This window comes from Centroberyx affinis, unplaced genomic scaffold, assembly GCF_046629955.1.
Source record: "Centroberyx affinis isolate AG114_WGS23_722 - 3 ecotype Tasmania unplaced genomic scaffold, CSIRO-AGI_Caff_v1 ptg006810l_1, whole genome shotgun sequence".
Taxonomy (NCBI): Eukaryota; Metazoa; Chordata; class Actinopteri; order Beryciformes; family Berycidae; genus Centroberyx; species Centroberyx affinis.
This window is the reverse complement of record NW_027283454.1, coordinates 1-58091: the sequence shown is the minus strand read 5'-3', so window position 1 is coordinate 58091 and position 58091 is coordinate 1. Positions and strand designations below refer to the sequence as shown.

Genomic DNA, 58091 nt, shown 5'->3' with positions numbered 1-58091 from the left:
GCTGTAAATCCGCGGTGGTATTTTGTTCAACTCTCACAGCTCTCTGGTATGGATTCAAACACAGAGCAGAACAATGCAGTCTGGGAAATGGCTTCGGCAGAGGAACACAGCCGAAAGAACATCGCATAGGCAAACTGGCATTTGTATTGCTTTAAGAGGTCTCATTGATGTGTGTGTCTAATTGTAGACTATGGCTTGCCTCAAATAGGCTCCCAAAAGTAATGGTAAATACATCGGAAAAATGTCAGTTTTCATAACATTGAGGCAGTCCTAATGGGCCTGATTGTATTATTGTTCTCATCGTCAGAGTGGCTATTATAGAAGATGATCTCTATTATGTACTTCTCCCACTCTCGCTGGAAAGTGTGTATGCATTTGTGCGTGCACGTAGATGTACGCACGCATTTATATTTTGCTAAGCGCTGTAATATGCCTGAGAAGGCCCGTCGCTGCAGCTATGACCCTCTCTTTATGCTGGTCATGTTCTGCTGTTTGACACTCCGGCTGTCTGGCAGCACAACGACTCACCGGCTTTACAGATTCAGCCTCGATCTCCTCTCCTCCCCTCAATAAGCAGACCTTCAAAGGAAACTGAGTTAGCTGGAGACCGCTTAAAAGAAATAACATAAGCTGCAGATGAGGCAAAAAAAAAAAAAAAAAAGCGAGTGAGGTAGGGGAGGGAGAGGAGGATAAAAAATTAGAGATGATGATTTTTATGAAGGCATTTAGATTTGTCCCTGCAGTGAAGAACAGGAATTCCAGAGTGGGGATAGGGAGGCGTCTCTCTCTCTCTCTCTCTCTCTCTCTCTCTCTCATCTCTCTCTCTCATCTCTCTCTCTCTCTCCTCTCTCTCTCTCTCTCTCTCTCTCTCTCTCTCTCTCTCTCTCTCTCTCTCCACAAATAATTATAGATGATGTAGGGATGGGAGGCAAGCACAGGCTGAGGATTGGCTGGGCTCACACAGCAGTGGAACATCAAAGCCCCTGGCATTAACTGTTTCTATCCCCCAGAGTCACAGAGAGGCCCGCTTTGATGTTGAGAGAGAGATGGAGGAAGAGAGAGAGAGAGAGAAAGAAAGGGAGAGAGATGGACGACGAGAGAGAGAGAGATATGGAGGCAGAGCAGAAGACTACTGGGGAAGAAAAGGAGGAGGAATGAGGGAGGGGCATACGCTGTTACCTAATGAGGGCAGTGTGTTGGGAGAGCTGGAGATGGATATGGAGGGAGGAGAAACCATCTGAAACTGGGTATTCCTCTTCTCTCTCCGCTCTCTGTGCTATTTCTGCTCACTTGAAGGGAGCAGAGTTGAACACAATTGAAATACGATCCTTTAGTGTCCATCAAGAATTCTTTTTTTTTTTTTTTTTTTTAATCTTTCATTCCATGGCCTTAGAGTAAAGAACCACAAGAGCAGAAGCGTACCTTACTCATTCAATGCTGGCATCCATACAAACGTTCACCCTTGGAAAAAGGTTGAGTGGGTTAAATGAAGATAAATCCAGGTTTAGCTGTCATGGAGCGATGAAGATAAAGTTGGCTTTTGTGGAACGTTCCATCACATCTTGACCTGCAGCCTCCTAACTGGCTACTGTTAAGACACTGCCATGTAGGAGGATCTTTATAATACACCAGCTTATGTAACTTCGCCTATGGATTGAGAATCACTACCCAAATAAAGACAAAACTCTGTCTATAATTACAGCTGAGCGCTAGGCAACATTCTCTATATTCCCTTAGAGTAAATTTATTAAGATAACAGCTCACTGAGGATGACATTTTTAAATTTTTTGGGGCGGACGGGTCCCATTGATTTCCTTTTACCTGCTTTTTTTTCTTGATTTCTTTGTGTCTGTGAAATACCAAGACGTCTATTATTCATCACAAGTCATCTGGCGAGGAGATGAGAGGAGATGAGAGGAGAGTGGTCAGGTTTTTAGAGCACCTGCAGCTCAGTCACCTCACATCTGAGATGACTGATGGGCTTGCTGCTGATACTGTGACTCTGGCTCTGGACGACAGCCCAGCTGGACGTGTGTGTGTGTGTGTGTGTGTGTGTGTTTAAAACAGGAAGTGTGTGATGTAGCTGTCACTGCCCACTGCTGCGGAGCTCTTGCTGCACAGTTAGGCTCCGGGAGTCATTTCATGACACACTCTCGCTCACACATTCTTTCTCCCTTTCTCGCTCTCTTTCTTTCTCCCTTTCTCTCACAGTTTTTTTTTCCTCTATTCTCTATTTCTCTCCACTATGCGTGCAGTCTTAGCGCATTGGCACAGGCACAGTGAATGTGATCCCTCACCAGCCTGCTGCATTGCAGATAGAGATGATGAGCACACAGATTTGAATCCTCAGATTCAAACACAGTTGAAAGAGGGGGAAAAAATGATTCTTTTCAGCTCCAAGCTATTCCTCCTTGGTTCAGCAGTGGGATTAATGCCTCCACTGTCTCTGCTTTTAGCCCAGTTGGATGGCCAGCGCCCCCCATTCCCATCAGGGCCAAGCCTCCAGCATTCTCAGCTGCCATCTTCCCTCCATTTTGGGAAACCTGTGTGGCTCATTGTTGGTTCCACGGCTGGGGTGATTCAGTCAGTCAGCAACACACACACACACACACACACACAAACAGCCACACACATGCTTAGTACTTCAGTGAGCTAGAGCATTAACTGCAGCTGCACAGAAACCACTCTGATTTGAATCCAGGAAGGAGAGGACAAGATCAATGTTAAGACACCGGTGGGTCTTTCACCTGTGAAATGCTAGATGGGCTTTTGGACTGATTGGAGAGAGAGAGGATATCATTGGAAGAAGCATGCCGTTTCCCACTCCTTGATGCATTTTGGGATCTCTGGACCTAACAGTATTTCAGGTATAGTCTCAGAGAAAAGGACATTCCTGGTCTCAATGTAGTAAAAGTTACTGATGGGCAAGTAATGTGCAGACTTCAAAAAATACCCAGAAAATGAATGTTACTCAGAAAAATGTACCCATGTAAACTAACTAGAGTAACGACAACTGCTGTAGTTACGTTTCACCTCCAGAAGCATAAACTACCACCTCCTCTTTTCCTTTTTATCCCTCTCTCACTATCATTCTGCCCTCCATCAGTGTCTCCTCATTTTGCCTATTAAGACTGCATTAGCGGAGCTTAATGCTAACCGCATTTCCTGTTAAAGCATTTGTTGTCTTTTTTTTTTTTTTTTTTTTTTTTTTATTTAAGTGACAACCAAAATGATCCCCGCCTCTCTCACTGAGGCCGTCTCCTCTTGATGTGGCGACCGGGGAACGACGGCTGGGCTTCCCCTGCCCATCAGGGAGCCGCAGACCTCCGGATGCTTAAATCCCTTAATCCTTCCTGGGCTGTATAGTCGGTAGTTCAAAGTTTTCTTTTCTTCCACTTCCTTGCTGTCTAACCCAGCACGGTGTTCAGGTGCGACAGAGAAGCGAGTCGGCCGCTCGCTCTCACGGCGGCGTCTAATCTCATTTAAGATTCGCTGGTCCCGCGCGCCGGCCCTGAAGACACAGCGTGGTGTGAACAAGCAACAGCCAGCGTCAGACGGCGCTCGCTCCATGAATAAGACATTTGTCTGCTGAGCTAATTAATCCTGAGAGGGCCGGATGGCATCTGCCTCCTTGCCGCGTGACAGACCTTGAGAGGAGGGAATTTTAGGACAGGAGCACGCGGGGCTGGCTTAGGAGTTAGCAAGTCTGCAAACTGCAGCCTGACAACTGCCTCGGGACACTGGCAGGAGACCGTGTGTGTGCATTGTGGGTTTGTGTGTGCGTGTGTGTCTATGTATATCTATGCTAACAATAATCTCTCTTTGTCCCCATCTCTCTTTTGTTTTTATTACCCTTCTCTTTCTGCTGATAAAATCTCTTATCTCTCTGTATCTCTCTCTCTTTCTGTCCCTTTCTCTCTCACTCACACACACACACACACTCACACAACCACAGCTACCAGTTCGGCCCACCTGGAGGACCTGGCATACCTGGATGAGCAGAGACACACTCCATTACGCACCTCGCTGCGCATGCCCAGACAGAGCACCACCTGCGGGCCGGGCCGCTCCGGGCAGGACCTGAGAGGTAAGCAACGAGGCGAGAGACAGAGGACACACACACACACACACACACAAACACACACAACCTCCTTAGACTCAACTGTAGTGTAGTCGTCCGGTTTGTCCTGTGTTCTTGTGTGTGTGAAAGAGAGAGCGAGAGAGACTTGGAGGAGGAGTGCAGAACATGCAGTTTGTCAGGTTGTCTCGCCGTTTGGCTTCACTGCACATTCTTCAAGTCTAGCACGCACCAAGCACCTCCATGACCGAGCAAATCCCCTCCGCCGGTCCACCAGGTCAAATGGCCTCATGTCACAACATTACGTGTCCCCTCGCCCCTCTTCCTCTGCCAGTTATCCAGTAATGAGCACCGTAATTGCAGCCCTCTGCCATCCAAGCGAACATAAATATGCGTCCCCGTGTGTTTTAAACACTTGTTAAAGACCCCACTTATCTGAGAGTGTGCTCTGCTGAACTGCGCTGTGATTCCCCTAGTCCAAGGCAGCCAGCTGCAGACAAACACAGAGACAATGATGGAAAGATAGAGAAAGGTAGGAAGAGGACAGAGAGATGGAGACAGACAGGAAGAGAAGAAAGAAAGAGGAGAGAGACAGAGAAGAAGAAGGAGAGCAAGTTGCTAGTGCCTCTCAGAGCTTCACTATTACTGCCAGAGCCACTCGTTTCAACCTTCCTCCTCTAAGGGCAGCCGAGTGTGTTTACAAGCCACCAGACTGCATCCTAGCATGCTTTCTGCCTCCTCGGATCAGTGTCACGGCCCCCCTGAGTGCACTGCTCCTGCGGTTTCACCGGGAGAGACAGAGGATGAGAGAGGGCGAGACAGGAAGTGGCGGCAGAGGGGAATTGGGTTTTTGCCTGCAGAGGGTATGAGGACAAAATTCCACTTTTTGTTTTTTTAATTGAGGTAATAGACTTATAGCTAGGGGATTGTTGAATAAAGGGTTGCTTGGTTGATTAATTGATTGATTTAACCAATAGTTGACTAACCAGATGAATGAATTACCAATTTATACTTATAAAAAATGATGAATGATGAAGATGACATGGCAAAATGCCTCTTGAGAATCCTTGTAGTAATTGATAATTCCAGATAATGCAATAATTGGTCAAAATGTAGTAATATGTCCCTCTAAATGGGTCAAAAATTAATAAATTGCCAGATAATGTCTAACATCCTCAGATTCATATTGTAATAAAATGTTACATGCTAAAGTAGTGGCCAGCTACATTATGAATATGAAGATGTTATTACATTATCTGGCACTTTATAACATTACCTGGTTTTATTAAATTTTCAACCCCTTTAGAAAGTAATTTTATTACATTTTGACAAGTTGTTATCCATCCATTATCCATCAGTTATTACATTATCAGCCTCAGAAAACTCAAATATCTGACAGAGCGTACATCACCGAAAGATAGTCTTGTTTTTTGTTTTGCGTGATAGACTGCTAGATCTAGAAGGATAGACTAGAGGAAGAGGAGACTGCTGGTTATGTGTTGGTCAGGTGGTAACCAGATGACAGAAGCAGCTCTCTGGTTGGTTTTGTTTCAGCTCCTTTTGATGCTGCCAGGGCCGTCAGGGGCCAGAGCAGCGGCGCTGTTTTTAAGGAGAGTGAGTCAGACGGTAATGGACCTTCTACTGCTGCCTGCCTGCCAGCCTGCCTGCCTCGAAGATTTACCACCCACCTTATCTATTCACTGCAAACTCTCTCACATATACAGTGCACACATATTTTCTCTCCCTTGTTTATCTTTAGTTTCTCTCGGTCTTTGTCTCTATCGCCCTCTGTCCCCCTCCCCCTCTTGTCTTTCTCCCTCAGTCTCAGTAACGCACAAACATACGCAGGACTGGCTTTGTGTTTGCTGATGATTACAGTTTTTTGGCTGCTGAAAAGGCTTTAAAGTCCAAAATTTTCATTGCTTCCGGATATACAGGCTGGCAGGGGACTGTAGCCTAAATAATGCCTCTGTAATTGATGACATTTAATCAGACATTCAAGTGTGGTCATGGGTAGATGAAAAACAGCCTATCCACAGGTCTACACGAATTAGAATTACTCTGCAAAGCTTACAGTAAACATAGGCTGAAGGAGCGCTGTCCTAGCCCAGAGCGTTAGATAACAGTCTAGATTGATGACAGCGCACAATCGTGTTTCTCAGCAAAATAACTGCGATGAGTTTCGGATGATCATACAGGCTCTAGTCAAGGCACTACCTTATTCACCTTGTTTGAGGTCAGAGCCTTACTCTCCTCTGTGGCTTGAGCTGATTTCACCCTCAGCAGGCTTACAATCCATGAGAGAAATGTTTGTCAAAGATGCAAACATGACAAAACAATTTAGACGTTGAGATTTGGTCTGTAGGGCTCTATCTTTGGGTTCCTGCAGGACTTAGCATCTGATATAGGCATATTGACGTAATTGTTCCGTATTGCATGGCTGCAAGACATAAGTAATCTGATTATGAAAATAATACTTCACAGAAACTCTTATGCCAGCGAGGAAACGGTATTTGTTAAATGACAGTTTGCAGCCACAGGGGAGATGTGAACATATTGTAAAAAGATGAAATACGAGCCATAGGCGCAGCCTGCCTTTCATTGTTTTGCTTTCAGCCGATTGCGCAGAATACGCTACACTCTTTCTTTTTAAACCTTAATTATGCAAAATCATGTCGTAGCATATGCCTACTGTAGCCCTACATGCATTGTTAATAGATATGAGTGGAGTTTTAACTATTTGTCTGGAAAACTAAAATCTGACCAGACAGCTGAACCAGACAGAGTTTGTGCTGGGATTTGATTTTTCCTTCTGAGACACATACATACAGACAGATACACACACACACACACACACACTCCCCCATCAGGCACAGGAAGGTCCTTTACCTGACCTAAGATAACCATACGCCACATTCCCCAGGCCCCTTATAACGAATAGACTGATCCTCTAAACCTCCCCTCCTCCTCCTCCTCCTCCATCCCTCCCCCTCCTCTTCTCCCCTCTTCCTACCCTCCACTCCATCCCTGTTCCAACTCTACTTGCCTCCTCCACCCCCCCATTTCCTCCTCTTCCCCTCCCTTCTTCCCACCCACATCCCCACTTCCCATTGCTTCTGTCCTCCTCCTCCTCCTCCTCCTCCTCCTCCTCCTCCTCCTCCTCTTCTTCTCTCCCCTCTCAAGGCTGTTCAGCCGGTGTGAGTCATCCTCACCTGGTGAATAATTAAAACGTCTGAGACTCTCTCTCCGTCTGGCTGGGGGGAGTGGGAGGGGGGGGGGAGTGATACCTTGCTCAACCTCGCCTGAGGGGGAGTGTTATAGGCAGGATTATGAGCAACTGCCATCCCTCACACACACACACACACATTACAGACAGACACATTCTCTCTTTTGCTCTATCCCCCTCTGACTCTCTCTCTCTCTCTCTTTCTCTCACTCACACACACATATCCTCCAGTCCTGGAAACAACTCCCTCAGTCCCTGTTCACAACATGGCTGCCATGTTTTCCAGGAATACCTCTCACAGTGGAGCAGTAGTGGTTCTGTGACGAAAAGGTTTAATGGTTCCTGCCATTTGGTAGATGTTGCCCGATGCGAGGGTATGTTTAGTAATTCCACAAGGAGGGGGAAGGAGCTTTACAGGCACGGCTGGCATTCAGTCACCCCCAAGATAATTGGATTAGCACCACTTAAAACAGGGTCTAGCTCTGGGTCTTTAGCCCGCACTTCTGCAGCCTTGTAAATGGCAGCATCGGGTGGTTTTGCATATCCCATTACCAGTGTTGCATCAGGCCCCATACATTCACAGCTTTACACCAATGAGAAGAATCTTTCATCAGTCCAAGAATTATGGAGAGAATAGAGAAGTTGCTTTCTGTCTCTCCCCGGCTCTCTCTCTGATCTGTGTGTGTGTGTGAGTTTGTGTGTGCTTGCTGTCTATTTGTTGAGTTAGCACTAAAATAATCTAGCCAAGGAATAAGGATGAAATGTCTTTTATTATATTGGCTACAGCAGGCATTATATTGCACTGTGCTTTGTGCAATAAAATGCAGTGCTGGCCATGTACTCAATATAAACTGAGAACAGCTTTTCACCCAATTCCAGGTATATCTGTCCTGGACTTTTTGCTGATAGCACATATTATGCTAAGTAAGAATATTCTCAGCATAATCATCCCATTTTTTTCCGTTCAGCTATTATAATTAGCATTCCTGGAAAAAAAAAATCATGCTTGCAACAGCACTTTGGACATGTGCTGAAAGAATACATTAAGCGCAATATCAACTCATTATGTAGCCGCCCTCTTAATCAGCACACTAAAGTCGAGTGCAGGAGAGACACAAAGCTCTTATGCAACACACACTCAGTCCTCCAAATATATTTTGCAATACTGTATCTTCACACAGTACAGGAATTTCTGCCGACACACACATAGGCTATGAACTCAGCCACCCTATCTTACCAGTCTACTGTATCACACACGTTTCCCAAAGCACTGACAGTCTGCCTATTGCTGATATGTCGCAGAGTGCGACCTGAACCACCGCACTGGATATCATTTGACCGGGAGCTATTTCTGTCCAGGGTTGTAAGCACACTGCAAGATTCTGATCATATTTAAGCCTACAGAAATGTAAAAGACTGAGGTGAAAATCCTGATTTCCCGTTTCCCCAAGAACTCCAAACTTGAGATTTATTGGTGCTGGGCCTAATTGCTCGATGATAACTTTAGGTGTGTACCCACCCTGTCTTACAGCCTGTCTTACATACAAAAGGCTAAGGAGTTAAGGCTGGAGCCAAGTCTCGGTGGTATCCCAAGCAGGGTCGAATTACTACTTGAACTGGATTCAATTACTGTTCTGGGGATTGATTGATCTTGCCTGGCGCAATGGAACCAATTAGGTTGTCCCAAAAGTGCAACCCGTTTCCCACCTTACCCTCCAGACAGCCCGAAGAATGCGCTCAATATAATTCAAAGGATTTCAATTAGTGATCGACCCTGGTCTGGCGGTTCCCCATTTTTTGATATCATGATGTGCTGATGCTATTTGCTGCTTCCTCTTTTTCATTGAGCTACACCTTGCCCCGTGCTCTAACATACTGCACACTGCTGCCAGATTCCATTCCTGTCCTCACTGCCTTTCTTTCCTCCCTCTCTCATTGCTCTCTCTCTCCTTTCACACTCACTGTCTCTGTCTCTCTCTCTCTCTCTCTCTCTCTCTCTCTCTCGCTTGTGTATTCTATTCGTCTCAGCTTCCGCTAATAACACCCATGCCTGGCAATCCCAGTCACGTAAGTTCCTTTAATTTTCATCCGGTGCATCTTGCAACATGTTCTGCTCACGGTCGCTTTTCAAGTCGGGGCGCTTTAGTCAAGTGACCCAAACACTTGCCAGCTGAGCGTTTGGATTATTCACATGTAACACACATTCTGGATCGAGCGTAATTGCCAGCTGCTGATATAACGTTTAAAGAAATGACACACCAGATAGAAGAGAGAGCATGTTTTTTCTCTCAAAGCTTTCAGTTTGATTGAAAATGAGGCCCATGAGATGACACACAGAAGCAGAAGACTAAATTTTACACTGAATTTATCACACGTCTTCAGAAGTTCATACCAGATTCATTTTACCCTCATTAGTTTTTAATGTTCCACATGTTCTGCTGAAAAGATGCCCAACCTCTGGAGGAATTTAGAATTTTTAGGAATGACTCCCCCTAGTGAGTAAAATCAACAGTCGTCAATGGCTATGGAACGTATTCGCTCCCTTGCCTTTTTGCACATTTTGTTGTGCTACAATTATTTTTTTCAAAATACATTAATTTGGGATTTTTGTCGTAAAATCTGGTCTAAGTTATCTTTTCTATCAAAGTGGACCGGCAATTAAAGAAATTTATTGGAAGTAAAAAAATCCAAAAACATTAAAATCTAGTTTGTAAAAGTATTCACCCCCTTTACTCACTAAATTGTCTCACTAGAAAAACAACTGCAGTATTATGCAACCTATATTATTCTAACTTCACCTTTAGCCTGTTTTTAGGGTGTAGTTTGCTACAGTATGGTTTACTGTACTGTACTGTACTGTACTGTACTGTATTGTACTTTGTCACTTATGGATGCCTTTTGATTCCAGTTCAGGGCATAAGTAAACAGGCTGCACTTTCCCGTAGATTTTTCTGAACAAACATCATAATAAAAACTCTTTGGAGTTGTAAACTTTCACGTAAATTCACATATATTTATTTAATTGCCTCTCCACTTCAGAAAAGAATGCTTTGCCCAGATTTTACACCAGTAATCCTACATAAATGTGTTTAAATGTGCAACGGGTCAGGGATGGTGAATTATATTACATATACTGTACATAAACGCTATATTCATAGTTTCTATTAACTGTCCAATTTGCCAACACACTTTTCTTATTAAAACACACATTTATTGATGTGTGTTTCTGTAGTTATTATGTATGTATGTATTCATGCATGGATATGTGGGTGTGTATGTATGTGCATACATATGGGTTTAATCATGTATGTATACATCCATGACTAGGTGTGTATATGTAAGTGAAGGGGCTTGTTGATCACATAACTCGCATCATTTCAATTTCCAGATGCAGTAATTGGTAAGAGGAAGGGGGGAGACGACAATTTACACCATATAAATGTACATAAATGTGACATAACTGTGATATTGATAACCGACTCTCCCTTGTTGTGACACGGCAGTGCGTTTTGCACCCTATCGGCCTCAAGACATCGCCCTCAAGCCTTTGCTGTTCGAGGTGCCCAGCATCACCATGGACTCCGTCTTTACCGGCCGCGACTGGCTCTTCCAGGAGATCGACGCCCAGCTCAACAGCTCCAACGCCAGCACCAACCGCGGCGTGGTGGTGGTGGGCAACATCGGCTTCGGCAAGACCGCCATCATCTCCCGCCTGGTGGCGCTCAGCTGCCACGGCACCCGCATGAGACAGATCGCCTCCGACAGCCCCCAGGCCTCTCCCAAACGTAGGCATCAACTCATATGTATACGTGTCTGTGTGTGTGTGTGTGTGTCTGTGTGTGTGTGTGTGTGTGGAGACTGTGCACCAGGTTCCCATGTCATTAATGTACTCCTGGGGTGTGGGGTGCAGGATTAGAATGTGATTGATTAGGCCTCATTTTGCTTGCTGTGGTATCAGACATGAGATCTCAGAATGGATTGGCAGTATGTGTGTGTGTGTGTGTGTGTGTGTGTGTGTGTGTGTGTGTGTGTTCAAATGAGTGTTAATTATTTGTTTGACATAAGCCTTTTCTTATTACTACCTTCCTTGATTTGATGTATTTCCTGTTGAAACAGGATGTTGGGGCAGGGCTTAATGTAGTTTGAGATCATTCAAAAGTCTAAACCAATGGAATATGAGTCAGGGAGAGAAAGGCAGTTTTATTTGATGTAAAGGGCGGAGGGGTGCGTTTGTTTCAAAAATCTGCAATGCTTTTATCGGTTGAAATTTTATTTATGCCTCCTGGTACACGATTAAGTCACCATTACAGATTTTCTGTTTTCCAAGAAGTAAAAGTAATGAGATTTGGATAGAATGCCATTTTTGTGGCATAAATTGTCGAATAGGTATATGGTATGATAGTTACAAAGAGTTGAAAAGGCAAAAAAGTCATTTTTTCATTTCAGTGTGACTTTTAAGTTTTTCCTGTTCATTAAAGTGAATTCTTAATGTAGACTCTATTCTAAGATCTCAGTATTTTTTCAGTATATTAGTTCTGAGGGCAACAGTGCGTAAGATGGACTCAGACACATGATAGAGCTGTCAGTGAGTGTGCTGCGTTGTGTCCAGATGGAGAGGGGCTCCCCCTCACCCAGCCCCAGCCCTCGCACGGCACCCTGGGAGGAGGCAGCTGTCCCGGGACCCCTGAGATGAGGCGACGTCAAGAAGAAGCCATGAGGAGGCTGGCATCTCAGGTACCAGTTACACACACACACACACACACACACACACACACACATACACACACACTTCCGTTCCAGCTGTCTAGAATGGTGCCTTTGAGTGACTAATAACACTTTAATCTTCCAAAAGAAAGTAAGTGGAACATGTGCGTACAGTAGATGGACTGATGTGCCCATTAAAATGTCCAAATACTCTATTATGGTTCATTGGTGTCCCTGCTGTGCACTATCTAGGTCTAGGGCTTGTTTTACAACTGCAAAAGATATATATTATTTTAGTCAGTGGCTCTAGCAATGAGAGTGCTTGCTGTAGTGATTTTAATATGAAATTTCCAGCTCTCATGCCACTGCGATACATTACTAGAAGTTAAGTAGACGCACACATGAGCCACTTATGACCATATCTACCTCCCCACACCTCCACCCCTCCTTTTTCTATCGCAACTGTGTAGAATAAAAAAAATCATACTCACTGAATATTGTCTAGGTTCAGAGCAGAAACAAACAGAATGTAGCTGGATCATTTTAAATAATCATTGTGCTAAAAAAATAGGCAATTTCTTTTCCGACACTCCATTTGCACACTGCTGTACTCTAAGTCGTCTCTTCCCCTGTCGTTCTTTTCATTATAGAAGAGCACGGCATACTTTGTTTCTTGAGAGGAAAACTTATTTTAGGACTTAAAAAGGTATTTTTTCAGGTATCAAGTATAATAATAAATGTGCCAGTGTTTGTTGTTTGATGTGAAATCGTCAGGCCTCTGTCTGTCGGTAATTGAAAAATGAAAAGATAATTTTGAATGGCTTCTTTTACGGCTTAGTTTTTTCAATTAGTGACGACGCGGGTGGCAGGAGAGCTTATGATATGTTCTTTTGAAAATATCTCCCCGGAAGATGGGCGCAGACACGGGCGCAGACTCGGGTTGTGTCAGGAATTATGATACGGTTACACGCGTTTGAAACTCTACCTCAAAGAGTCGTAGTTTGACGCCACCCACAAGTTATCCTCGACTCACACGAGGCTCGCTCATTAGGTGGTACGCTTCAAAACGGGTTCAGATAAATTGGGATTTTTTCACCTTTTTAGAGCACTGAAAGTTTTTTGCAGCTCTTTTTTTGCGTGTTAAGTGTGGACTTGTGTAAATGTTGTCGAAGTATTTAACTTCTCTTAACCTGCCTGCAGTGTAAACCTATATGATGTGTGAAACCGTCCCTCTTCCTCTCTCTTTCTCTCTCTGCTGTGGCACCTCAATCCCCCTCCCCTGCTGCTTAGCCATCTGCATCCCCAGTCCCAGCCTGATGCATTATGCAGATGTGTTTAAAAAAGAAAAAACAACTTTGCCAGGGAGCCTTATGAAATATTTATACCTGCAGAAAGCCATTTCCCAGCCAAGCTATTAGATCTTGTTAACTCTGTGCATTAATAATTGAGCTCACTCCCTTTTTCACCCCTTTTGTTTTAAAGCCCTTTATTCCATCGTGGCCAAAAATTAGCATTCCATTTCGATTAGTCTTTTTCCACTCTTTTCATCCCCTTATCCTCAGTATTTTCAGAGGTGATGGCAGGTGAGCGTCAAACTCTTTCTGATCTCTGTCCCCATGTGCGCTTGGCCACACCTGGTGCTATTGTCTAATTGGTTCACCTCTCCCAAAATTCACCTGCTCTACCGCTATTTGCTAGTGGCGCTACATCTCCATGCAAAGAGACCTGCTGATTTTTATTCTTATTTTTTTTTTTTTTAGATAAACAAGTTTGAAATACATGGCCTTGAATTATGATGACGGTTTAACGCTTGACTCCTGTGGGCCTCAGTCGTCTCACACGTGGGCATGAGCTAACTCAGAATCAGCCGCTCTCGACAGCAGGAAGCAATGAATTATTAATAGCTGAAACCATGCAGCGAAACGAGAAGTATTATGTTTCATTATACCGCAATCATCCACCATGAAGTTGACTCGATCCCAAATGAGTTGTAGCAGCAGTGGAGATTGTAAAAACGGGGTTCTCGCTGACAGAACCCGGGAAAATAGTGTTATCTTAAAAGCGTGTCGCCTGCCTCCAGCGGCGTTGGCGTTGCCCCCGGACACAGATCTGCCATCGGTTTTGCAATATTCACAGTAATGGTCAAGGTTAAGATCAGTGGCGGGGAAGGGAAGTGTTCACTGTTCCATCTCTGAGACCTGACTGACGCTGTCCTCCCTCTCCCCTCTCTCTCTCTCTGTCGCCCCCAGGTGGTGGCGTACCACTACTGCCAGGCGGATAATGCTTACACCTGTCTGGTGCCGGAGTTTGTGCACAATGTAGCGGCTCTGCTGTGCCGCTCGCCGCACCTGGTCGCCTACAGGGAGCAGCTGCTGAGGGAGCCGCACCTACAGAGCATACTGAGTCTGCGCTCCTGCGTCCAGGACCCCCTGGCCTCCTTCAGGAGAGGGGTCCTCGAGCCCCTGGATGCACTTTATAAAGGTGATACACGCTTACCAAGGTCATGTGCTGCAGCTGCTGCTGGTATAACCCTGATTTATGGTTATTCTAGTAGTCTCTGTCCTGTGTAGCGAGGTCCCATCAGTCTAGATGGAACATGGTGTTAATTCTGCTAGGGGGTTGATTCCAACACACTTATTATAGGTGATACTAGAGTTAGAAATTTACAGTACTCTAAAACTCTGGATGATACACTCCTATCAAGGCAATGCTGTCTCGTATTCTATTGGCATCAGCCTGATTCGTGGTTACTCTGGTCAGTCTGAGTGAATGTCTTGCAATAGTCATAATGTGCTGAAATGTGTAATAAATAAAAGGTGTGCCGACAGACATTTGAAAAACAGCACTTCTATGACTGATGTTTCATCAGACCTCAGGCTCTGAATTGACTTTGACTCTGGTCCCTGATGCATCATAATATTAGATGCACCTTGGACACAAGATATACTCCAAGCAAACACAAACTAATCTGCAATGCTAGAACTAGATTTTTTTTGTACCTTGTTCAAACCTTGAAAAGCAAGTTTCTGTGATAAATAATTTTTGAACATATAGAGAATTCTGACTTTGTGGCTTGGCCAGAAAATCTGTTTTATATTGACTGTTTGTTCCCAGTACCTCCTTGGAGAACAACAAAAATCTCAATGTTTTTCAGAGAGGAAGATCAGCTCTGAGGAGGACCTCATCATCCTCATCGATGGGCTGAACGAGGCCGAGTTCCACAAGCCAGACTACGGAGACACCATTGTCTCTTTCCTCACCAAAACCATCAATAAGTTCCCTCCCTGGCTCAAACTGGTGGTCACAGTCAGAACCACATTACAGGTATAGGACACACTTCCCGGCCAGTAAGGATTTTCCCTTTGATATAGAGATGTAGCCATAGTAGAAATCCCACTCTATACACTTGCTGTTCTGCTGCTTCATGTTTGATCCGCCCCAAAAGGATTTTATTTTAAATCCAGCAGGAGCTAAGCAGTGTGGAGGGACTTTTACAACAACTAGTAGTGTAGTGTACTGTTATCTCTGCCAGCTAAGAAGGTTTTGCATTTTCAGTTCAGTATTTTTAGATCAGTTGGAGGTCACTATGGCCACCAACTGAAAATCTTTGATTTGTTTTGACTATAACTCTACCCTCTTTGTCCTTGTCCTGTTCATATCTCCTCTCCATATCTTCTCTCCTCTCCTCTCCTCTCCTCTCCTCTCCTCTCCTCTCCTCTCCTCTCCTCTCCTCTCCATACTGCTGAAAGTCTTTCCATTTGTTTTGGCTATATCACTGCTATATTTATTATATTTATGAGGGAGCAATATACAGTATATAGTTGTCCATAGTACATTTTACACTGTACCTTTGCACTGCATGTGAGTTCCTGTTGTACTTAAACCACGTGAGTCAGGATGTACTGTGAAAGTTGTCAATATAGGCTATCTCTAGACCAATATCACCAATGCAAATTCCTCTGTATTCACTGTGCCTGGTGCTTGACGTGCCTCTGATGGTGGTTTTCAGGAGATCACCAAGCTGCTGCCGTTCCACCGCATCTCTCTGGATGGCCTGGAGGAGAACGATGCCATAGACCAGGACCTGCAGGGCTACATCCTGCACCGCATCCACAGCAGCCCGGAGATCCAGAACAACATCTCCCTCAACGGCAAGATGGACAACACCACCTTCGGCAAGCTCAGCGCCCACCTCAAGGCCCTGAGCCAGGGCTCCTACCTGTACCTCAAGCTCACCTTTGACCTCATTGAGAAGGGCTACCTGGTCCTGAAAAGCTCCAGCTACAAGGTGTGGACTTGTTATCTACTTTTTAATGGTTTTCTTTTGCAATTTCTGCTTTATTGGAAAGTATATGTTGGAGAGTGACAGCATGGGAGAGACAGAGATGGGATGCCATGTAATATCATATTAATTTTGTGTTTCTTATGTACTAGTGGCAATGTATTCTGTACTGTATGTATTCTGTGTGCTTGTCTTTTGGCTATTTATGTTTTAGCATGTACAGTATGTTAGCAATGATAAATGTATTTTTCTATTTTGAGGAGACTAAATTTCATATAATATACCTCTTAATCATAAAATTGGATGGCTCTGATGTCTAGGGTTAGAAATATATTATGGAATTTATCATAGACTGATATGTCTTGTGTAATAACTTCTAGCTCACAGAATGCATAACCAGCACTGGAAAAGTTACTTTTTAAAATAAGAAATACTTTGAGCAACAGCAAGAAGACTTCCAGAAAATCAAATTCTTTATTCACATCTTTTTTTTTTTTTTACAGACAGACAGTCGGCACCCCACACATTTTTGATAAATAATACAATTGAATTGTTCTTGTATGCATTTCATAATCAAATATTTTATTCCCTACCCCTAGATTCATTTAATTTAATGTATTCAGGAGTGCTTTGAGCCTCCAAAAAAAAAAAAAGTTACTTAAACTTTTAAAGTTTTGAAATTACATAAACACAATTGATACATTCGCATTCTCCTCCTTCAGGAAGAGCATGTGGAATAGCTGAAGAAGTGCTGTACAAACACAATCCATAATTCATACACCATATAGAGGTGCGCCGAATTAAATCTGCATTAAAATTCACATTCTGTCCTTCCTCAGGTGGTGCCAGTCAACCTGGCGGAGGTGTACCTGCTGCAGTGCAACATGCGCTTCCCCACCCAGTCGTCCTTTGAGCGGGCGCTTCCCCTGCTCAACGTGGCCGTGGCTTCGCTCCACCCGCTGACAGACGAGCAGATATATCAGGCCATCAATGCCGGTTCGCTGCAGGTAGCGACACTAACATGTACAAGACCTCAGACACTAGCAATAGGACGACCTTTTGAGACCAGAATCGATGTACAGAAAGAAACAATCTGGAATATAGGAATTAAATAAACAACTCTCTCCCAAAGCAGAGGATTGAGAGAACCATATTTTTTATATGGAATACTGGCGTTGCGAAAATCCATTTACTTTGCAAGTAATCTTCTTTTGCTAATCTGCAATATCACTAAGATGTACATCCGTAATTACATCCTAAGATAAACGGGAGTATGACTTTGTGGAGTCATAGCATGTTTATTTAAGCCTGGTTATGTTTATTTGACAATTTGATAAAGAGGGCATGTAATTATTTTATTTGTGGGGAATAAACAAACAGGTATTGTATTCCTTTTATGCTGGGAGAGTCATGAATATAATGGTGGTATCAAGCTTGCATCCACAGAGACATAACAAGAGAGTTTTTGAGTGCATAGTGCAGCATTTTACATGTATTGTTTAATCACAGTATATTGGATACTTCCTCATATCATATTCACAAATATCACTGTATGCAGAATATTGCATTTATAGAAACCTGGATAATATCAGCATATCCCAGTTATCGCATTCTCTCGCACCAGTTCTTAAAACAGACTTCTTGAGCACCCCGAATAACATTAGAATATAATGTAATGGCAACAACGTCTCGGTCTGCAGGGCACACTGGACTGGGAAGATTTCCAGCAGCGTGTGGACAACCTGTCAGTCTTCCTGGTTAAGAGGAGGGATGGTACCAGGATGTTCGTCCATCCCTCTTTCAGGGAGTGGCTGATCTGGAGGGAGGAGGGCGAGAAGACCAAGTTCCTCTGCGATCCAAGGTGAGGGAGGGGAGGAGGAGAAAGGGGCGAGGGGTGGGGAGGATGGAACGAGGGGAGAGAGGCTCGTTCAGAGGGAAGGAGATGTGAAGACAAAGTTCCTCTGTGATTCTGAAGGTGGTCATAACGTGTAGAGGGAAGGTTTATGCTCAAAGAAGCAGTAATATGCTGCTTTAAAGTCATAAGGAAACAGCATTTTGATGGTGTCTTGCTTCATTAATTTGACGCATTTCTGGTTGGGATGGGACATAACGTGGGGAGGGACAGATCAAAAGTGGATAGGTTGGACCGTAAAAAACACATGCAGCCATGGAAAAGGAAACAGGGTTTTTGGGGGGGGGAACAACCAAAATTGCACAGCCGCATCATGTTGACACTCATGTCACTTTGAAAGCTGTGGAGTTGCACGTTTTATGATGGGAGGGGCGGATGGGGGGGATTGCTCAAAAATCGTGGTTGGAATTTTTATGAATGCCTACTGGTACATGAGGTAACCCATCAAAACATGCTGTTTGGAAGTAAAAGTAATGACATTTTGTTATAAAAATACGAGAAAATACAAATTTTGTAAAGAATTTTGGCATTTATTGTTAAATAGGTGTATGTTGTGATATGAAGAATTAGCTAATAAGGTGAAAAAAAAAATGGATCTCTCTCTAACAGAGAGTGCTACATGTTTTCGCTTGTTAGTTGTACTGTGTATTTGTATATCTTGTACTGCAGTCCCACAGTTGAGGTCAATGATTCTTCATGGGTTATGCGGTTAATCAATCATGTATGAATAGCGATCTCTGTGTTTGTTTGTTGTGGTGCAGGTACAGTACGATTATCAAGCAGAGGAAGTGTTGTGCATTATCTTTGACAGTCAGAAGATTTTCTTTTCATCTCATAAATATCTTTTTGATGACCGAGAACCATCACATCAGTTGTGCAGATGATAGCATAATGTGACAGGCTGACGACGCAGGAACAGACATTGGAAGATTACATGTGTTTCTCCTCGCTCTGCATTCCTCTGCAGGAGCGGACACACCCTGCTGGCCTTCTGGTTCTCTCGGCAGGAGAACAAGCTAAACAGGCAACAGACTATTGAGCTGGGCCATCACATTCTCAAAGCACACATCTTCAAGGTATACCATTATTTGTCTCCACACACAATTACTTGTACACACACACACCCCCACATAGCTCTGGTCTTGCTCAAAAGTCATGAATATTCACACTTAATCTCCTTTTCTAGGGTCTCAGCAAGAAAGTTGGGGTTTCCTCATCTATCTTGCAAGGCCTGTGGGTTTCCTACAGCTCAGAGGGCCTTTCAACTGCACTTTCTTCACTCCGAAACCTCTACACTCCCAACATCAAGGTACAGGCACCAGCTCTGACTGAGAGGAATAAGACTTGAGAAATATTTCAACCCAGCCTGTGAACAAAATTGAAAATACTTCTCAAAACATGCTTTATTAATCACTGAAATGTTCTTTTTTTTTTTTTTACTTTGACAGTGAAATGAAAAATGAGTTCGTATTTCAAGCCATACACTTTTTTGGTTTGTTTTCAACTGTCACTTGTCACATGTGTCATGGTATGTGTCCAGGTGAGCAGGCTGCTGATGCTGGGCGGGGCCAATGTGAACTACCGTACGGAGGTGCTGAACAACGCCCCCGTGCTGTGTGTCCACGCCCACTTGGGCTACATGGACATGGTGGCTCTGCTGCTGGAGTTCGGAGCCTCCGTCGACTCCCCCTCTGAGAGTGGCCTCACGCCGCTGGGCTACGCCGCCTCCGGGGGAAACATGGCCATCGTTACCGCACTCTGCCGCAGGAAAGCCAAGGTGTGTGAAAGGGAATCACGTGTAGAAAGGGAGAGAGGGGAAGAGAGAGAGAGAGAGAGAGAGAGAGAGAGAGAGAGAGGAAGAGAGAGCGAGGGTGGAGTCTGGTCAAGTATACATTATGTAGTATGTGAAGAGTAGAGCATGACTTTGTGTGTGTGTGTGTGTGTGTGAGAGTGTCCACACTTGTGAGCCTGTGTGATCAAGCCCTAACCCATTCAAGGCTGCAACATGAATAATGAATACACTGATGTTCCTGAGTATGACTGTGTGTATTCCTATCAGCAGTGTAATTTTGTAGTTTTTTTCCAGGATTTTCGAACACGCATAATTCCCATTCCTTTATAATGGTACATTAGTCGACTGTTCTCTGTACTTACTCATATTCCCGATCACATCCCTGTCCCACGAACAGGTGGACCACCTGGATAAGAACGGCCAGTGTGCGCTGGTCCATGCGGCTCTGAGGGGCCACATGGAGGTGGTGAAGTTCCTCATCCAGTGTGACTGGGGCATGGGGCAGCATGAGCAGTCACCACAGACCCAGCAGCAGGCGGCCTTCACCAAGAGCCACGCCGTCCAGCAGGCCCTGATCGCTGCAGCCAGCATGGGCTACACAGAGGTACAGCAGGGCAGGGAGGGGCAGTCCCATAGAGGATGAAGGGGATGTGATGTGATCGGCTCGATTATTGTCCTCTCAAGCGTGATGTAATATTTTGGCCCAAATGAGAGATTTTGGATCCTGTCACCTTTCAGTCTAATTTAAAAATAAATAGGCGTCTAAAATGATTGCCTTTTACTACGTCCAATATTGACTATTTTTGCTTCTCCATTATACATTTCTTTATTTGTTGAGGTGGATTCTGATGGGTTTTGAAACTGCAATGAAAAACAAAATCGTTAGCCATACTTAGCTTAACATTCCTGCAGTGCAGCATTCGCACCATGATTGTTAGCATTTTCTTTTTTAATTCAGCAACATATGTAACAACTTTGTCATATGTTATTTCTACTTACATTATTTCACCCATTTTAAGAACAGAACGATTGACAAACGGGATCCAAACAATCCATAGTCGTTTTCGATTTAGGTGGGAAAAAAATGGATCCAGGTAGAATCCGAAGCACCGACAGTACTTTAGAGCACAAGTAGTGTGCTTGCTGATTTTTTTACACTACACAGACACACATCAAAATGCTCAGCTCATTATAGAGAAGTGTGCTATTACTTTTATAAGCAATCCCTGTTATAGTTTTTGAGATATTTAATTTTATTGCTTATTATTGTCCAACACACACTCATGACTGAATGTTCAGAGTTGGTGATGTCATCAACTGCCGTGGACACCTGCACATCGTTAAAGGAAGACGGGGCCAGCTGTGGAGCTCACATACACACATATAGGGGCAGTGAGACAGAGCGAGAGACGGGGAGAGAGACAGATTATGATCCAGAGAGAGACAGATATAGAGAAAGAGAGATTAAATTGATACGTAAGAAATCTCTTATCGTGCCAACAAAGCTTATTTTAATTTGAATTTGAGAGACAGTAAAGGAGGGAGAGAGATAGAGAGAGAGAGAGCTTATTTATGTAATCTTTGGCAACATAAGAATTACTTGGCATGTCAATAAAGCTGCTTGAAATTGAAATTGACAGGACAGAGGGAGGGAGAGAGGGATGCAGTTAAGAGAAGGAAGAGGTTAAAGGGGGCAATGAAAGGAGGGAAGGGGGAGAAGAAGACACACACACACAGAGACTATTTCTCTTTCAGAAAGCACATACATTTTCTTCTTGTGTTCTGGATTTGAACCAATCATGTTAAGACTACATCACAAATAACTATTGTATAATTTGTATATCTGTATATATAAAATGTTAAATGCACTTCAACTGTTCTGGTGGGCAGCAATCTCCTAGCTGCTGCTGATGACTGTTGTAGAAGTCAATCTTCTGCAAGTCAGCCTTCTAGATTAGATTACATCAAATAAGGTTGTACTCTATTATTCATCAAAAGGAAACTAGATCCATGAAAGCAAGCAGCATTATCAGAAGATTATTTTATCATTTAGTTGTTTCTTATCCTAGTCTAGCTAAAGTAAACTTGGACATTAATCTTTGCCATCTTTCGTCTTGTTCCCCCGTTAGATTGTGTCCTACCTGCTGGACCTGCCGGAGAAAGATGAAGAGGAGGTAGAGCGGGCTCAGATCAATAACTTTGACACCCTGTGGGGAGAGACAGGTGGGAATGCCTCACTAGACGTTACAGTGATTAACCCCAGAATTCAATACTGACGGATAAGCAGGAATGCTTAATGTTGATTTATTGATGTCACACTTTGATCCAAGGATGCATTTGATCTCCTGCCCTTTTCTTGCACTATTGCAAATCTTGTGCGGTTTTGCAAATTCACATGTAAATACCTTATGGATTGTCATTTGAATCCCCTGAATCATAAAATTCAGATAATTCTCTTTATTTAAGAACCATAGAGTATTTTGTGAGAGGGTTTTTTTTTCTGTGTAGCACCGTGAGGCAGAGCGCTGCAGTGCGGATATGAGAGATCGTTCTTGTGTGTCTGCTGCTGCTCGCTGCTGCTGCTGCTGCTGCGTCAGATGCTGATGGCAGTGCAGTGGTGTCATTGGAGCATAGACAGGGCAGGGCTCGCACAGGGGGGGAGGGGGGAGAGGGGAGAGGGGAGAGGGGGGGGGGGATGAGTGTGCTCCAGGGTGCTTAGAAATGACTAGTCTGATTGCACTGTGGCAGGGTGTTGAGAAATGTAATGTATCATTGTAACCTGAAGCTATGAAACCTCATTGCGAGCGTTTGTTCCCCCTTTTGCAGTGTTGAAAAGGCTTTTTCTTTGCTGTCAGCTGGAGAGAGCACTTGTACTCACCCGAGCGTATTTCCACTGTTTATACAGGACGTGATGTATAGCAGTTGTTCTGGAAGATGATTTCTAATCCTGGCGTTACTAGATAGGTCAACTGGAAATTCATTCTTATTTACAACAGCCTGAGGGAGTGTATATTGTATATACAGATACATTGACTGAATTGTATATCAGTGTTTTCCCCTACCAAAGAATAGAGAGGCAGCAACTTGGGTCATCTGCCTTGGGTGCTGCCAACCGGCTTAAAAGAAATGTATTCATCCAGCTGACATTATTCTAATTATAATCATTAAATTTGAGAAGATGCCTTTGCCTCCACACAAAGACAAATCTCTAAGGAAACACTGTTTTATAACACTCTTCTGTTCTCAGCAATCACAGGAAATTATTCACAAGTCAATTTAATATTCTTCTCTGCGATTGACAACTTATCTATCTAAATTTGTCCTGTTGCAGTAAAACCCATGCATCTGGCGCTCAAAATAAGTTAAAATAATTGCTTAGAATCGTATTCTAATACTATTTGACCATGACCTGATTTCTATGCAGTGTACATACCCTCCTCATCTTCATCTCTCCCTGGATATGTGTGTGTGTGTGTGTGTGTGTGTGTGTGTGTGCGCAGCCCTGACAGCAGCCTCAGGCCGGGGGAAGCTGGAGGTTTGTCGTCTGCTTCTGGAGCAGGGGGCGGCGGTGGCCCAGCCCAACAGACGAGGCATCGTCCCGCTGTTCAGCGCCGTCCGACAGGGACACTGGCAGGTAAGAAGCCATTTGATCTGTTCCCCTTGCTCAGAAACTCCTTGATACTGTATGCTGCAGCTGTCATTCACTCACTCATTGCCTTAGATTTAATGTATGTCACAAACACACACCAGTTTAGCACTCGCTAGCCTGGTTCCCACCATAGGACCAAACAGGGCGAGCCGTGACTCACTCATTTTCTGTTTCACTCATGTAATTATGTCATTTTTGTCTCTTGCTGAGCTGACTCTAACCCCAAAATGCCTCTGCTGTGAAGAAGTGGCCATTGTGCTCTTGAAACTGATGCTCTTTGATTGGATTTTGTTTTGTTTTTGATTGGATTAAGAAGATTTTCACTTTGTCATCTCAAACCCACCAGGCAGTTAACTCGGAACACATCCATTTGCTGTTGCATAATGACATGCATTTGTGTTTGGGCTATTTTAGATAGTGGACCTTCTCCTGACCCATGGAGCAGATGTCAACCTGGCTGATAAGCAGGGTCGCACCCCTCTAATGATGGCCGCCTCAGAGGGACACCTGGGAACTGTGGAGTTCTTACTAGCTCAAGGTGAGTTAGAAAGAAAGATGTAAATCCTGGTTTTATATTAAATGTCTCATTTGCATTGGAGCTATTGGTATGCTGCTGCTCTGTTTTTTTGCCAATCATTTCTGGTCTGTGTGTCTTTTCCTATTTGGGATAGTCGTAAACACAACACTAAGGGGGTGCTAATCAGCCTGGAGTCAGATTTGATGGGTCCACAAATAGGGCCACTCAGGAATATAGTAGTAATCTCCTTGTTTAAGGTGATAGAAAAAGATGCAACGCGTGACATTTTGTACAATTTGACAATGGGTGTAATGGATTACACATACAAAGGAGATTTCTGTTTACATCCTGTTCTACCAGAGCAGCAGACTACATTGTACTGATTATGTTTTGCTGTACATTGCTGACTAAGCTCAGAAATCAAAACCAGAACTGCTTTTTTTCACATCCTGGATGTCTGTTAACTGAGAAATTAGCTGTCTTCCATTCTGAGAACTAGCATACTTGGTTTCATACAACAAAAAGTCCTCAGCCAACGTACTAACCTATCAAAAGGGTCATGAAATAGCAAAAATGGCAAGCCGTTAAGTAAACATTAATGTTAGGGCACTGTGCCAGTCACAGAGCTAGCATGTGCAGCAGTATGAATTATTATGTATTATAGTATTGTGAATGAAAGACGGATACAAAGGGCTGACCGCTGGGTCCGTCTCACTGCTGACCTTCCTCTTCCCAGGTGCCTCCTTGTCTCTGATGGATAAGGAGGGTCTGACAGCTCTGAGCTGGGCCTGTCTGAAAGGCCACCTGCCTGTTGTCCGCTGCCTGGTGGAGAGCGGAGCCGCCACTGACCACGCTGACAAGAATGGACGCACGCCTCTTGACCTGGCTGCCTTCTATGGCGACTCTGAAGTGGTAAGTGTCCAGTGGGAAAATTAAGATACATACAAAGGATCATATTTTTTTTGTTTTACACCATTCATCTTATCCGGACTATAGATCATCTCTGTATGTTGTTATTTGTTTGTTTATCTGTCTGTCACACACACTATCTCAGACATCGCTCATCAGATATTGACTAAATTGTGGGGAATCTCACTACTGCGTTGCAAATTACATTGATTTGTCAAAAGCAGGGTGCTACATTGTTAGTTTCTTGTCTATGTGTCAGGCACAATATTTCAGAAGCCACTGATCGGATTTAACAGAGCTTTGAGGAATGATGCACTCCAGCGTTTTCCAAATTACACTGATTGGCCCAAAGTGGGGCGCTGCAATTACAGGTCAAAAGAAGTTGATACATTTGTTACTTATTGGCCGTGAAGGGGCTGCATAATTCGAGGGTGGTGACATGTTTACTGTTGCCTTGTTTTAAATACAGTCATATGGAGGTGGACAATTAAGGATAACGTTTTCAATTCCTGGTTAACAGGATATATGCTAGTTTTTCTTCTTTGTTTGGTTATATGTTGCGTGATTAACTTTATAACACTGACCTGACTTTGTGACAGCAAAGTCTAAATTTCAGTCTAATTCATCCAGCATTCTTTGAAAGTTCCCTAGTTATTCTCCCCACTTTTCCTCAGCATTTCTCTGTCTCATCTGATTCTTCTGATTCTGATTCTGATTTCCTCAACCATTTCTCTGTCTCTTCAGGTCCAGTTCCTGGTGGACCACGGGGCCATGATAGAGCACGTAGACTACAGTGGGATGCGTCCTCTCGACAGGGCAGTGGGCTGCAGAAACACATCAGTGGTGGTCGCCCTGCTCAAGAAAGGAGCCAAGATAGGTAAGGGCACTAGGCCTAAATTAACAACTTGACAGACTGAAGAGCCTACCATTTAGCGCACAAAGGGCCTCTTCTAAATATAGCAGCCTTTCTCCTGTAGCTCCACAATGAAAGGTTATTTGCCTGCCATGGAATGAGATACAACTTGAAATTGCACTGTGCACTGTGGTTGAAAAGGTCATGCATTGTAGTTCAAGCATGGGCTGCATGAAAGGCTATGAGGGGAGAATCTAAAGATGAAAATGCACTCCCTTTTAAGTACACTCTTCCCTGCAATTACCAACCTGCCATGCCCTGCTGGTCATTATAGTATGCTGTAGTGTTTTACTGCAATAGGCCATGGATTGAGGTTTGTGTTTCCATGTAGCTTAAACCCCTTCCTGCTATGTCGTCCACCCCCCACTGCTGCACCGTGCTGCTTCTCTCCGGCTATTCATGGCTCTGATGTGTGTTTCTTTTTATTGTACAACTGTTACCGCTGTGTTCTTTGTCCTCTCTCTCTCTCTCTCTCTCCCTCTCTCTCTCTCTATCACATTCTCTCTTGCTGCCTCACCGTTTCTCTCTCTATCATGCTCTCTCTCACCGTTTCTCTCTCTATCACATCCCTTCTCTCTCTATTTCTCTGTGGTTCCTCAGAGACAGGTAGTTGTTAGTGCTTGTGGTGTTTCTTTTCGGTGTCTGTTTTTTTTTGTTTTGTTTTTTTTTTGTTTTTTTTTTCTTCTTCTTCTTTTGCCAAGGCACTTATCTCCGCTTCTCACTGCTGCTTTTTTGTGTTCCTTTTCTCACTTCTCCTCCTCCTCCACCACCACCACCATCACCTCTCTTTCTCTTTCACCCCTCCTGCTCTTTCTCTCCCTCTCTTCCTCTCACTCCCACGCACTCCCACACCCCTATTTTCTCTGTTCTCTCTGGCAATTCTGCCCCTCCCCCCCGCTCTCCCCTCCCACTTACACTCCTTCCCTTGCTCATGACACCCCCTCCCCACCCTTCCTCCCCTCACCCTTCACCTTTCACCCTGTACCCCACTGGCCCTTTCCCCCCTGACCCCGCCTCTCTCTCCGGCCCCAGGATGTCAGACGCTGCCCAGTCGGCCCCGAGGTAAAGCCAAGGCTGTCGACTTCTCACCCCACCAGGCATTTTGACAGCTCTATCTCCTCTCTCTGTGTTGTCTGTGTCGTCCTAAGTGTCGGCAGGCGAGCTTAGCTACCAAAACCCTCTCAAACTGACAAATAATAACACGCAAGGTATTAGCACTGACAGAGATGCAGTCGGGATTGCCTAGAGGTAGATGCTAAACGTCCAAGTCGCTAATGACAGCATGCCCAGCCTCCAGCCTGTGACATTGTACCAAGGTGTCGACCTTCCATCCCACAGATGCATGACGGAAACCCCGCAGTAACGCTCACTTGGTAGTGATTTAGTGGAAATGCATGTATTTGTAATGCCTTTTGTACCACCGCCACCGCAGAATCGGGTGATACACCACTGTACTGTGCATCGTTCATCTTCCAGACGTTTCCTCAGTGTCAGCTAGGCCAGTCAGCAGCATTCCCACCCCACCCCCCTCACCGCCCCACACCCCACCCCGCCACTACCACCGCCACCGCCTCAGAGGACAGTTAAACGCCTGCAGAGCTCTTATTTTATCCCCCTCCTGCTTGCCTCCTCTCTCACTGTTACCTGCCCCGTGTCTCCTCGTGCAAGATCCCCCTCCTTGTCATCTCTGTGGTTTGTGTTACATGTGTCGAGGATTGCTGTTGCAGAGATATAGAAAAGACACAGCCACATGTTTTTCCAGGCAAACAATTGTGTTCGATTCTCCAGTCACAAAACAGTCAGCAGGGATGAAATGTTTTTCCTGTTTGTTTTTTCAAATATACAACTCCCATTTGTTCCTAATGGGAGATGACTGGTTTCTTGCATTTCTGTGTTCCTGATCACATCGTGATCAGTTTGTCATTATTATTACAAAGAATTGCATCTACAGTTCTTGACAAGACAGCATAAAATAACTCAAAAAGACATGACAGTGTGACTTGTTTTTTTGTACTGTACACCTACACTGGGTTTGCTCTAGACCTGGGTCAAATAGTACCTACAGATAATTGTTGGCATTTGTTTTAATCTACTTGGAGCACCAAGTGAGTGGAGGTTACTGCTGGAGGACAATTCAAGTTGTCAATCACAGAAATATATACTTGCACTCACTCTCTCACCCAACATGGTCTCTGGTACTTCCAGCAGGGTAAAAGGAACACTAATAATTATTGGCAAATACTGTTGGACCCAGGTCTGATTTGCTCCAGCACTCCCATAGCAAGGTCACAGCGCTCCAGAGGAGTCAGAGCAGAACAATGTAATCTTTTCTCTGCAGTGGATGCCTGTCTTTTCTCCCTCATTCCCCATTTTGGTTGTTGTTCTCATCTCTGTTATTATTGTTGTGTGTAGTGTGACTCCCAGTCGCTCCTCCCTTCCTCCTCTCTGCTTATTACTGTGTGTCTTTCCTCACTCTCTTTCTCTTCTGCTCCCTCCTGTGTCACCCAGGTCCAGCCACGTGGGCCATGGCCACCTCCAAACCCGACATCATGATCATCTTACTCAGCAAACTGATCGAGGAGGGGGACAGCTTCTACAAGGTCAGAGAACAGGCCCCGCACTCTGTCGTGTAGCTTTCACTGTGTGAATTAAATCAATGATATGATAAATATCCTGTCGTTTATATGTAAAATGTACAGATGCATTGATACCACAACCAAATACTGATTCAAAACACAAAACTTTAATTATCAGCCAGTACTATGTGCTAATACTATCTCTTACAACAATATAGACTTAGATTAGGGTCACTGGACAAAATTATACAATACATTTTTCTTTAAAGAGCTCAAACATCTATGTGTGGAAAAAGCAGATAACCAAGTATCACTTTTCTTTGTTTCCTTACATGTTGATCATGGCGCTTGGTGTAGTATTGAAAAATTCTCTGACACCCTTTTCTTATCCTGGTATCAGCCTGATACCTGATATTAGTGTGTGTTGGTGCAACCCAAGTAAAATGCATTGTGTCTGACAATGAAAACAAGCTTCCCTTCTCTGAGAACAAGCTCATTCATAAACAAATCTTATAATGAATGTATCTTTGTATTTGTATCTAGTTGTAAATATTATATTGACCATTTTGTGTTAGCTTTTTATTTCAGTGTTTGTTATGTGTTTGTCCAGCAGAAAGGGAAGGTGAAGGAGGCAGCCCAGCGTTACCAGTATGCCCTCAAAAAGTTCCCACGCGAGGGCTTCAGTGAGGACCTCAAGACATTCAGGGAACTCAAAGTGTCGCTCTTCCTCAACCTGTCCCGATGTCGGAGGAAAATGAACGTAAGTCGGCAGAGGTCCAGCACTTAGGCTGTTTGGTGAAAACCACCAAAATGTCAACATCTCACGAATTAAGAAAAACAATCTTCTTTTTAAGTTGACTGACAGCCATGCATTTTTAAAATTATACAGAACACAGAAACCTTTACTGCGGATAAAAACATGAAAATCACCAAAATTGGGGTCATAAGGTTATTTGCCTGATAGGTGTTATACAACTTAAGATGAGGATAATGCTTGTGCCACTATTTTCCTGTATCCTGATATGTGTTGGGTGTTGTATAACAGTATTCTGTTCATCTCCATCTCTGCAGGACTTTGGGATGGCTGAGGAATTTGCTACTAAGGCGCTTGAACTGAAACCAAAATCTTACGAGGCGTACTACGCCAGGGCTCGCGCCAAGCGTAGCAGCAGGTACACTACATTTTTCTTTCTGTACATCCCAGCCCTAGAGAAATACTCACTATACTTATCCTTCACTCTTTGCTACAGATTCCAAACAATAGTCTCTCTTGCTGCTTTGGAGAAAACACATGTTCTTTTTTTCCACTCACTGTCACTCACACTTGCTTACATGCACATACACTCCCACACGCACTTTCATACAAGGCTGGATGTCTGTATGGTCTATAGTTTTCTATTGTTAGACATTTTGTCAAAGTAAAAATATATATATTGTTTTCCTCCTTCCAGGCAATTCCCTGAAGCCTTAGAGGACCTGAATGAAGCCATGAAGCAGTGCCCCAACAACCGAGAGATCCAGCGGCTGCTCCAGAGGGTGGAGGAGGAGTGTTGCCAGCTCGGCCAGGAGGAGCATCAGCAGCCGGAGCTGGAGCTGGAGCCTCCTCCCTCCCCTCCTCCTACGCCTCCCCCAGAAGAGGAGGAGTCCCTATCCTTGTCCCTGTCCATGCCTCTCCCTCCTCCCCCAGAGCCCCGTTTGGAGGACATGGAGCCCGTCCAGGACCTGTTTGAGGATGAGGACTACCTGGAGCAGGAGCTGGAGGCCATGTCTATGGGCTTGCCCCCACCGGAGTCTCTGTCCAACCCTTCCAGCTTGCCCATCATTCAGAGCCCACCGCTCTCCCCCACACACCCTGATCAGTTCTACCAAGCTGGAGGTTCCCCCATGGGCCAGCCCTACGAGTATCACCCCACCTCCTCCTCTATGTCCTCCCCGACCCGCGGGACGTACCAGCCCCCGTCTCCTTCCCTCTCCCCAACACACCAGAACTCCCACTACCGACACAGCCCGCCTCATACCTCCCCGGTGCACCAGCCGTCCTACCGCTTCAGCCCCCCTCCTATGGGTAGTGGGGGGCAGGGGATGGACCACCAGAGCCCGCCGCCGTCCCCCTTGCGTCGGGCCGCTCAGTACAGAGCCAGCCCGCCAGTGGAGAGCGTTTGCCTGTACAGGTCCCAGTCTGGCTCTCCTGTACGCTACCAGACAGAGCAGCTGCCCGGCCGTCCCAAGTCTCCCCTGTCTAAGATGAGTAGCCAGCGTTCCTTCCAGCTGAGCTCACAGCCCTCCCTGTCCTCCCAGCACCACCAAGCGCAAGGCCTACGTCTGCAGCCCTCCATAGCCCAAATAGTCCGCACCAACCAGCCCAGCAATGTGATGGGCAACAGCGGCTACGGTGGCCAGATGGGTCACCCCATGGGCGGCCGCTACCAAGGTGGTTCGGTAGACGTGGAGAGCCGTCTGGTGTACCAGCCCTCCCTGGACGGACGGCCCATGGCCCAGGTCCAGGCCAGCCTCAGCGCTGGGGCCCTCTGTCAGCACGGGGGCCGAGGAGGGGTTATGGAGTCGGGCCTGTTGAAGGATGAGCTACCCCAGCGCCCCTCCTCTGCCTACCGCGCCAGCAGCGGGGGCCCGGGGGGCATCCGTTACAGCCAGACGCCACAGATAAGCCGCAGCCAGTCGGCCGCCTACTACCCGGTCTCTGAGCATGTGCTGGAGCGTGCCAACGCCATGCCCCAGTGCCAGCTGGGCTCCCCCGAGATCCCCCATATGGTGAGACGCCCCGTCAGTGCCAATACTACTGAGATGAAGCAGCACGTGCCCACCCCCAGGCCTCTCATCCACTCCCAGAGTGTCGGCCTGCGCTTCTCCCCCTCCAGCAACAACATCTCAACTGGATCCACCTGTAATTTAGCCCCGGGTTTCAGGCCTTCCTCTTCAATTCAGCAGATGGAGATCCCCCTGCAAGCCACGTACGAGCGCACCTGCGATGACATCTCTCCCATTTCTCCCTCCCAGGGGGGCGGCGGGGGGCTATACCAGGGCGAGACCACCCGCTCTCGGACCACGCCCTTCATGGGCATCATAGACAAGACGGCGCGGACTCAGCAGTACCTGCACCAGCCCTCGCGGTCCTGGGCCATGACCTCCATGGACTCTGCCATTAGCCCCACCTCGCCTGGCCAGCTGGTCCAGCAAGGCTCCACTTATAGCCCCCCCACCTCGCTGGGCAACATCGCCTACTACAACAAGACCAACAACGCCCAAAACGGACACCTGTTGGAGGAGGACTACTACACCCAGTCCCAGCCCCCCTCGCTGGGCAAGTTGGCCAATGGCTCCCGTGGCAGCGGGGACATCCTGGAGCGGGTCAGCCAGGTGCCCACCTACCCGGACGTGAAGGTGGCCAGGACTCTGCCTGTGGCACAGGCCTACCAGGACAACATGTACCGCCAGCTCTCTCGTGACTCCCGGACCCAAGGCCCCACCTCCCCCATCAAACCAAAGAGACCATTTGTGGAGTCGAATGTGTGATGGATGGCCTGTCTGTGGTTGGTTGGCTGGTTGGTTGGACTGGGCTTGTTAGTGGGAGTGAGAGGAGAGAATATTTAGCTATACAGCAGATGCTGCTGACCCTTGTGTATGTGACATGGATGGACTCGTCTTAAAGAACTCATGAGAGACAGTGCAGTTCCACTCAGAGAGTGGAACTGTACCACGCAGTTGGCACACACACTTAGGGTATTTGACATACTTATATGATAAATACTACTAACAAATGTGAGAAGGGATTATTTCATTATCATATTCTGCACACTATTAGGATACCCAGGAGGGTCCTATGTTCTAATCTCATACTGAATCAAAGACCAGTGCACTTCCAAAAGGTTGTGTGGCACAATGTTCCCGCAGGTGAACACTATGTGTGGGACTGTGAGAGTGAAAGTACTAATCATTGAACTCTCTCTACTTGTGGACTATGTATCCATCTTCTGTTCTTTCAAAGTGTGCTCTTAACCAAGGTTGCTAGTAGGCTCTACTCTATGTAATACAATATTATATGTTCAATACTGTACATTGCTCAGAAAATACAAATGGCTCAACAACTCAGTACTTAGAGAAAAATGACAATATTTATAATTAAGTTATATATTGTACATAGATATACAAACAAAACATAGTTTGCGTTTGAATTGTATTCTGTTAAACCCTGCCTTTGTGTCCCACTGCTAGTCATATGGATGTTGAAAAATGTTAAAAACCTACCAGGGCAAGGAATGAGGGACATTGACCAACTTTGAATGACATAATTACCTCCATTGTGTCAAAAAATTGCTTTTGTCATGGTGTAATGCAAGAAAATAAGATTTTTTTTTCATCTGCAGTAGGTCCTTGCTCATCTGAACCCCTTTGAAATGGAGGTACATTGAAGTGAAATATTAGGATTAATGAAATGCACAGACATAGAGGTCCAAAGCTTATTCGAAATATGAAACGTGCATGTACGCGCCTTTCACAAGTCTGGGTATAAGTTGGTATTCAAGTGCTTCAGTTGCATGTATCAACAAGAAAATTCCAACTATTGCACACAATTACTAGAATCTATTTTTGCATCAACAGTTTTTGTTGATTATTCCTTTTTGCAAACAAGTCATTTCAGATATCCGAGGGTCAGATAAATGATGCACTACTGTATTTCTTTTTGTATCGTTACTGTATTATAACAGACCTCATGATATGCCTTAGTGTGAAGTTAAACTAACTGCCAAGGCTGCATTCTCTTACCCTTTCTGACATATTGGACTAGCTCCCTATCAATAAACAACTTTGAATACTTGCTTAACTGTGTGCTTGTAAAAAAAAAAAAGTGATTAGCTATAGTTTTGTACAAGCTCATATGAGGATAGTTGCAGAATTCTCAAAGGTTGTTTTGAGAGGAAAGTGTACTGTATTAGACACTAAAATTAGGCCATGAGAGGACATTTATTTCTTGTGTTTGATCTTTGGCTACAGGAATTTGAAATCATCTTTGGGCTTTGTGATGCAGGCTTGATGATAAAGAGTATATCCTCTGATACTCACAGCACAGGAGTATCAAAGTTTGGCCATGTCCCTCCTCTGTACGTGATGACAAGAGAATAGAAACGCACATAGGCTAGTATGACGGGGTAACAAGGATAGTGCTCAGCAACTAAAAGCTAGTGAATGCATATACACAAACCACTGTTACAAATGTTTCCCTTTCTCTTCTGCATCATTTCCTGCCATTTCTTTTAACCCATACCACATTTTTATTATTAAGCCACTTCTGCACTAAAATGCCTGTGAAGTTCTTAACTAAGGGTGCACTTTATGTATTTTACTTACTTTGTTGTTATGATTGTTGAATTTGGAGAAAGTGGGTGTGTGGTCGGTCAGATGCTGACCGATGATACCAGACTATCATAGACACTTATATGATTTACAAAGCAGTAAATAATGACAATACGAAGAGCAAACAATGTTTTTAAACTGGTGAAGATGTATAGACTTTCTAGCACAAGTTGTATCTGCTGTATATACTGGCTCAAATATCCCACTCAGTCCGGCTCTGGATCCTTAGTTAAGCAAGTCTGTTTCAAAAGGCTTAGGTTACGTTTGGCCAATCACAGTCAAGTATTCCACCTTTGGGTTCAAATCTCCACTATAGCCTTGTTGCTCAGCACTGCTAAGCATTTCTCAGTGTGTTAAACCCATCAATAACTAAAACAGCCAGTCTAATCCACTGGTCTCGCACACATCTCGAAAATGAAGTAGAATCTACTGCAACAAAATAATTTAAAGGGTTTGTGAAATTTCAACACCCAGAAACTCCTTATTTGGAGTGTGGGTGCTAGTGATCAAAGCAGTATAAAGAGGACATGCAAGTTATTTGTAAATGTGGACCAAGTTGCCTAAAGACCACTAGTCCATAAGCCTTTATTTTTGTCCTCTGATGAAGATGATCTTGGAGAGATGGTTGCTTGGTCACTGGTCATTTGACGAGTGTCTGCCTCTAACTTTTCACCCTCAGTTTCATCTGCTACCAGGGAGATGCCCAATAGATCTTTACAGAAATGAAGGTATAAACTGTACTATACTTAATTTAAACAAGACTTCTAAGTTGAAGATATTTGGGGGTGTATGGTTTCAACCTGTCAGTGTATATTAGTTTGCTGTAAATAGTCTGATGCATGTTCTATTCTTTCCATGAGCTCAAGCCGAAACATGTATAGCAGTGTCCTGATTCTGGTGTGTGATATACTGTTTGGATTTGGGATTACGATAAGGAGACTGCTATCCCTGGATATCCTTATCATTTCCCTTCAACCTCACCAGACAAAAGCGAAACTCTCAAGATTCTTTTATTTTATTTTAATGTATTTGCTTGCTGAGCAGAGTTCTCTTGTCTGTAAATGTGAGCTTTCAGATCGCTGTGATAAAAAAGTTTAATTAAAAACAATAAAAAGAATGTGTTTTTATCTCATGATAACTGATTGTAATCTGTACAGTCAAACCTATGTATTGAAAAAAAATAACATATTTATAAATGGTTACCAACTGAAACACGCCCTGCATGTCAGTCATTTACTCTTTACCCATCATGTGTATCCAACACACAAACGCACTTTCCATTTAGTGTGGGCGAATTTGGTCTGCAAAATATAAGCTACAATATGATATAATACAATATAACTATATGATGAATCGTAAACTATTTACATCTGTTGACCATTTGACCTTACTATGAGCACCAAATTGACCAAAAGATGGTGCCATTTTAATATACTAGCAGATAAAAAATTTTTATTTTGTGAGCTTGGAAGTGAAAGGTTCTGACTTTTTCTTTTTTTTTTTAATCAAAATTGAGCTATCCACATATTCATGATGTTTGAATGTTACTTTATGCTTGTGTGGTGTTATTTATTTCTTTAAATATTTAAAACGATAGAGAGTACATAACAGTTTTGCCAGATGGTATATCAAATCTTTGATGCTCAGTTCCCTCCATACTAACTGCACTCCACCTAGACAGAACCTTATAATTACAAGCTCACCATTTAGCAAGTATGACGATAGAGCATTTGTAACAGTAGCTGAATAAATAACATTCATGTGCAGTAAATTTAACAGTTTTGATACAATCTCAAGGTTTAAGGCCCACATGCTCACACCAACAGAAAAAAATAGTAATTTTCTGAAGATTTTCCCCAGCCAGTTGAATTATGAGAAAAAAAAACTTGGAGTGACTGTCTCATTATTCAACTGACATCCATGAAGAGAGATGTCTGGCACCCACAGAACAGAAGGACACTTCAGTCCTTGCTGTCATGAATGACACCTGTAACAGAGTCCCGAGAAAGCTGGTTCTAGTCCTTCTTCTTCTTGTCTGTAAGAAGGTGAACCAGCCCAGGCACAAGCACCATGACCACCTGAGGCACGATAATGAATTTGACAAAGAACAGGCCGTAGAAGAGGGTTTGCGGGTGGACCGGCAGCGGCAGGCGATTAACGTGGTACAGTCCCATGGAAGAGAGGGCCAGACACAAAGCCCGCGGAGCCCGGGGGAGAGCCCATCCGCCTGGCTTCCAGTACTGGGCCAGTCCCAGACCCACGAGGGCCCCGCAGTCCCGTGTCAAGGAGGAGAAGGGGGCCGTGTCCAGCCGAATCCACTCCGAATGGCTGCACCATTTCTTGGCCAAAGCAATAGACCTGTTACAATAGAACAGAATAGAATAGAATAGAGTAGAATAGGTCCAGGTGAGGCATTTTTTTCAGCTTCACCTCACACAGTGAAATCATACACTGAAGACTGAAACAGTATAGAGGAATACATTACATTACAGACAGTCACACAGCAACAAAGCTGATGGTACTTCTACAGGTGTGATTTTTATTTGAATGTTTAGTTATTGTGTATCCATAAATGTAGCTACAATCAGTTACATCCAAAACAAACTTTATGTATACATTTATTTATTTATCTATCTTTTTATGTATACATTATAACGGACTCACCAGGAGAGGTCGACTCCCAGCTGCTCCAGCCCAGCATGCAGCAGCAGGGCAGTGAGCAGCAGACCGATGCTGGAGCAAACAAAGAACAGCAGGGGGCGACCTTCCGGCACTCTGCGGCCCAGAACAATCCCCAGAATGAAACCTGGCAAAATCAGTTCAATCAGTTCAAGTCTGCCTGGCCAAAAACATGTTCGTACTCTCTGGAAAAGAAACACTATGAATATTAGGACTAATACTAAGAACCTCCATGAATTGTGTCAGCTCAACATAGCTCTGCTTATTTACATCAAGTTCATTTGAATCAACCTCTGAAACAGACAGCTAACATGGAATTGCAGTCAGACCTGTTATAGAGCCAGCGATGACCTGGTGAGGGAAATGGGCGAGGATAAAGATCCGTGAGAGTCCAACTGCCACCAGCATCACAACATACAGCAGGTATGGAACAGCTGATATCAGCACACTGGAGGCACAGAGAGAAGTAACAATACCAAAGAGAAACTAACACAAAAAACACAGGAATAAAGTTTACTGTGCTTGGCTAATATCTGCATCACTGTGTCTGTTTAAGGTCAAAATAATATAATAATATAATATCTGTTTCATTGGGCAAACCTGTGAGTACGGGAGTAGAGAAATGAACCGAGGGACGACACCATCACCCACCAGACTGCTGCAGTTACCATCGCATGTCCTGATGGACTGCCTGAGAGACAGACAGCAACTTCACAGCTCAAATGTGGAATCAGATGGCTGAAAATAAGGTTACTTCACTGTTCTGTAAGTGTAGGGGAGAGTGGGGTAAGATGAGCCATTGGGTAAAGTCGACCCACTGGCTGACACATTTTTTGTCATGTCACAATACATTTCAGAAGTAACCTTCATTTTGCTCTGGGTGTAATAGAGGAAATTACGTGGTAAGCACTTACATATACTATACATATAAATAATTTTTTTTACATATCAGGTATAATGACTGCTGTGTCAATGTAAATTTAGCAAGGTCTGAAAATATCATACATGTTGGTGATTTGTGAACTAATTAGCAACAGGTTAGTTCTAAAGTACTGTGCACTTTTTTCTTCTTTTTTTTTTCAAAATGGTAGCTGTAAAATTAGCCAAAAGCTCACAACTTACCCATAATTAAGGTATTAAAGTCAGGCTAAATATCTGATATATACAAAAGTATTCCAATGTATTACTGTACAACTGATATCTTTTTTAATATTTCTCTTCCTTATGGGGGTCCCTTGTCTCGTTTTTTTTTGTTTTTTTTTGGGGGGGGGGGGGGGGGGGGGGGGGTATTGCACTCATATGTTCAAAGAAGCAGAAATTCTGAAAAACTTTCCATCTGGTTAGTTTCATTTTGTTAAAAGTACCCCTTAGTAAAAATGAACTGTTTTGAAAAGGAGAATCTGTAAAAAATGGGCTCATCTTACCCCACTCTCTCCTACTGTTAGGAAAGCTTCCATACTATTTGAAGACTTACCTGGGCCGGTTTCACAGGTGGAGGCAAACTGTTGAACTCTGGGGGGGTTATTGACAAATAAACGAGATTCTCCTATCCACCAGAACGGCCTTTCTCCAAAGAGCATCCTGGAAAAAATATATAGAGGGTGTAATACACAGCAAATAAAGTGTGTAATGTATATAATGCAATGTGATGACTATCAATGGCACGTTATACAAAGGTTCCGCTATCTGTTTCACCTCGGATAGAAATCAGGGTCGGACAAGGTTTGGTATCCCGGAAGCTGGGTTGTCAATAGAATTTTTCAAACTTACTCAGTCAACTATTTGTTTTCTATCTTCACTCTTGCATTTATAAAGACAAAAATCCATTACATTATCATTGCAGTTGATTAATATGGGTGTGGACATAACGTTTACATGCCAATGCTAAAGATAACTGAGATGAGGAGGACAGACACACCTACATGTTAAGATATACTGGCCTCTTCTTATTTTACCCTTACCATTTAAACACCAAATTTAGCCACTCCGATATAGCAGCTACCCACAGAACTGCTAGTCCAGCTCGCCTGCTGATGAAATATGTCAAAGGGAAGAAGAGCAGGAAGGCTGCCTTAGGGTCTCCCATATGAGTGACAATCTGCCAAAGTTTTTCTTGACTCATCGTCTTCAGCTGAAGACTTTCAGCCATCCAAATGCCTTGGGTATGAATTGCCTCCATTTCTAATATCAGCCCCAATAAATACAAGCCCGATAATGGAAACAGGAAAAAGGAGAGCTACAATCCACTGCTTTGTAGTTGCGCTGCAGCAGAGCTCAGTAATAATCCACAATACCTCCTTTGTTCCTGCAGGGGGAGCAGTACCAACGGCTTTCAGTTGAAAGGTAGACAAAGCAAGAACTTTTCACTTTGGTGAATGAAACAACATTTACATTTAATCCACAGTCAAAGCATTTAGCATGAAGGGTGTCGTATATTAGGGAGAAATTGAATGATATGCCTAGATCCTCGTATTAGAATGAATGAACATATGATGCGACGTGATTCGACACGCCCAAGTTTCGTCTGACTACGACATCGCGTAGCTTTACGTAAAGCAGGCGCTCCGGTTTCCTGGCGGAGAAGATGGCGGCTCCTGGACCGGGGGAGTATTTTAGCGTCGGGAGCCATGTCTCTTGCCTCACCTGCTTGGGCCAACGTCTGCAAGGAGAGGTGGTCGCATTTGACTACCAGTCCAAGATGTTAACTTTGAGTATCCTTTGTTTGTTTCGGGGCACGGATGACTCGCTGGCCTCCCTGGCTGCAAGGGCCTGTAGGGTAACCGAAAATATGTCAAATAGTGATCCGCGCAGGCGTAATTGGTGGTAGCCGAGTTGCTTAGCTTTGTACGTTAAAAATATTTTAATTGACCGGTTTTTAGATATTTACCTATCCTTCATCTGTTGTAGATATGGTTGATGTTGCCGGGGCTATTCCAGTGGTTCACGTTTGTTACTACGAAGTGCATGTGTTTTGATTCCACACATTGTATTGCCAGTCCTCAACATGGATCACTATCTGGCAACGAATTCTAGTAAGGCATCATGGCTGTGTGGTCTCCACAAGCACAATCCGTTGCTAGTTAGCCAGCTAACTGACATGTAACGCATCTAGCGTTGGCAGAGCCATAGCGACTCGTTTCACGCATTTTGCGTTTCGTTACTTGAAAGTGTAATGGATTATTTTAAAAAAGCGAAATATGAATGACTATTGAATACCCTTCCCCACTATCAGTCATATTGCTGTTAGCTTAGCTAGTATGCTAAGCTTCGCTAGCTGCTATGGCCAGTCAACCCCATACCGCCGCTAACACCTCGTTTAACTGTATTAGCTTCACCAGCGTGTCAGCTTCGATTTTTCCTATCTTTCGTCCGAATCGGTTGATATTGTTCTTATTGGGTAACGGTTAGGTGAATTATACTACAACCCCGTTTCTTTTAAACATGTCGGTTAGAGGTTGTTTGAACAGAAGCATCATGAGTACGATTCCATTACACCTAGCTAGCTGGTGAGCCATTGACTGACAGTGTGTCTACACCCATTGATGGGTGTGTGTTATGAACCTCAGCAAGGTGACATGCTGGGTCCCATTATTACCTACGATTTTAGCAAAGAAATGTAACGTCTAACTGGCCTAGCCGCAGGGGAAGAAAATCTAGCAGTTACAAGTATAGTGGCCTATTGATGGCTGGCAAAATTGTCCGTTTGCTTGAAAATTCTGACAGTTACGTTTTCCTATTGAAGGAAGGTAGGCCTTTGAGGTAACGTTACAGTTGAATGTGTATTCAATATAGTCCTCTGAGTCAGGCACTAGGTAAGCCATAGCTGAATATTTTCATGAAGCTTTCGTTTGTAGGGCTTAGTCATTTGGTACACTGCCCAAAATCTGAGCTAGATCAGGAAGTTTTGTACTTTGCAACAACGGTTTCATTTTCTCAGAAAATGTAGGTCCTGTAATGTCAGGTCACACTGTCACTGTTGTGAATGAAGTGTTCTTGTACCTTGTTTGTATTTTTAATATAATTCAACCAACAAAAATGAGAAAGCGGTCGTCCAATATGCCAGCAAAATAACTGGTGTTAATCCAAAATCAGTGACAAGCCTGTATACAACATCCAAGCAACAAAATCAGACACATAATGGATGACAGCAGTCACTCTGCATGGGTGCCTATGTTGGTACCCCAGGAGACGGGAGGCGCCTATAGCAGCACAATATACGCACTAAGCATTTTGGCTACTGTTTTATTCCAGCTGCACTTAGGCTCTATGACAAGTGTTTGAGAGATTAATGCTGTTTTATGTACCTAATGCTCTTTAGCTGTAAACTGAGTGGGAGGATTCTCTTTGGTTCATAACCTTTCAGGGTTTTTTTTTTAAGTATTTTTATTTTTCTGTCCGTGTGTAAGTTTTTGTATTTTAAAAATGTTTTAAATGTTGATGCTGCTGTCACCCCAATTTCCCTCCTAGGGATAACAAAGAAGACTTGACTTTAAAAGATCAAGGCCTTGGCTAACCTCATCATATCAGTTACTTCATTAAATCAGTCAAGATTTTATGAAATGAGTGCTTTGGTAATCTTTGTGTAATAGTTATGTGAACAGGCTGAGTATTTGGTGGGGTGGGGACAGTCGGTCGCGAAGTTGAAACGGCTTCCAGTGTAATCATTAACCACTAGTAATTCTAAGCCCAGAGTACAAAAAGACAATTGAGTGGGCTTTGTTGGTCTTTTTCAACAGTGAAAGCCATTCAGAACTGCTCTCCTGCCTGTTAAACACTAGCAAAAGAAACTGAACACAGTCACATGGACTGATGGCTTTGTTGTGCCTGACTGTCATGTATATCTAAATATATATATATAAGCCATATAAAATTACTTTTGGGACACTGTTCTATGGCTTCATGGATCTATTCATACATGGTTACTATAGGTGGCAGCATTGCCCTGATAGCTGTTGCAGCATGCTGTGACTGGCACTACTTCTCACTGTCAGCATTGCCAGTCAGGCTGTGTTCTCTGCATCAGGCTACTCTGTGCAGTCTAAATGATCAGGTTCAGGTTGATCATGTTTTTTTTTTTAATGCCATTTTGTGCTATGATACAATGTTAAGTTTGCCTTGACTTGAGTTCCTCCAAAGAATGTGCTTCCTCCAGCGGAAAGCCAAACCTCAATGACGTCATCCTGATCAACTTAGCCTATGTTTCTGAAGTGGACATAATAAATGACCGCACTGAGACTCCGCCTCCACTAGCATCACTGAATGTTAGCAAGGTAAGTCCTTCATCGGTTGTCTCTCTCTCCTTTACATGTATCAGTGGTTTGCATCTCTGTTGATGAGTCTTCTAGGAATGCGATTTTGATTAATTTCAGTGGCAGAAAAATGTGAAGTTATCTGAGTAGTATTGAAATTGAAAACACATTGTTGAAAACATGCAACCTGGAATGGGTGATGATATTTTACCTTAATTACCTAAATTTAAGAAATTAGAAGTCAAGAATAATAATTCTGTCAATGCTTTACCAAAACATTATAGAAAACGATATTAATAGGTTAAGAAGTGCAAAAAGCAAATGAATATAACACTTATTGCAAAGCTATACATATTTGATGTAAAGAGAGCCACATCTTTTGAAAAACTTCCACAGCTTGCCAATCGAGCACGGACGGAAAAGGAGGACAAGCTGTCCCAAGCCTATGCAATCAGTGCTGGGGTTTCTGTGGAGGGCCAGCAGCTATTCCAGACGATTCACAAAACGTAAGCACTCCATCCAGTTGTTCATTCAGAGATGCACAGCAGGGCCTGTGGGCTTGACAGATCAAGGGCCGACCCAAAACTAAATGTTCAGCAGTCGAGATCAGAAGCATTTCATTCTTAAAAACAATCGTGCATCTGTAAAAGCACACCAATACCAATTTTTTCAGAATCAATACGAGTACCGAGTACTTAAGGAGAGTGGCCAATCCAAGTACTACTTAAGAGTCATTCATGCTGCCTAATATTGACCTATTATAAAACAATTACAGGAACAATTGCATCTTGTATTTATTCATTTGGTCAAATTATGCACTGACCATTATATAACAATCCTCAATCAAATAAAATTGGGCTACATAAACTGGGCTAAAGGATATAGTTTCTTGAATGTGAGCAGGAAATTTGTGTTCACAAACGGCAGCATTTTCATGTTAGTTTGCTTCAGTTTCAAGTCAGCCTGAAAGACAAATGGTCAAATCTTTCAAAACAAACCCCTTATTCACAAATGTGCTGCAGAGTTTGAGTGATAAAAAGTACCACAGTGAAAATATCTGTGAAGATATATTTAAGGGGAATCTGTGGTGAATGAAAATGCAATTTTTTTTTTTGCAAAAACTCTTATTCACAGTATATAATTAAAACAAAATCACAGTTTTTCCCCCCAAAAGTGACAGTGACAAATTTGACTCATTTTCAAGGCAGAATTCCCTCTCTTGTGGTATTACTTTGTCTCTCTGGCTGGATTGATGCAGCTGCTTCGCCTCGCCTCTCCTCCACTCTCAACACTGCCAGAGACACCTAAGCCTGTTACAGCTGGCAGTTTGCTTTACTGAGCTCAAAGAATCACCACACTGCAAACCTCTTTCTTCCCGCCAGAAAAGTATTTTATTGCGCCAAAGCTTATGTCAAAAGTATTTAAAGTATCTGTATCCGGACAGCTTAATTTACTGGTCCAAGTGCAGCTATTCGGAAGCTGGATTGACACCGATCCTGATACTACAGATACTATCGGAGCAGCTCTACTGTTCTAGCAAATTATCTCTGTTGGCAGCAGGGTGCAAAAACAGTCCCATCTTGTTTTGGGGTAAACCATGTGATGTACATAATCTGTAAGCACCAGCCGTGATGCGTGTGGCTTTGCAGTGGAAACTAGGCTATTGATTCACAGGGCCGAGAGGTTTAACACTCCCACCGGAAAATCACAATTTTTTGAGTCAAAGTTAATGCTTTTACACACTAAAATTCTTCCGTCAGGCAGCAGGTTTTGGCTTACTAGAAGTGATTCCAGTCTGTCTGGAGGGGGGCACAATGTAAAGGGATGAGGACATCCAAACTCCCTTTACAAGCATCCACTGTAACCACTTCGTTATGGTTGACTTCACTGCTAGAAGTATCAGTCTAATCCATTATTTTTACGGAGCAATGCAGATTTAGACCTTTGGTTTGGGGGGGCAAGGGTTTGGTTTAGTTGGCACATGTGTTTGAAAAATAATATGCTCTCTATTAGAGATCTAAAAGCTTTCAATGTATGAAAAAATGCAGAAAGCCCCTTCACTTTACGTTCAATTCTGACATGTTAGAGGTGTCTCATGGTATCAGATTTTAGCAGTGACAAAAGTCTCAGATATCTGATGCCCTATTTCAGCCGGGTATCAGACTGATATCGGACACCAGTATGGGCGCGTCCCTATTTTTTTTGGGTCGGATGCAATTTCAACAAATGGTCATGCCATGATTTAATTAATTTTACTTCTTTTTTTAAGATAATTTTTGAGAGAGGCGTTCTACCCTTCATCACTACTTTTTCACATAGTATAGTCAGAGATTTCAAGGTCATGTAAAACCTAGAAAAGTTATAGCATTTGACCATTGTGTTTTCTAGGCCTGGAGAAGTTATGGAAGATAACATCCATCCAAAGAATTTTGGAAATGGCATTGGATATTTTGTTGTTGTTTTTGCCCAACAAAGCAATTGATCTGTGTAAAGCCTGACTATTGTTAGATCTAGTTTGATACTGAGGAAGTAATACCCCATATCACAAATGCCCTGATTGCTTAAGTCACAAATGATACCAATAATCAGCTATTCAACATAACATTTGACATAGAAACAGTCAGATGATATTGGAAATTGTTCTCTGTCATGCAATAGTCATAGAGAAGTCATGGAAATTGTTTGGCAGAAATGTGTCAGAATCCTGCACAGTGAAGAAAATGTAGAGAAGAGAGAAATATGAGGAAACCAGTATGAGAAGTCTCAAATCCATCCAGTCACGTTAAGTTGTTGGGTTCACAATGAAACCCTCCTGTCTACTCAACTGCAGATAAAATCATGCCAACTTATTTTCTTTGCAGCATCAAAGACTGTAAATGGCAGGAGAAGAACATAATTGTGATGGACGACGTTGTAATCTCGCCGCCTTACCAGGTTGAGAACTGCAAAGGCAAAGAGGGAAGCGCTTTAAGTCATGTACGCAAAATAGTAAGTACCCTGGTTTCTACTCCTACCTCATACATTTCTCTGTCCCTCCACCACGGTACGGTTATGTGGGACATTCTGTTGTCATGGCGATGTCTGTGTCTGTCTGTGTGTAGACACATTTTTGTGAACACTAACTCAGGAACAATACATAATAGAAACCTCATACTTAAATCACAGGTACCCTCTGTAGAGTAGATAATTGGATATAGATTTTGGAGCACCTTGCTGCAAAAAATTTGCATATTAATATGGAAAAACTGATTTTCTTGAAACTGCTATAACTATAATAATGCAATGTTCATATTAATACCGCCCATGTGTTATGCAAAGACAAGTATGTTGACTTAGAAGTAAATGATAATTAATGCATGAAGTATCCTAATGACCTCATTAACATACCTTGTTATGTGTGATAAATCATTCTGTGAAAGTGGCACCTATGGGTGTTATTTTTCCAGTTAATTCATAAATTTTGTTTTACCCCTGCAGGTTGAGAAACATTTTAGAGACGTGGAAAGTCAGAAGTCCATGCAACGTACACAAGCACAGCAAACACAGAAGGACTCCACTTTATCTTCTTGAGTTGGCAGTGTGGGTCGGCCAGGGAAGGCGACGCGGGCAGTTTTGTTCCCACTGCCAGACTAGGTCGGCATTCCTTGCCCTCAGTCTGAGACCACGAGGAGGAGCGCTGAGGGCCCTGGGTCCGGAAGATCAAAATACCATTAAATGAAAAAGACAAAAAAGAAAGAGGAAAGATTAAATCTTAAATTAGACTTTATAAAGAATAATTTAAACATGAACCATAAAGCAACCATAGTTTCCTTAACTAACTTGTCTCATTCTGCCCCCACTCCTCCCCTCCTATATGTCCCTAAAGCCTTTTCTTTTCCGCCCTCCTTCCTTTGCCTTCAATTCCATTTCTTCAAAAAGAGAAAACTAGAGCAGTCAGAAAGGCTTGTTAGCTTTATTTTCTGTCATTGTTTCCTTTTTGCTGTATCCATGTTCTACAAGTGTCTGTATTTTCTGTATTTTAAACAAAATGTGACTTGAAACGCCACACTTTAAAAGGACATTTTCTAAAATAAAAGTAACAAAAATTCTGACTGTAATACTGTAATTTTAACAACTTTTTGAAGGGCTCACGAAGAATGATTTAATGCAACAGTTTATGCAATCGTTTGGTTTTGAGTGTTGAATCCTAATGATATTTAGATTGCCTAGGAATTACTAATGGATCAATATTTACAATATATGGTAATTATTTTAGGGAGCAGTCATGGAAAAAATATGATCCTTTGTGTTAGGCTTGTTTCATTGGCAATTTTGTGGTTTGCTTGCTTGCAAACTGTAGCTGGTAAAGCCTCTTACAGTGATCAACATTCAACTGTAATCAGTGTGGCCAGTGCTACATTGTCTGTTTTTGTGAAGATCAGGTTTTTGTGGGCAATACTAACCTTTCTTTTTAAGGTTTGTCAGGTAGGCTTATTGTGACGCATAGCTTTAATTACAGGGAACTCAACCCAACAGTGCCTTGATTAGTTCAACAAATCAATTAATTATTTAAATGCCCAAAGCCTCTGGTTTCTTGAAAGCTACTTGACAACATTTACTGCTGCCCTCTAGGCTACAAAGAGTACTTGACAGTAAATAAGCGAAGTTACATCTTTATTAATATTTGGTGGTAGTATTCATGTTTACAAAGCCGTGTGGTAAGTTATGCAGCTGGACTGAACTGAAAAATACTTCCAGAAGAGCACAGATTTCTAGACTTGGGTGGAGATATACAGCTGAATTTCAGGTAGGCGTGTAATTTGGTTTATTAATGCACCTGTTTTGGGTAAACATCCTGTGGTTTTACATGATGGATTCGCCTTTCATGGTGTGCTGTAGTCTATCAGAATTTAAATTGTATTATGGTATGAATTAATTATGAGTATATAAGGATTTAACATTCAGATTTATTTTTGAGGTCAAAGTCATCACACTCTATCGGGATAGGCTGTGACATCATGTTACTATTCTAAGACCAGTGAGGAGAAATTTATGTCATTTTTGCCATCATGGGTAATAAGCTGATTTCCTCAGTACCTCAAAAATAGTGTCACGACGAGTTCCAGATGTCTTCGGATGATGAGTCCGCATAAGCTTGTATGATGTGATGGGATACCAGGAAAGAAGTCGCTGATCTCATGAATAATCAGTTTTATGTATCTATATCATGCAGTAGCAGATGCAAATCCGTATTTTGGGAGGGGGTCCAAAACGGACCAGGTTTGTCCCCCAGATATGGTTATGTTTTGTGATTATCTGTTTAAGCCCATAATCCCTCTCTAATCAGGAATATTCAATGTCCACTCAGAGCATTTTCTGAATCCACATGAACAGTATTGCCTTGAAACAGGTGCTGTCGGTTTCTGCGTATATTGGTCTGGGGGGGGGAAATGAATAATAGCCTTTGGATTCAACTTGTACACAATAGGTTAGCCATGGTGCACCACCATGCCTTCTGTCAGGAGTGAACGGACTTTGACCTGAACAGAGAATGCCTTCCAGCTCCTACACAATGGTTGGTGTGATGGCTCTCCTGCCTCTTCTCTTCAACACGGTGTTGGGCGCCAAGCTGTGTCCCAACCACTGCCTGTGCTACGAGTCCTCTGACCTGGTGGACTGTCAGTCTCGTGAGCTGACCCACATCCCTCATGGAATTCCCCATGGCACCTGGCTGCTGGACCTGAGTGGGAACAAGCTGCCAGAGGTACGCAGCGGATCCTTTACTGGGCTTTGGTCACTCAGGATCCTCCTGCTCACTAACAACAGCATCCAGACTCTGCAGCCACAGGTACAAAAATAGGAACTGCATCTTTCATGGTATTTCCCTCCCTGTGTGTGTCTGGTAGTGTGCATTCAATATTACGCTACTTCAAGGCAACTCTGTGTTCATGGTTATGCATGTCTGTCATTTCTGACCTGAAAAGAGCAACTAATAATTGATATTTCTGCATTTTGCAAATGATCTCAAAGTTTGTATCATTGTGTTAACAAAATAATTTCAGTCACTGTCATCACTACAATTTCTGGAGAGGCTGGACCTGAGTTTTAACCGGCTGCGCTGGCTCCCTCAGGACTTCTCTCAAAGCCTGTCCTCCCTCCTGGAGCTCCGGCTAGACCACAACCTGCTACAGCAGCTGGACTCCCCTTCGCTGAACCATTTTGAAAACCTCAAGAAACTGGACCTCAGTTACAACCACATCTGGGAGATGGAGGTCAGGGTTCTCAGTAGCCTCTCTCGCCTGAACCTCCTCAACCTGGAGGGGAACAAGCTGAATGTGCTCAAGGATGGCCTGCTGACCAGGCAGCAAAGCCTAGAGGTGCTGCTTCTCAGCCACAACAACATCTCTCTGATCGAGTCTGGGGCTCTGTCTCCTTTACGGAGCCTGATTCTGCTGGGTCTCCAGGGAAACCAGCTGGAGCACCTCAAGTTCAAGACCTTCCTGAACCTCCACACCATCAGCACCCACCTTCAGATGTCCTTCAACCCCTGGATCTGTGACTGTGAGCTGCAACGTGTCTTCAGCAAGATCCAGCATGTTCGACACCTGCAGGTGGAGGACTATAAGGACATCATCTGTCACGCCCCTGCACAGCAGGCCGGGGCCTCCCTGGCCTCGATGGACAGCCAGCTGTGTATGGCTGAGACGGCCTCAGTGCTAGTCATCACCATAACTGTCATGCTTGCTGTGTTTGGTGCGCTGGTCAAGGCGGAACGCAACCGTAAGAACAAGCAAACTGTAAGTGATACTGATTCACAAGAAAAATGATGTATTTTATTTATTGTTTTGTGACTGGGGTGTGGCATGTTACTGGAGACTGGTCTGTAAATAGATTGTGGCATGCCACACACCCCCTATAACTTCAATATATCAAGTTCCAGTTTAATCAGTCATTAGAGACCATGGTCTGTAGAGTGGACTTGGATCCTTGCTTACCATCTGTGGACCTTCTGTAAAGCTTTTGTTTTGTTTACCTCATGACAGTGGGAGCCACTATGATACTATTGGTGTTAGTGTTAAGTTTAACAATATGACACACATTCTGTCTTTTTCACAAGTTGGTCTTACCAGTGTTGTCTGAAATAACCAACAATTTAAATTTCCCTTGCCTTTTTACACTTATCCTCCAGAATACATGTAGCCATGAAAAGGGCAACACCATGTCTAAACTTAAAACTTATAACTTTTGAAGTCCCTAGTGATATGCATAGCCTTCTAATTAATTGTATATTCCCCCCCCCCCCCCCCCCCCATCTTAATTTGTGCCACTTTATTGTTGTCGGCACTATAAGATAAATATGACAAAGGGGGAAATAGCAAAGCTCAGAAATGGCTCAGGGGATAAGTGCCTGGCTGCAGCATCAGCACCTGTGAGTCAGATTGGAGGTTAGATCCCTCATGAGGGACAAAATGTTATTTCTAAAACCATGTGGTAGGAAACCATTTTGCAATTCACCTAAAATCGCCCTTGCTGACAGAGCACACATACTTGCTGCTATATTGCTGCTCTGAAGAAATGCATAACTAATGATGAAATATACACTACATTTATGCTGACTCCTTGGCAGTTATGTAGGCATGCGCAATATGTATGGATGTACTATACATAGACAGTTATTATAAAAAGAAAAAATAGTAACACTGCTTAAAGAGAAAGCACAAATTAACAGCTCAAATAAATGTATCTATTTGTAGGCATGTGGTGGCTAGTAATGGCTAGTCAATGTGGCAAAACTCTCCCAATATTTTTTAAATCCTCATCACCAGTTGGTTGACAGCCGTGGCTTTCTCTCTTCTAACCGCCTCCTTAGATGTCTGGAGAATTGGTTAGGATGCAGTCTCTGGGCTTTTTACTAGTACTACCTCTTCAGCTATTAGAGCTGGACCTCACACTGCCACAGATTAATGTAACATGCTAACCTACACTATAACATGCTATGACACACTATTATTTTCTATTTACTGACTGAGACATTACAATAGTGATGTTATTTGTCACAGCATCATGGATGCCTCATTACTATGATATGAATTCTGATAGTAGCTGAGCATTTTGCAATGCTTGTAGGTACTCTATTAATAGCAGTGAAAAAACAAATTAATGTTTTCAACTAGCATTCTAAACTACTCCAATGTGCTTTGCACATGTATATAAAGCTGACAGTGTTTATGTTTCAAGGTAGTTCAATGAGATTAACAGACGCTTGTCATGTACAAATTTACAGTTTTGAATCTTATACCCACTGAAACATCATGTTGTTCCTTTTGTCAGTAGTGTGAACAAGTGTATAAATAATTCAGGGCTGCCAACTCTCACACACTGAGCCTGAGGAAGTTGCAGATGGACTAGGTTTCCCGCTGGGTCATCCAAAAGGAAATGTAGGACCAAATTGATTTGTCTCCTTTCATAGCAAATTACCACTGAAAACTCTCTCCACCTTCAACTCCAGAACACTGACATTGACATTTGTCCAGGGATACATGAAATATTTGATAGGCTCTTTGACAAATTCCAAACGGAGTCAAAATATCACATCTGCACATCTTTTCCATACACCAGAGAGCTTGTTTGTAACAGTATGATGTAAATGATCATGGTTATTGTGCTTGCATAACTTACTGCTGAGTAGAGGACAGTGTTGACAGATGTGGTCACTTGGCCTGCTGGTGTAAATCCAACCTAAGTCAATGGAGCATCCAGTGTTTTATCATGGGCAACACTGCTATTTCACTTTAAGGAAAGTTAAGATGGTCATATCAAAATAAACATATCTTTCATATCAAAACCATCAAAAAACATATCTCATATCAAATTTATTTAAACAGTATTCTGTGCTCTAGTCAGTGAAACTGAATAATTTGATTTAAATTGAGCATATCAATTCAAACATGGACGATAATCTTTATCATTCTGTACACTATTCTATGAACAGAATGAAGTTATTGCAAAATGTGAACAGTATGTACACAGCAGTTACAAAAGCTGAGCTTATTTATTAAGTTAAATGAAAACCTACATTCATAGGAATGTACAAGTTAAACAAAAGCAAAATAACATACAAAAAAGTGTTAAATACAAAATGGTCATAACTGTAGCCATCCTATTTCATAGGTAATACCACATAACATGAATTTCAAGTTTCCCTTTATTTCTTCCCAGCACACATTGTAAAATCTTTAACCATATATTGTAAAACATTATCAAATCGCAATAACATTTTTGAACCCAAGTTATTTTTCCTTGTAGACATTATCCCAATACAGTGTCAGGTTTCAGAGCGTAACATTACAACAGAGACAAAATGTAAACATGATTCTAAATAAATTATTGAAACCGCAAAAACGGAAGCTCATGTTTATTTTCTTTGCAAAAGCAATGTTGAACACTGGTAGACAATGACAATCGACATGGCTTACAATGTGCCGGCATCCAACCGTCTCGGCTTGGGAGTTTTTGGGTCCTGAGAGGCGACTGAGCGACTGTAGCGCGAGTACAAAGTCAGGCCTGCAGTCTCATCCCGCACTGACGCTTCAGTCTGTCAAGCTGTCCGTGAGAGCCGGAGCGTTCAGCCGTCGGTAGCCAGGATCAGCACGGCGCCGAAGATGCCCACGTTATGTCCGATCAGTTTCATCTGGTTCCAGAACTCCACCCTGCGAGTGTTGTGCCAGTAGCCCACGTTGCCGTCGATGAAGAGGACCACGAGAGGCAGGACCGTGGCCAGGATCTGGGCGGCCAGGCGGATGTAGCAGCCGGACAGGAAGGCCAGGGCCAGCACCCCGAACAGCACGACCAGCAGCATCAAAGTGATCTCTCCCCCGGGGATGTGGTTCAGGTAAGCCAGCCTGTCCTCCTTGCTGTGCTGCAGGGAGTACACCTGGTGGCGGGACAGTGGCACTGCGTTAATTAAATGCCATGCACTGAAAAACAGGCTTTTGTTTGTACATTATGTTTTAACATATCATCAACCATCTGTTTGGATCGCTATATATAAAAAGTATTCGAGATAAAACTCTGCTTCAGTTCTTCGTCTAACTGCAGCCTCTCTACACAGACATAAATGTAATTCACTTCAAAGTGCATGAGAGCATATTCTCCTCTATGTAAATGATTATCTGCTGCCCTGGTTTGTGTTAATTGATTCCAAGTAGGTCTTTTCCTTCACGTATGGAGGACAGGGAGACACATACACACAGCACAACTCTATCTAGGTCAGACACTGTGAATCCTGGGTGATGTTTAGCCAGTATAACCTTTAACTTAGCTTTTTTTTTTAGGACCAAAACTCCTTTTTCTAGTTCTTTTTTCAGTTATCGTCAATGCTTGTCGGTGATAGTGTGGTAAATAAAAACGTGTATTGTCCCAGGCAGTTTCTCTGTACCATTATGTACTTACTGACAATTTAGATAAGGGCTTCTGCTTAGTCAGTTATAAGAATGTCACCTGCTTTACCCTGACAATTACTATGCTTGCTCTGTGTTTGTGCTGTTTTCTATGCATATGTCTCTCTCAGTTTATAAAGTGTCAGGATATTGTGATAAACCCTTCCAAATAAAATGATGTCTATACTTGTGATGGGTCTTACCATGCAGATCAGGTAGACCCCCAGGAAAACTTGTCCAGTAGACTGCAGGGACCTGGTGCGAGGTTTCTGTCGGTACACCTCCCCTGCCCCGCTGGCTAGAACCAGGAAGCCTCCGATAATGGCCAGCGCTCTGGAATACATTCGCACCTGCAGGGCAATAAGATTCAGTCAATAAAGATCATAGGCAAATTTCTCCCACAATACCAACCCCAGAGAAACGATACAGTTATGTAAATGGATATTCATACCATCCCAAGAAAGGCTCACATTGCTGGCGACAATGTTGTTTAATGCTGAGATAGCCTAATGTATTTTGTGGACATTTCTGTAAACAGTGTGATGAATATTTCCTTCATGACATCAGCTAAGCGTACGCTTTAAAAGCCTGCAGAGGGATCATCCTCAGTGAAGAGCGGTGAGAAACAACACTGTTCAATCAGAGTAACAGCCAGACAGAGGAAAGCCTATGCTATCATAAATTACATTTTAGGAAATAGTGTGGTGGTAATGAGTGATGCTCCATACTCAGGACAATCACACCAGACAGATCGACATTAGTCTTGGTTCAGGGTGGGCTGACTGATTATTGAACACCACACTCACCTTCAGCCAGTCTCCATAATGCACCTGTTCCCCGACGTAAGATGCATACGTGCTGATGGCCAGCTGTATGGCAGCGGCCGTGGAAAACCACCTCCTCTTCACCCCAAACGACATGAAGCTGGCACACAGCACCGCGGCCCCCATGTCCACATACAGGTAGGGCACCGGGATGTCTGGCTTCCTGGAGAGGAAAGGGAATCAAAGGGCTTTAAAACAAACTCTGTGGTTTGTTTGCGCAACCTAAAATGACTTTAGGTTGACTCCCTTTAAAGGACTCGCCCTTAACTGTCAGGAAAACACAGTGATGTTGTCGGTGCCTTACGCAGGTACAAGGGAGGTTTGTACACTTCTTTCTCTGAAGACATCGATTTTCGATAGCCATTACCACATAAGCTAAAATATAATTCAGAGGGTTGTGGTGACCACAGGATGCCCAGCCCACCGCACTGAAATAATATGTATTCAAAAGATAAAAGGGCCAATTAAGGACTGAGGCAAGTTTCGGCTAGTTCTACCAGGTAAATTACAGACGGGCTGTACGACTCTAAATTACAGACCATGCATTACACACCCACTTAACTTAAACAACTCCATATGCGCCATACGGCTGCAGCCATCTGGGGAGGTTTTGTCTAATTGCTGAAATATGACACTTTACTATTAGCTAGCTAACGTTAGCAGTTATATGTTCAAGTCCAAAGCTATGGAAAGGTTGGAATGCAATAACAATTGTGTCTAGCTCTAAACTGTTTCGATGACGATCTGTTTCGTGAATATTATATTAGGGCATAGCTGTCTTGGATCCGTTTCCAACTTCGGCTAACATCTCATTCAATGCTACGTCGCAAGTTAGCAAATAACGCTAGGTGGAGTCGCTGTTATCTTTTTCAAACTGCTCTCTTCATACAGACATTAACGTTACGCTTTTACCTTTTTGCGTCCGCTCGTTCGGCAAAGAGCATCAACATACTAAAGCAGTTCCAAAATCCAAACCGGGTCAAAATAAATGCCCCAAATTGACACAGTAGCCTCAGCACTTGCTTTCTACTAGGCGCTGCCATGGTTGTTGTCTGTCGTTCAACCAACAGCACTGCGGAGAGTCCATCACTTTCCGGACAAAACCCTATCAAGTGTCGAAGTAAAAGCTAACTATGGTTCAACGGTTCGTATCTCCAGAAGAAACAAGGCACCTTAACCCAAACGTTCTTTCTGGAGCTTTTATTTTGAAAAAAGGATCAGTTTCCGGCACAAATGCGTCTTCCTATTGGCTGACAGATTCAACGGTCTCGCCTCCCTCAAGCAAGAGAAGGGGAGGAAGATGCAATAGCACCATCTACTGGACAAGGTGGCTCATCACAGCAGGACGAATCATCATCAGCCAAATGCTGGGAAGTTGTGGCTGTGGCTTTATTTCCCAGCAGGTAACCAAGCAGAGGCTCAGAGGTCCTATTCTATTCTAAAAATCTGCTTTGGCAGATAAAATAGTTGAAGTGGCTGGTGAATTTGGAAGTTTACCAGCAAAGTTTGGGTGTTGCAAAAAGTAAGTTTCCTGCCTTGCCTAGCAGCATTTCCATGCCCAGTTTTTGTAAAATGTAACAAGAGACACAAAAAATAAGTTTAGAGACAAAATACAGAGGGAAGGGAAGGGAAGGGAAGAAAGTTGGAAGTGAGAGGAATGGCTGCCAGAAGCTTCTGTCCACGGCAGGCAGAGAGCGACAGTGGAAGACTCCAGATACCTGCTAAGCTTAATCCTTACTTTCATTATCTCATCATATCTACAGTAGACCTACACTCACTTACAATCAATGCAGAGATTCTGACTCACCCATAGCAGTAAAACCTGGTGAAAGCATGATCTAATAATTTAGTTGAGTTCAGTATTTTTTTCAAAGACAAACACATAAAAATGATAAACATTTTAACATAAATTGTTACATGTGAAATTAAAAAAGCAAATACAGATTGAAAAAGTCTTTTTCGAAGGTGTTCAGTAGCATTCCATGTTTTATTAATCAGCTGATTGTAGTGATTCTGTCTGTTCTGTATATGTTGCTCAGCCCTCACTGGGAGTTTCTCTGCTCTTAATCCACAGTGACGTGTTTTCAGGTTAATCTTGAGTGGATGAGACTAACCCAGATCCTGAAAATGGCTTACAGTGAAATAAGTTGCGCTGAAGGTTTAGCTGGGGATCAGTAGCTTGTCGTGTCTCAGGTGAAATGTCAGTTAGAGGTGGGGAGCACAGAACAAAAACTAGAGTCAGAGGGCAGAAAAAAAATCATGAATGGCCTTTCATAAACAGACCGATGGGAAACTTAAATTTGAATGGAGAAAGTGCCATGCCACACATTGAGATCCCTTCAGCTACACTGATCATCACTTTCAAAGAAATTGTGAAGAAAACATTTTGGTGCTGAAGGACTCCAATGTCAGCTGGTTTCTTGGAAAAAAGCCTCAGACTGCGCTGGAAGAATCCCCCCCCCCCCCCCCCCCCCCCCCCCCCCCCCCCAACTCCTCCACACAGTAGGAAGTGGGACACAGTCTGACCTTGGTGGTAACAGACTGCCTCTGTGGTGCAATATTGCTAAACTGTAGCATACAGCTCTATGTAATTATTTAATACAGTTGTTAAAATGATTTACCCAATCCTTGTTGTAAATAGGAGTGAAGCACTGTCTGTATGCAGCCACAAATACAATGACACTACTGTCTAGCTAAAGCTAATCAATTTATTCACAACCACACAGTGTCGGTCCTGCATGTTAAATAGCTATCACGTACTGCGTGTCCACATTTTCTTGATTAGAATGACTTTGGAAGGCTTAGAGCAACTGATTGGATAGACTGGGAGATTATATAATCATCTCATTGATGCAGACTTGGACTCCTTCCCCTTGGCGGAAAGGCCGAGAAGAGTGAACGCAGCAGGATGAACCCTAGGAAAGGATCTATTTCACTAAAGCCACACATTTGCAAAGTCACAATCCTAAAATGCATGTAAAGCTGGCCAACAGTGTGAAAGTGTGTCAAGTATATTGCTGAGCTACTGATAACATATTGAAAATACATTGAAAAGTCAATGAGGAGGAGTGATGCAAAGATCAATGCAGTACCACCACAGCTTGTATGCTTTTGGGTATGTGTACATTTATTTGACCACACTTTACAACAAGGATAAATGCTAATAAAGTGTTGTAAAATTATTCTTATTCAGTGTCTAATGTGACTTCACCCTTGTAACACACTTTTGCCCCCATGTTGTCTGTAAAAGTGTCTGTGTACACTTCCCTTCCTGCTCAGATGAGTGTTCAGGGGTTATGGCTCCTGATTGTTTAATCTCATCACAGGGGATTGGTGACATCAGGGCCAATCCTGTGCCGGCCTCTCCCCAAAGCCAGCAGCAGGGATCAGCTGTGATGAAGAGCAGTGGGACAGCAGGGATCAGTCAGTGTGAAGAAGGGACCAAACCAGACGGAGGCAGACACTCGATGAGCTCTTAGGAGCTAATACATTTCTCAGATTATTGGGCATCCCACCATTCAACAGGTAAGGGTTGGTAGTTATTTGTCTATGCCGGCTTTACATTTATCTTGTCATAGACGTTTTTATTATTAGTTATTATTTATTTGTATTATTTATTAATTTGAAAGATCTGAATAGGGATGATAGAGGGATTTGAGAACCATGGAGAAACCATAAGGATAGGAGCCTTTGAAGAAAGAAAAAAGTGGCGATGCACTTTTTAGCCATTTGTTGTGGCATTTTTATATAGTTTTGCGCTTTGAATATTTTATCCTTCCCTGATCATCTTTTGAATCAAGGATCTTATTCTCCTCCTACAGCCAGGATGGCTCGGGATATGACAGATAAGGAAATCCTGAAAATGGAGCTGGATCAGTTGAAGAAGGAAGTTAGCACCCCTCGGACACCAGTGAGTGATTCATCTCTGTTTCTTCTATGAAGTTTTGTCTTTTCTTGTCATTACTTGTGGATAATCTTTGAAATAGTATCTTTTATTTTGAGTTCTTGAATGTATCTTGTAATAGAACAATGTGGAAAACAAACAGGAGAGATAAATGCTGAGTGAATTTGTAGCATGCAATTATGTCATCATGGTTTTAATTGACTTGGTTAGACAGGTTTCCAACTTGAATGTGAAAAAATGATTTGCTTAGTGAAGCTCACTCTTGTTGTCATCCTCTGAACCACAGGTGGCTGCAAACTGCACAGAGACGATTTCTTTTGTTGAGGGCTTGGCAGCAGATGATCCTCTGATCAAAGGCGTCTCAGATGAGAAGAACCCCTACAAGGGAGACAAGGGAGGCTGCATAGTAACATAGCACATAGACATCCAGGGGAAAAGTCACACTATTTCTTATGAGTCAGTTACATTGCTGTAATAATCCTGTCAATAGCTGTTGTGGAAAGAGAAAGAGAAAGTACAATATGAGAAAACGACGACAGGAGATGTGTAATGGTGAGAGAGTGAGCCCCATTCCCACTGGATTTGTTTGATTCTGGATCTGTTGATATGAACATGTATCTTTGTAATTAAACGCAAATAGCTGTACAAAGCTTTGACCTGGACTGGCTTTTGGTATTATTGATCTTATATCTGCATACATCAACACATCTCACTTTTATTATACTTTTATCTCATTTTGTTATACTGGTTAATGTTAAATAAGTTTAACTGCCATCTGTTCGGTGTTGGACATTTCTGTAAATCACAGAGTTTTGTGAGGACAAAGTCATGTGAGTCATGTACTGTATGTGCTACTTAGTGTAATTCATAATAGGATTTGTTTGGCAGAACGCCGTCGGCCACATTGGACTGTTGACATACAGCTGCTTCCTGTGTCAAAGTCTTTAAGCTTATTCCAACGGCTTCATCCCAGCTTCCATTTTGAGCTTTCCATCCAATTAGTCTCGTTTTCAGTCCTGGCATCATCAAATATATCATACACAGATCACTTGTTTATGATCTGCAACACTTTCTTATTGGCATGGACAG

The 58091-nt window shown here is 43.3% G+C and overlaps 6 protein-coding genes across 7 annotated transcripts; 4 read left to right on the top strand and 2 right to left on the bottom strand.

The window, feature by feature from the left end:
- Window positions 1–4013: 4013 nt before the first annotated feature.
- On the top strand, window positions 4014–32125 carry tanc2b (tetratricopeptide repeat, ankyrin repeat and coiled-coil containing 2b). The gene is made up of 22 exons (XM_071513170.1): window positions 4014–4087; window positions 10808–11089; window positions 11914–12038; window positions 14258–14489; window positions 15163–15332; window positions 16018–16296; window positions 17130–17297; window positions 17991–18151; window positions 19170–19278; window positions 19389–19511; window positions 19743–19979; window positions 20392–20598; window positions 22124–22217; window positions 23495–23628; window positions 24058–24181; window positions 24897–25072; window positions 25814–25946; window positions 27015–27044; window positions 28491–28582; window positions 29172–29318; window positions 29630–29730; window positions 30010–32125. The coding sequence occupies exons 1-22, from the start codon at window positions 4033–4035 to the stop codon at window positions 32087–32089; spliced, it is 5259 nt and encodes a 1752-aa protein (XP_071369271.1). The 5' UTR covers window positions 4014–4032; the 3' UTR covers window positions 32090–32125.
- Window positions 32126–35940: 3815 nt separating this feature from the next.
- g6pc3 (glucose-6-phosphatase catalytic subunit 3) lies at window positions 35941–39166 on the bottom strand. Its single transcript, XM_071513172.1, has 6 exons — window positions 38569–39166; window positions 38082–38188; window positions 37208–37298; window positions 36937–37055; window positions 36593–36734; window positions 35941–36286 (listed from the first exon to the last, which is right to left on the bottom strand). The coding sequence occupies exons 1-6, from the start codon at window positions 38784–38786 to the stop codon at window positions 35944–35946; spliced, it is 1020 nt and encodes a 339-aa protein (XP_071369273.1). The 5' UTR covers window positions 38787–39166; the 3' UTR covers window positions 35941–35943.
- Window positions 39160–45953, top strand: lsm12b (LSM12 homolog b). Of its 2 annotated transcripts, XM_071513173.1 has the most exons (5): window positions 39160–39318; window positions 41744–41877; window positions 42253–42362; window positions 44718–44844; window positions 45334–45953. In XM_071513173.1, exons 1-5 carry the CDS (start codon window positions 39192–39194, stop codon window positions 45424–45426), a joined length of 591 nt encoding a protein of 196 aa, XP_071369274.1. In that variant the 5' UTR covers window positions 39160–39191; the 3' UTR covers window positions 45427–45953. The 2 variants fall into 2 exon arrangements, with proteins under 2 accessions (XP_071369274.1, XP_071369275.1); XM_071513174.1 differs by lacking the exon at window positions 41744–41877 and having other exon boundaries at window positions 39177–39278.
- Window positions 45954–47407: 1454 nt separating this feature from the next.
- On the top strand, window positions 47408–48662 carry LOC139639099 (leucine-rich repeat-containing protein 4B). Its single transcript, XM_071513175.1, has 2 exons — window positions 47408–47683; window positions 47898–48662. The coding sequence occupies exons 1-2, from the start codon at window positions 47408–47410 to the stop codon at window positions 48660–48662; spliced, it is 1041 nt and encodes a 346-aa protein (XP_071369276.1).
- A 2073-nt stretch (window positions 48663–50735) lies between these two features.
- On the bottom strand, window positions 50736–54150 carry tmem101 (transmembrane protein 101). Its single transcript, XM_071513176.1, has 4 exons — window positions 54011–54150; window positions 53081–53261; window positions 52478–52624; window positions 50736–51769 (listed from the first exon to the last, which is right to left on the bottom strand). Exons 1-4 carry the CDS (start codon window positions 54139–54141, stop codon window positions 51461–51463), a joined length of 768 nt encoding a protein of 255 aa, XP_071369277.1. The 5' UTR covers window positions 54142–54150; the 3' UTR covers window positions 50736–51460.
- A 2353-nt stretch (window positions 54151–56503) lies between these two features.
- On the top strand, window positions 56504–57654 carry gngt2b (guanine nucleotide binding protein (G protein), gamma transducing activity polypeptide 2b). The gene is made up of 3 exons (XM_071513177.1): window positions 56504–56623; window positions 56920–57008; window positions 57289–57654. The coding sequence occupies exons 2-3, from the start codon at window positions 56925–56927 to the stop codon at window positions 57415–57417; spliced, it is 213 nt and encodes a 70-aa protein (XP_071369278.1). The 5' UTR covers window positions 56504–56623; window positions 56920–56924; the 3' UTR covers window positions 57418–57654.
- Window positions 57655–58091: the final 437 nt, after the last annotated feature.

Coding starts and splice junctions, on each gene's coding strand:
- tanc2b (XM_071513170.1), top strand. CDS start 4,033: ATGCCCAGACAGAGCACCACCTGCGGGCCGGGCCGCTCCGGGCAGGAC. Junction 12,039..14,257: donor TGAGGAGGCTGGCATCTCAG/GTACCAGTTACA, acceptor TGTCGCCCCCAG/GTGGTGGCGTACCACTACTG. Junction 24,182..24,896: donor GGAGTTCTTACTAGCTCAAG/GTGAGTTAGAAA, acceptor TCCTCTTCCCAG/GTGCCTCCTTGTCTCTGATG.
- g6pc3 (XM_071513172.1), bottom strand. CDS start 38,786: ATGGAGGCAATTCATACCCAAGGCATTTGGATGGCTGAAAGTCTTCAG. Junction 36,735..36,936: donor CATCGCTGGCTCTATAACAG/GTCTGACTGCAA, acceptor TGATTTTGCCAG/GTTTCATTCTGGGGATTGTT. Junction 36,287..36,592: donor CTGGGAGTCGACCTCTCCTG/GTGAGTCCGTTA, acceptor CTATTGTAACAG/GTCTATTGCTTTGGCCAAGA.
- lsm12b (XM_071513173.1), top strand. CDS start 39,192: ATGGCGGCTCCTGGACCGGGGGAGTATTTTAGCGTCGGGAGCCATGTC. Junction 41,878..42,252: donor CATCACTGAATGTTAGCAAG/GTAAGTCCTTCA, acceptor AAACTTCCACAG/CTTGCCAATCGAGCACGGAC. Junction 42,363..44,717: donor TTCCAGACGATTCACAAAAC/GTAAGCACTCCA, acceptor TTTTCTTTGCAG/CATCAAAGACTGTAAATGGC.
- LOC139639099 (XM_071513175.1), top strand. CDS start 47,408: ATGGTTGGTGTGATGGCTCTCCTGCCTCTTCTCTTCAACACGGTGTTG. Junction 47,684..47,897: donor TCCAGACTCTGCAGCCACAG/GTACAAAAATAG, acceptor AAATAATTTCAG/TCACTGTCATCACTACAATT.
- tmem101 (XM_071513176.1), bottom strand. CDS start 54,141: ATGGCAGCGCCTAGTAGAAAGCAAGTGCTGAGGCTACTGTGTCAATTT. Junction 53,262..54,010: donor GAACGAGCGGACGCAAAAAG/GTAAAAGCGTAA, acceptor TTTCCTCTCCAG/GAAGCCAGACATCCCGGTGC. Junction 51,770..52,477: donor GGGTCTACCTGATCTGCATG/GTAAGACCCATC, acceptor TCCCGCCACCAG/GTGTACTCCCTGCAGCACAG.
- gngt2b (XM_071513177.1), top strand. CDS start 56,925: ATGGCTCGGGATATGACAGATAAGGAAATCCTGAAAATGGAGCTGGAT. Junction 57,009..57,288: donor TTAGCACCCCTCGGACACCA/GTGAGTGATTCA, acceptor TCTGAACCACAG/GTGGCTGCAAACTGCACAGA.